Source organism: Ursus americanus, unplaced genomic scaffold (genome assembly GCF_024610735.1).
Source record: "Ursus americanus isolate L20-20 unplaced genomic scaffold, mUrsAme1.1.p SCAF_67, whole genome shotgun sequence".
In the NCBI taxonomy this organism is placed as follows: domain Eukaryota; kingdom Metazoa; phylum Chordata; class Mammalia; order Carnivora; family Ursidae; genus Ursus; species Ursus americanus.
The window spans coordinates 306552-375386 of NW_028273649.1; positions in this window are offsets into that span (position 1 = coordinate 306552).

The window sequence follows — 68835 nt, forward strand, 5'->3', positions numbered from 1 at the left end:
GTTTTTGTCAAACGGGTCCCAGTGCTCTGCTCCTCTCTTTTCACTCCTGCTGCCGGAAGCCCAGGGAGGATGGGAGGGCTTAGAACATGGCTGGGCACTGTGGTTTCTTCCAGAGAAGTGGAGGGCATTGGCTTTACCTTGCCACAACCACTTGGGAGAGGGTCTGCACCTCAGGAAAACTGTTTCCGTGGGAAGCCGGCTTTTTGCAAAGGGGTCTCAGGGCCATGGGCCTCGGGTGTCCCTCCGGCTCCCCAAAGCACAGGGACGAGGTGAGGGGCTTAGACCATGCCTGGGCAATGTTGTTTCTTACACCTGGGTGTGTGGCATTTTGTTGAGCTGGCTACCCCCACTTGGGATAGGTGTTCCACAGCAAGCACCTATTGTTCGTCGGAAGCCGTTTTTGCCCCAGGGGTCTCCGGGCTGTGTTCGTTGGGCTTGAACTCCTGCTAGCAAAACCGCCGGGTTGAGGGAAGGGTTCAGACTGTGCCTGGGCCCTGTGGTCTGTTCCAGGTCAGCGTATGGCATTTCCTTCCCCTTGCCACAGGCACCTGGGAGCATGTCTGCACGTGGAGAAAGACTTTCCCGTGGGAAGCCGGTTTTTGTCAAACGGGTCCCAGTGCTCTGCTCCTCTCTTTTCACTCCTGCTGCCAGAGGCCCAGGGAGGATGGGAGGGCTTAGAACATGCCTGGGCACTGTGGTTTCTTCCAGAGAAGTGGAGGGCATTGGCTTTACCTTGCCACAACCACTTGGGATAGGGTCTGCACCTCAGGACAACTGTTTCCATGGGAAGCCGCCTTTTTGCAAAGGGGTCTCAGGGCCGTGGGCCTCGGGTGTCCCTCCGGCTTCCCAAAGCACAGGGACGAGGTGAGGGGCTTAGACCATGGCTGGACAATGTTGTTTCTTACACCTGGGTGTGTGGCATTTTGTTGAGCTGGCTACCCCCACTTGGGATAGGTGTTCCACAGCAAGCACCTATTGTTCGTCGGAAGCCGTTTTTGCCCCAGGGGTCTCCGGGCTGTGTTCGTTGGGCTTGAACTCCTGCTAGCAAAACCGCCGGGTTGAGGGAAGGGTTCAGACTGTGCCTGGGCCCTGTGGTCTCTTCCAGGTCAGTGTATGGCATTTCCTTCCCCTTGCCACAGGCACCTGGGAGCATGTCAGCACGTGGAGAAAGACTTTGCCGTGGGAAGCCGGTTTTTGTCAAATGGGTCCCAGTGCTCTGCTGCTCTCTTTTCACTCCTGCTTCCAGAAGCCCAGGGAGGATGGGAGGGCTTAGAACATGGCTGGGCACTGTGGTTTCTTCCAGAGAAGTGGAGGGCATTGGCTTTACCTTGCCACAACCACTTGGGATAGGGTCTGCACCTCAGGAAAACTGTTTCCGTGGGAAGCCGGCTTTTTGCAAAGGGGTCTCAGGGCCGTGGGCCTCGGGTGTCCCTCCGGCTCCCCAAAGCACAGGGACGAGGTGAGGGGCTTAGACCATGCCTGGGCAATGTTGTTTCTTACACCTGGGTGTGTGGCATTTTGTAGAGCTGGCTACCCCCACTTGGGATAGGTGTTCCACAGCAAGCACCTATTGTTCGTCGGAAGCCGTTATTGCCCCAGGGGTCTCCGGGCTGTGTTCGTTGGGGTTGAACTCCTGCTAGCAAAACCGCCGGTTTGAGGGAAGGGTTCAGACTGTGCCTGGGCCCTGTGGTCTCTTCCAGGTCAGTGTATGGCATTTCCTTCCCCTTGCCACAGGCACCTGGGAGCATGTCTGCACGTGGAGAAAGACTTTCCCGTGGGAAGCCGGGTTTTGTCAAACGGGTCCCAGTGCTCTGCTCCTCTCTTTTCACTCCTGCTGCCAGAAGCCCAGGGAGGATGGGAGGGCTTAGAACATGGCTGGGCATTGTGGTTTCTTCCAGAGAAGTGGAGGGCATTGGCTTTACCTTGCCACAACCACTTGTGAGAGGGTCTGCACCTCAGGAAAACTGTTTCCGTGGGAAGCCTGCTTTTTGCAAAGGGGTCTCAGGGCCGTGGGCCTCGGGTGTCCCTCCGGCTCCCCAAAGCACAGGGACGAGGTGAGGGGCTTAGACCATGCCTGGGCAATGTTGTTTCTTACACCTGGGTGTGTGGCATTTTGTTGAGCTGGCTACCCCCACTTGGGATAGGTGTTCCACAGCAAGCACCTATTGTTCATCGGAAGCCGTTTTTGCCCCAGCGGTCTCCGGGCTGTGTTCGTTGGGCTTGAACTCCTGCTAGCAAAAGGGCCGGTTTGAGGGAAGGGTTCAGACTGTGCCTGGGCCCTGTGGTCTCTTCCAGGTCAGTGTATGGTATTTCCTTCCCCTTGCCACAGGCACCTGGGAGCATGTCTGCACGTGGAGAAAGACTTTCCCGTGGGAAGCCAGTTTTGTCAAACGGGTCCCAGTGCTCTGCTCCTCTCTTTTCACTCCTGCTGCCAGAAGCCCAGGGAGGATGGGAGGGCTTAGAACATGGCTGGGCACTGTGGTTTCTTCCAGAGAAGTGGAGGGCATTTGCTTTACCTTGCCACAACCCCTTGGGATAGGGTCTGCACCTCAGGAAAACTGTTTCCGTGGGAAGCCGGCTTTTTGCAAAGGGGTCTCAGGGCCGTGGGCCTCGGGTGTCCCTCCGGCTCCCCAAAGCACAGGGACGAGGTGAGGGGCTTAGACCATGCCTGGGCAATGTTGTTTCTTACACCTGGGTGTGTGGCATTTTGTTGAGCTGGCTACCCCCACTTGGGATAGGTGTTCCACAGCAAGCACCTATTGTTCGTCGGAAGCCGTTATTGCCCCAGGGGTCTCCGGGCTGTGTTTGTTGGGCTTGAACTCCTGCTAGCAAAACCGCCGGGTTGAGGGAAGGGTTCAGACTGTGCCTGGGCCCTGTGGTCTCTTCCAGGTCAGTGTATGGCATTTCCTTCCCCTTGCCACAGGCACCTGGGAGCATGTCTGCACGTGGAGAAAGACTTTCCCGTGGGAAGCCGGTTTTTGTCAAACGGGTCCCAGTGCTCTGCTCCTCTCTTTTCACTCCTGCTGCCAGAAGCCCAGGGAGGATGGGAGGGCTTAGAACATGCCTGGGCACTGGGGTTTCTTCCAGAGAAGTGGAGGGCATTGGCTTTACCTTGCCACAACCACTTGTGAGAGGGTCTGCACCTCAGGAAAACTGTTTCCGTGGGAAGCCGGCTTTTTGCAAAGGGGTCTCAGGGCCATGGGCCTCGGGTGTCCCTCCGGCTCCCCAAAGCACAGGGACGAGGTGAGTGGCTTAGACCATGCCTGGGCAATGTTGTTTCTTACACCTGGGTGTGTGGCATTTTGTTGAGCTGGCTACCCCCACTTGGGATAGGTGTTCCACAGCAAGCACCTATTGTTCGTCGGAAGCCGTTTTTGCCCCAGGGGTCTCCGGGCTGTGTTCCTTGGGCTTGAACTCCTGCTAGCAAAACCGCCGGGTTGAGGGAAGGGTTCAGACTGTGCCTGGGCCCTGTGGTCTCTTCCAGGTCAGTGTATGGCATTTCCTTCCCCTTGCCACAGGCACCTGGGAGCATGTCAGCACGTGGAGGAAGACTTTCCCGTGGGAAGCCGGCTTTTGTCAAACGGGTCCCAGTGCTCTGCTGCTCTCTTTTCACTCCTGCTGCCAGAAGCCCAGGGAGGATGGGAGGGCTTAGAACATGGCTGGGCACTGTGGTTTCTTCCAGAGAAGTGGAGGGCATTGGCTTTACCTTGCCACAACCCCTTGGGATAGGGTCTGCACCTCAGGAAAACTGTTTCCGTGGGAAGCCGGCTTTTTGCAAAGGGGTCTCAGGGCCATGGGCCTCGGTTGTCGCTCCGGCTCCCCAAAGCACAGGGACGAGGTGAGGGGCTTAGACCATGCCTGGGCAATGTTGTTTCTTACACCTGGGTGTGTGGTATTTTGTTGAGCTGGCTACCCCCACTTGGGATAGGTGTTCCACAGCAAGCACCTATTGTTCGTCGGAAGCCGTTTTTGCCCCAGGGGTCTCCGGGCTGTGTTCGTTGGGCTTGAACTCCTGCTAGCAAAACCGCCGGGTTGAGGGAAGGGTTCAGACTGTGCCTGGGCCCTGTGGTCTCTTCCAGGTCAGTGTATGGCATTTCCTTCCCCTTGCCACAGGCACCTGGGAGCATGTCTGCACGTGGAGAAAGACTTTCCCGTGGGAAGCCGGTTTTTGTGAAACGGGTCCCAGTGCTCTGCTCCTCTCTTTTCACTCCTGCTGCCAGAAGCCCAGGGAGGATGGGAGGGCTTAGAACATGGCTGGGCACTGTGGTTTCTTCCAGAGAAGTGGAGGGCATTTGCTTTACCTTGCCACAACCCCTTGGGATAGGGTCTGCACCTCAGGAAAACTGTTTCCGTGGGAAGCCGGCTTTTTGCAAAGGGGTCTCAGGGCCGTGGGCCTCGGGTGTCCCTCCGGCTCCCCAAAGCACAGGGACGAGGTGAGGGGCTTAGACCATGCCTGGGCAATGTTGTTTCTTACACCTGGGTGTGTGGCATTTTGTTGAGCTGGCTACCCCCACTTGGGATAGGTGTTCCACAGCAAGCACCTATTGTTCGTCGGAAGCCGTTATTGCCCCAGGGGTCTCCGGGCTGTGTTCGTTGGGCTTGAACTCCTGCTAGCAAAACCGCCGGGTTGAGGGAAGGGTTCAGACTGTGCCTGGGCCCTGTGGTCTCTTCCAGGTCAGTGTATGGCATTTCCTTCCCCTTGCCACAGGCACCTGGGAGCATGTCTGCACGTGGAGAAAGACTTTCCCGTGGGAAGCCGGTTTTTGTCAAACGGGTCCCAGTGCTCTGCTCCTCTCTTTTCACTCCTGCTGCCAGAAGCCCAGGGAGGATGGGAGGGCTTAGAACATGGCTGGGCACTGGGGTTTCTTCCAGAGAAGTGGAGGGCATTGGCTTTACCTTGCCACAACCACTTGTGAGAGGGTCTGCACCTCAGGAAAACTGTTTCCGTGGGAAGCCGGCTTTTTGCAAAGGGGTCTCAGGGCCGTGGGCCTCGGGTGTCCCTCCAGCTCCCCAAAGCACAGGGACGAGGTGAGGGGCTTAGACCATGCCTGGGCAATGTTGTTTCTTACACCTGGGTGTGTGGCATTTTGTTGAGCTGGCTACCCCCACTTGGGATAGGTGTTCCACAGCAAGCACCTCTTGTTCGTCGGAAGCCGTTTTTGCCCCAGGGGTCTCCGGGCTGTGTTCCTTGGGCTTGAACTCCTGCTAGCAAAACCGCCGGGTTGAGGGAAGGGTTCAGACTGTGCCTGGGCCCTGTGGTCTCTTCCAGGTCAGTGTATGGCATTTCCTTCCCCTTGCCACAGGCACCTGGGAGCATGTCAGCACGTGGAGGAAGACTTTCCCGTGGGAAGCCGGTTTTTGTCAAACGGGTCCCAGTGCTCTGCTGCTCTCTTTTCACTCCTGCTGCCAGAAGCCCAGGGAGGATGGGAGGGCTTAGAACATGGCTGGGCACTGTGGTTTCTTCCAGAGAAGTGGAGGGCATTGGCTTTACCTTGCCACAACCACTTGGGATAGGGTCTGCACCTCAGGAAAACTGTTTCCGTGGGAAGCCGGCTTTTTGCAAAGGGGTCTCAGGGCCATGGGCCTCGGTTGTCCCTCCGGCTCCCCAAAGCACAGGGACGAGGTGAGGGGCTTAGACCATGCCTGGGCAATGTTGTTTCTTACACCTGGGTGTGTGGCATTTTGTTGAGCTGGCTACCCCCACTTGGGATAGGTGTTCCACAGCAAGCACCTATTGTTCGTCGGAAGCCGTTTTTGCCCCAGGGGTCTCCGGGCTGTGTTCGTTGGGCTTGAACTCCTGCTAGCAAAACCGCCGGGTTGAGGGAAGGGTTCAGACTGTGCCTGGGCCCTGTGGTCTGTTCCAGGTCAGCGTATGGCATTTCCTTCCCCTTGCCACAGGCACCTGGGAGCATGTCTGCACGTGGAGAAAGACTTTCCCGTGGGAAGCCGGTTTTTGTCAAACGGGTCCCAGTGCTCTGCTCCTCTCTTTTCACTCCTGCTGCCAGAAGCCCAGGGAGGATGGGAGGGCTTAGAACATGCCTGGGCACTGTGGTTTCTTCCAGAGAAGTGGAGGGCATTGGCTTTACCTTGCCACAACCACTTGGGATAGGGTCTGCACCTCAGGACAACTGTTTCCATGGGAAGCCGGCTTTTTGCAAAGGGGTCTCAGGGCCGTGGGCCTCGGGTGTCCCTCCGGCTTCCCAAAGCACAGGGACGAGGTGAGGGGCTTAGACCATGGCTGGACAATGTTGTTTCTTACACCTGGGTGTGTGGCATTTTGTTGAGCTGGCTACCCCCACTTGGGATAGGTGTTCCACAGCAAGCACCTATTGTTCGTCGGAAGCCGTTTTTGCCCCAGGGGTCTCCGGGCTGTGTTCGTTGGGCTTGAACTCCTGCTAGCAAAACCGCCGGGTTGAGGGAAGGGTTCAGACTGTGCCTGGGCCCTGTGGTCTCTTCCAGGTCAGTGTATGGCATTTCCTTCCCCTTGCCACAGGCACCTGGGAGCATGTCAGCACGTGGAGAAAGACTTTGCCGTGGGAAGCCGGTTTTTGTCAAATGGGTCCCAGTGCTCTGCTGCTCTCTTTTCACTCCTGCTTCCAGAAGCCCAGGGAGGATGGGAGGGCTTAGAACATGGCTGGGCACTGTGGTTTCTTCCAGAGAAGTGGAGGGCATTGGCTTTACCTTGCCACAACCACTTGGGATAGGGTCTGCACCTCAGGAAAACTGTTTCCGTGGGAAGCCTGCTTTTTGCAAAGGGGTCTCAGGGCCGTGGGCCTCGGGTGTCCCTCCGGCTCCCCAAAGCACAGGGACGAGGTGAGGGGCTTAGACCATGCCTGGGCAATGTTGTTTCTTACACCTGGGTGTGTGGCATTTTGTTGAGCTGGCTACCCCCACTTGGGATAGGTGTTCCACAGCAAGCACCTATTGTTCATCGGAAGCCGTTTTTGCCCCAGCGGTCTCCGGGCTGTGTTCGTTGGGCTTGAACTCCTGCTAGCAATAGGGCCGGGTTGAGGGAAGGGTTCAGACTGTGCCTGGGCCCTGTGGTCTCTTCCAGGTCAGTGTATGGCATTTCCTTCCCCTTGCCACAGGCACCTGGGAGCATGTCTGCACGTGGAGAAAGACTTTCCCGTGGGAAGCGGGTTTTTGTCAAACGGGTCCCAGTGCTCTGCTCCTCTCTTTTCACTCCTGCTGCCAGAAGCCCAGGGAGGATGGGAGGGCTTAGAACATGGCTGGGCACTGGGGTTTCTTCCAGAGAAGTGGAGGGCATTTGCTTTACCTTGCCACAACCACTTGTGAGAGGGTCTGCACCTCAGGAAAACTGTTTCCGTGGGAAGCCGGCTTTTTGCAAAGGGGTCTCAGGGCCATGGGCCTCGGGTGTCCCTCCGGCTCCCCAAAGCACAGGGACGAGGTGAGTGGCTTAGACCATGCCTGGGCAATGTTGTTTCTTACACCTGGGTGTGTGGCATTTTGTTGAGCTGGCCACCCCCACTTGGGATAGGTGTTCCACAGCAAGCACCTATTGTTCGTCGGAAGCCGTTTTTGCCCCAGGGGTCTCCGGGCTGTGTTCGTTGGGCTTGAACTCCTGCTAGCAAAACCGCCGGGTTGAGGGAAGGGTTCAGACTGTGCCAGGGCCCTGTGGTCTCTTCCAGGTCAGTGTATGGCATTTCCTTCCCCTTGCCACAGGCACCTGGGAGCATGTCAGCACGTGGAGAAAGACTTTCCCGTGGGAAGCCGGTTTTTGTCAAACGGGTCCCAGTGCTCTGCTGCTCTCTTTTCACTCCTGCTGCCAGAAGCCCAGGGAGGATGGGAGGGCTTAGAACATGCCTGGGCACTGTGGTTTCTTCCAGAGAAGTGGAGGGCATTGGCTTTACCTTGCCACAACCACTTGGGATAGGGTCTGCACCTCAGGACAACTGTTTCCATGGGAAGCCGGCTTTTTGCAAAGGGGTCTCAGGGCCGTGGGCCTCGGGTGTCCCTCCGGCTTCCCAAAGCACAGGGACGAGGTGAGGGGCTTAGACCATGGCTGGACAATGTTGTTTCTTACACCTGGGTGTGTGGCATTTTGTTGAGCTGGCTACCCCCACTTGGGATAGGTGTTCCACAGCAAGCACCTATTGTTCGTCGGAAGCCGTTTTTGCCCCAGGGGTCTCCGGGCTGTGTTCGTTGGGCTTGAACTCCTGCTAGCAAAACCGCCGGGTTGAGGGAAGGGTTCAGACTGTGCCTGGGCCCTGTGGTTTCTTCCAGGTCAGTGTATGGCATTTCCTTCCCCTTGCCACAGGCACCTGGGAGCATGTCAGCACGTGGAGAAAGACTTTGCCGTGGGAAGCCGGTTTTTGTCAAATGGGTCCCAGTGCTCTGCTGCTCTCTTTTCACTCCTGCTTCCAGAAGCCCAGGGAGGATGGGAGGGCTTAGAACATGGCTGGGCACTGTGGTTTCTTCCAGAGAAGTGGAGGGCATTGGCTTTACCTTGCCACAACCACTTGGGATAGGGTCTGCACCTCAGGAAAACTGTTTCCGTGGGAAGCCGGCTTTTTGCAAAGGGGTCTCAGGGCCGTGGGCCTCGGGTGTCCCTCCGGCTCCCCAAAGCACAGGGACGAGGTGAGGGGCTTAGACCATGCCTGGGCAATGTTGTTTCTTACACCTGGGTGTGTGGCATTTTGTAGAGCTGGCTACCCCCACTTGGGATAGGTGTTCCACAGCAAGCACCTATTGTTCGTCGGAAGCCGTTATTGCCCCAGGGGTCTCCGGGCTGTGTTCGTTGGGGTTGAACTCCTGCTAGCAAAACCGCCGGTTTGAGGGAAGGGTTCAGACTGTGCCTGGGCCCTGTGGTCTCTTCCAGGTCAGTGTATGGCATTTCCTTCCCCTTGCCACAGGCACCTGGGAGCATGTCTGCACGTGGAGAAAGACTTTCCCGTGGGAAGCCGGGTTTTGTCAAACGGGTCCCAGTGCTCTGCTCCTCTCTTTTCACTCCTGCTGCCAGAAGCCCAGGGAGGATGGGAGGGCTTAGAACATGGCTGGGCATTGTGGTTTCTTCCAGAGAAGTGGAGGGCATTGGCTTTACCTTGCCACAACCACTTGTGAGAGGGTCTGCACCTCAGGAAAACTGTTTCCGTGGGAAGCCTGCTTTTTGCAAAGGGGTCTCAGGGCCGTGTGCCTCGGGTGTCCCTCCGGCTCCCCAAAGCACAGGGACGAGGTGAGGGGCTTAGACCATGCCTGGGCAATGTTGTTTCTTACACCTGGGTGTGTGGCATTTTGTTGAGCTGGCTACCCCCACTTGGGATAGGTGTTCCACAGCAAGCACCTATTGTTCATCGGAAGCCGTTTTTGCCCCAGCGGTCTCCGGGCTGTGTTCGTTGGGCTTGAACTCCTGCTAGCAAAAGGGCCGGGTTGAGGGAAGGGTTCAGACTGTGCCTGGGCCCTGTGGTCTCTTCCAGGTCAGTGTATGGTATTTCCTTCCCCTTGCCACAGGCACCTGGGAGCATGTCTGCACGTGGAGAAAGACTTTCCCGTTGGAAGCCAGTTTTGTGAAACGGGTCCCAGTGCTCTGCTCCTCTCTTTTCACTCCTGCTGCCAGAAGCCCAGGGAGGATGGGAGGGCTTAGAACATGGCTGGGCACTGGGGTTTCTTCCAGAGAAGTGGAGGGCATTGGCTTTACCTTGCCACAACCACTTGTGAGAGGGTCTGCACCTCAGGAAAACTGTTTCCGTGGGAAGCCGGCTTTTTGCAAAGGGGTCTCAGGACCATGGGCCTCGGGTGTCCCTCCGGCTCCCCAAAGCACAGGGACGAGGTGAGTGGCTTAGACCATGCCTGGGCAATGTTGTTTCTTACACCTGGGTGTGTGGCATTTTGTTGAGCTGGCTACCCCCACTTGGGATAGGTGTTCCACAGCAAGCACCTATTGTTCGTCGGAAGCCGTTTTTGCCCCAGGGGTCTCCGGGCTGTGTTCCTTGGGCTTGAACTCCTGCTAGCAAAACCGCCGGGTTGAGGGAAGGGTTCAGACTGTGCCTGGGCCCTGTGGTCTCTTCCAGGTCAGTGTATGGCATTTCCTTCCCCTTGCCACAGGCACCTGGGAGCATGTCAGCACGTGGAGGAAGACTTTCCCGTGGGAAGCCGGTTTTTCTCAAACGGGTCCCAGTGCTCTGCTCCTCTCTTTTCACTCCTGCTGCCAGAAGCCCAGGGAGGATGGGAGGGCTTAGAACATGGCTGGGCACTGTGGTTTCTTCCAGAGAAGTGGAGGGCATTGGCTTTACCTTGCCACAAATACTTGGGATAGGGTCTGCACCTCAGGAAAACTGTTTCCGTGGAAAGCCGGCTTTTTGCAAAGGGGTCTCAGTGCCGTGGGCCTCGGGTGTCCCTCCGGCTCCCCAAAGCACAGGGACGAGGTGAGGGGCTTAGACCATGCCTGGGCAATGTTGTTTCTTACACCTGGGTGTGTGGCATTTTGTTGAGCTGGCTACCCCCACTTGGGATAGGTGTTCCACAGCAAGCACCTATTGTTCGTCGGAAGCCGTTTTTGCCCCAGGGGTCTCCGGGCTGTGTTCCTTGGGCTTGAACTCCTGCTAGCAAAACCGCCGGGTTGAGGGAAGGGTTCAGACTGTGCCTGGGCCCTGTGGTCTCTTCCAGGTCAGTGTATGGCATTTCCTTCCCCTTGCCACAGGCACCTGGGAGCATGTCAGCACGTGGAGAAAGACTTTCCCGTGGGAAGCCGGTTTTTGTCAAACGGGTCCCAGTGCTCTGCTGCTCTCTTTTCACTCCTGCTGCCAGAAGCCCAGGGAGGATGGGAGGGCTTAGAACATGGCTGGGCACTGTGGTTTCTTCCAGAGAAGTGGAGGGCATTGGCTTTACCTTGCCACAACCACTTGGGATAGGGTCTGCACCTCAGGAAAACTGTTTCCGTGGGAAGCCGGCTTTTTGCAAAGGGGTCTCAGGGCCGTGGGCCTCGGGTGTCCCTCCGGCTCCCCAAAGCACAGGGACGAGGTGAGGGGCTTAGACCATGCCTGGGCAATGTTGTTTCTTACACCTGGGTGTGTGGCATTTTGTAGAGCTGGCTACCCCCACTTGGGATAGGTGTTCCACAGCAAGCACCTATTGTTCGTCGGAAGCCGTTATTGCCCCAGGGGTCTCCGGGCTGTGTTCGTTGGGGTTGAACTCCTGCTAGCAAAACCGCCGGGTTGAGGGAAGGGTTCAGACTGTGCCTGGGCCCTGTGGTCTCTTCCAGGTCAGTGTATGGCATTTCCTTCCCCTTGCCACAGGCACCTGGGAGCATGTCTGCACGTGGTTAAAGACTTTCCCGTGGGAAGCCGGGTTTTGTCAAACGGGTCCCAGTGCTCTGCTCCTCTCTTTTCACTCCTGCTGCCAGAAGCCCAGGGAGGATGGGAGGGCTTAGAACATGGCTGGGCACTGTGGTTTCTTCCAGAGAAGTGGAGGGCATTGGCTTTACCTTGCCACAACCACTTGGGAGAGGGTCTACACCTCAGGAAAACTGTCTCCGTGGGAAGCCGGCTTTTTGCAAAGGGGTCTCAGGGCCGTGGGCCTCGGCTGTCCCTCCGGCTCCCCAAAGCACAGGGACGAGGTGAGGGGCTTAGACTATTCCTGGGCAATGTTGTTTCTTACACCTGGGTGTGTGGCATTTTGTTGAGCTGGCTACCCCCACTTGGGATAGGTGTTCCACAGCAAGCACCTATTGTTCGTCGGAAGCCGTTTTTGCCCCAGGGGTCTCCGGGCTGTGTTCGTTGGGCTTGAACTCCTGCTAGCAAAACCGCCGGGTTGAGGGAAGGGTTCAGACTGTGCCAGGGCCCTGTGGTCTCTTCCAGGTCAGTGTATGGCATTTCCTTCCCCTTGCCACAGGCACCTGGGAGCATGTCAGCACGTGGAGGAAGACTTTCCCGTGGGAAGCCGGTTTTTGTCAAACGGGTCCCAGTGCTCTGCTGCTCTCTTTTCACTCCTGCTGCCAGAAGCCCAGGGAGGATGGGAGGGCTTAGAACATGGCTGGGCACTGTGGTTTCTTCCAGAGAAGTGGAGGGCATTGGCTTTACCTTGCCACAACCACTTGGGATAGGGTCTGCACCTCAGGAAAACTGTTTCCGTGGGAAGCCGGCTTTTTGCAAAGGGGTCTCAGGGCCGTGGGCCTCGGGTGTCCCTCCGGCTCCCCAAAGCACAGGGACGAGGTGAGGGGCTTAGACCATGCCTGGGCAATGTTGTTTCTTACACCTGGGTGTGTGGCATTTTGTTGAGCTGGCTACCCCCACTTGGGATAGGTGTACCACAGCAAGCACCTATTGTTCGTCGGAAGCCGTTTTTGCCCCAGGGGTCTCCGGGCTGTGTTCGTTGGGCTTGAACTCCTGCTAGCAAAACCGCCGGGTTGAGGGAAGGGTTCAGACTGTGCCTGGGCCCTGTGGTCTCTTCCAGGTCAGTGTATGGCATTTCCTTCCCCTTGCCCCAGGCACCTGGGAGCATGTCTGCACGTGGAGAAAGACTTTCCCGTGGGAAGCCGGGTTTTGTCAAACGGGTCCCAGTGCTCTGCTCCTCTCTTTTCACAACTGCTGCCAGAAGCCCAGGGAGGATGGGAGGGCTTAGAACATGGCTGGGCACTGTGGTTTCTTCCAGAGAAGTGGAGGGCATTGGCTTTACCTTGCCACAACCACTTGGGATAGGGTCTGCACCTCAGGAAAACTGTCTCTGTGGGAAGCCGGCTTTTTGCAAAGGGGTCTCAGGGCCGTGTGCCTCGGCTGTCCCTCCGGCTCCTCAAAGCACAGGGACGAGGTGAGGGGCTTAGACCATGCCTGGGCAATGTTGTTTCTTACACCTGGGTGTGTGGCATTTTGTTGAGCTGGCTACCCCCACTTGGGATAGGTGTTCCACAGCAAGCACCTATTCTTCGTCGGAAGCCGTTTTTGCCCCAGGGGTCTCCGGGCTGTGTTCGTTGGGGTTGAACTCCTGCTAGCAAAACCGCCGGGTTGAGGGAAGGGTTCAGACTGTGCCTGGGCCCTGTGGTCTCTTCCAGGTCAGTGTATGGCATTTCCTTCCCCTTGCCCCAAGCACCTGGGAGCATGTCTGCACGTGGAGAAAGACTTTCCCGTGGGAAGCCGGGTTTTGTCAAACGGGTCCCAGTGCTCTGCTCCTCTCTTTTCACTCCTGCTGCCAGAAGCCCAGGGAGGATGGGAGGGCTTAGAACATGGCTGGGCACTGTGGTTTCTTCCAGAGAAGTGGAGGGCATTTGCTTTACCTTGCCACAACCACTTGGGATAGGGTCTGCACCTCAGGAAAACTGTCTCCGTGGGAAGCCGGCTTTTGGCAAAGGGGTCTCTGGGCCCAGTGCTTCGGCTGTCCCTCCGGCTCCCCAAAGCACAGGGATGAGGTGAGGGGCTTAGACCCTGCCTGGGCAATGTTGTTTCTTACACCTGGGTGTGTGGCATTTTGTTGAGCTGGCTACCCCCACTTGGGATAGGTGTTCCACAGCGAGCACCTATTGTTCGTCGGAAGCCGTTTTTGCCCCAGGGGTCTCCGGGCTGTGTTCGTTGGGGTTGAACTCCTGCTAGCAAAACCGCCGGGTTGAGGGAAGGGTTCAGACTGTGCCTGGGCCCTGTGGTCTCTTCCAGGTCAGTGTATGGCATTTCCTTCACCTTGCCCCAGGCACCTGGGAACATGTCTGCAAGTGGGAAAGACTCTCCCGTGGGAAGCCGGGTTTTGTCAAACGGGTCCAAGTGCTCTGCTCCTCTCTTTTCACTCCTGCTGCCAGAAGCCCAGGGAGGATGGGAGGGCTTAGAACATGGCTGGGCACTGTGGTTTCTTCCAGAGAAGTGGAGGGCATTTGCTTTACCTTGCCACAACCACTTGGGATAGGGTGTGCACCTCAGGAAAACTGTCTCCGTGGGAAGCCGGTTTTTTGCAAAGGGGTCTCAGGCCCGTGTGCCTCGGCTGTCCTTCCGGCTCCCCAAAACACAGGAACGAGGTGAGGGGCTTAGACCATGCCTGGGCAATGTTGTTTCTTACACCTGGGTGTGTGGCATTTTGTTGAGCTGGCTACCCCCACTTGGGATAGGTGTTCCACAGCAAGCACCTATTGTTCGTCGGAAGCCGTTTTTGCCCCAGGGGTCTCCGGGCTGTGTTCGTTGGGGTTGAACTCCTGCTAGCAAAACCGCCGGGTTGAGGGAAGGGTTCAGACTGTGCCTGGGCCCTGTGGTCTCTTCCAGGTCAGTGTATGGCATTTCCTTCCCCTTGCCCCAGGCACCTGGGAGCATGTCTGCACGTGGAGAAAGACTTTCCCGTGGGAAGCCGGGTTTTGTCAAACGGGTCCCAGTGCTCTGCTCCTCTCTTTTCACAACTGCTGCCAGAAGCCCAGGGAGGATGGGAGGGCTTAGAACATGGCTGGGCACTGTGGTTTCTTCCAGAGAAGTGGAGGGCATTGGCTTTACCTTGCCACAACCACTTGGGATAGGGTCTGCACCTCAGGAAAACTGTCTCCGTGGGAAGCCGGCTTTTTGCAAAGGGGTCTCAGGGCCGTGTGCCTCGGCTGTCCCTCCGGCTCCCCAAAGCACAGGGACGAGGTGAGGGGCTTAGACCATGCCTGGGCAATGTTGTTTCTTACACCTGGGTGTGTGGCATTTTGTTGAGCTGGCTACCCCCACTTGGGATAGGTGTTCCACAGCAAGCACCTATTGTTCGTCGGAAGCCGTTTTTGCCCCAGGGGTCTCCGGGCTGTGTTCGTTGGGGTTGAACTCCTGCTAGCAAAACCGCCGGGTTGAGGGAAGGGTTCAGACTGTGCCTGGGCCCTGTGGTCTCTTCCAGGTCAGTGTATGGCATTTCCTTCCCCTTGCCCCAGGCACCTGGGAGCATGTCTGCACGTGGAGAAAGACTTTCCCGTGGGAAGCCGGGTTTTGTCAAACGGGTCCCAGTGCTCTGCTCCTCTCTTTTCACTCCTGCTGCCAGAAGCCCAGGGAGGATGGGAGGGCTTAGAACATGGCTGGGCACTGTGGTTTCTTCCAGAGAAGTGGAGGGCATTTGCTTTACCTTGCCACAACCACTTGGGATAGGGTCTGCACCTCAGGAAAACTGTCTCCGTGGGAAGCCGGCTTTTTGCAAGGGGGTCTCAGGGCCATGTGCCTCGGCTGACCCTCCGGCTCCCCAAAGCACAGGGACGAGGTGAGGGGCTTAGACCATGCCTGGGCAATGTTGTTTCTTACACCTGGGTGTGTGGCATTTTGTTGAGCTGGCTACCCCCACTTGGGATAGGTGTTCCACAGCAAGCACCTATTGTTCGTCGGAAGCCGTTTTTGCCCCAGGGGTCTCCGGGCTGTGTTCGTTGGGGTTGAACTCCTGCTAGCAAAACCGCCGGGTTGAGGGAAGCGTTCAGACTGTGCCTGGGCCCTGTGGTCTCTTCCAGGTCAGTGTATGGCATTTCCTTCCCCTTGCCCCAGGCACCTGGGAGCATGTCTGCAAGTGGATAAAGAGTTTCCCGTGGGAAGCCGGGTTTTGTCAAACGGGTCCCAGTGCTCTGCTCCTCTCTTTTCACTCCTGCTGCCAGAAGCCCAGGGAGGATGGGAGGGCGTAGAACATGGCTGGGCACTGTGGTTTCTTCCAGAGAAGTGGAGGGCATTTGCTTTACCTTGCCACAACCACTTGGGATAGGGTCTGCACCTCAGGAAAACTGTCTCCGTGGGAAGCCGGCTTTTGGCAAAGGGGTCTCTGGGCCCAGTGCTTCGGCTGTCCCTCCGGCTCCCCAAAGCACAGGGATGAGGTGAGGGGCTTAGACCCTGCCTGGGCAATGTTGTTTCTTACACCTGGGTGTGTGGCATTTTGTTGAGCTGGCTACCCCCACTTGGGATAGGTGTTCCACAGCGAGCACCTATTGTTTGTCGGAAGCCGTTTTTGCCCCAGGGGTCTCCGGGCTGTGTTCGTTGGGCTTGAACTCCTGCTAGCAAAACCGCCGGGTTGAGGGAAGGGTTCAGACTGTGCCTGGGCCCTGTGGTCTCTTCCAGGTCAGTGTATGGCATTTCCTTCACCTTGCCCCAGGCACCTGGGAACATGTCTGCAAGTGGGAAAGACTCTCCCGTGGGAAGCCGGGTTTTGTCAAACGGGTCCCAGTGCTCTGCTCCTCTCTTTTCACTCCTGCTGCCAGAAGCCCAGGGAGGATGGGAGGGCTTAGAACATGGCTGGGCACTGTGGTTTCTTCCAGAGAAGTGGAGGGCATTTGCTTTACCTTGCCACAACCACTTGGGATAGGGTCTGCACCTCAGGAAAACTGTCTCCGTGGGAAGCCGGCTTTTTGCAAAGGGGTCTCTGGGCCCAGTGCCTCGGCTGTCCCTCCGGCTCCCCAAAGCACAGGGACGAGGTGAGGGGCTTAGACCCTGCCTGGGCAATGTTGTTTCTTACACCTGGGTGTGTGGCATTTTGTTGAGCTGGCTACCCCCACTAGGGATAGGTGTTCCACAGCAAGCACCTATTGTTCGTCGGAAGCCGTTTTTGCCCCAGGGGTCTCCGGGCTGTGTTCGTTGGGGTTGAACTCCTGCTGGCAAAAAAGCCGGGTTGAAGGAAGGGTTCAGACTGTGCCTGGGCCCTGTGGTCTCTTCCAGGTCTGTCTATGGCATTTCCTTCCCCTTGCCCCAGGCACCTGGGAACATGTCTGCAAGTGGGAAAGACTCTCCCGTGGGAAGCCGGGTTTTGTCAAACGGGTCCCAGTGCTCTGCTCCTCTCTTTTCACTCCTGCTGCCAGAAGCCCAGGGAGGATGGGAGGGCTTAGAACATGGCTGGGCACTGTGGTTTCTTCCAGAGAAGTGGAGGGCATTTGCTTTACCTTGCCACAACCACTTGGGATAGGGTGTGCACCTCAGGAAAACTGTCTCCGTGGGAAGCCGGCTTTTTGCAAAGGGGTCTCAGGCCCGTGTGCCTCGGCTGTCCTTCCGGCTCCCCAAAACACAGGAACGAGGTGAGGGGCTTAGACCATGCCTGGGCAATGTTGTTTCTTACACCTGGGTGTGTGGCATTTTGTTGAGCTGGCTACCCCCACTTGGGATAGGTGTTCCACAGCAAGCACCTATTGTTCGTCGGAAGCCGTTTTTGCCCCAGGGGTCTCCGGGCTGTGTTCGTTGGGGTTGAACTCCTGCTAGCAAAACCGCCGGGTTGAGGGAAGGGTTCAGACTGTGCCTGGGCCCTGTGGTCTCTTCCAGGTCAGTGTATGGCATTTCCTTCCCCTTGCCCCAGGCACCTGGGAGCATGTCTGCACGTGGAGAAAGACTTTCCCGTGGGAAGCCGGGTTTTGTCAAACGGGTCCCAGTACTTTGCTCCTCTCTTTTCACAACTGCTGCCAGAAGCCCAGGGAGGATGGGAGGGCTTAGAACATGGCTGGGCACTGTGGTTTCTTCCAGAGAAGTGGAGGGCATTGGCTTTACCTTGCCACAACCACTTGGGATAGGGTGTGCACCTCAGGAAAACTGTCTCCGTGGGAAGCCGGTTTTTTGCAAAGGGGTCTCAGGCCCGTGTGCCTCGGCTGTCCTTCCGGCTCCCCAAAACACAGGAACGAGGTGAGGGGCTTAGACCATGCCTGGGCAATGTTGTTTCTTACACCTGGGTGTGTGGCATTTTGTTGAGCTGGCTACCCCCACTTGGGATAGGTGTTCCACAGCAAGCACCTATTGTTCGTCGGAAGCCGTTTTTGCCCCAGGGGTCTCCGGGCTGTGTTCGTTGGGCTTGAACTCCTGCTAGCAAAACCGCCGGGTTGAGGGAAGGGTTCAGACTGTGCCTGGGCCCTGTGGTCTCTTCCAGGTCAGTGTATGGCATTTCCTTCCCCTTGCCCCAGGCACCTGGGAGCATGTCTGCACGTGGAGAAAGACTTTCCCGTGGGAAGCCGGGTTTTGTCAAACGGGTCCCAGTGCTCTGCTCCTCTCTTTTCACAACTGCTGCCAGAAGCCCAGGGAGGATGGGAGGGCTTAGAACATGGCTGGGCACTGTGGTTTCTTCCAGAGAAGTGGAGGGCATTGGCTTTACCTTGCCACAACCACTTGGGATAGGGTCTGCACCTCAGGAAAACTGTCTCCGTGGGAAGCCGGCTTTTTGCAAAGGGGTCTCAGGGCCGTGTGCCTCGGCTGTCCCTCCGGCTCCCCAAAGCACAGGGACGAGGTGAGGGGCTTAGACCATGCCTGGGCAATGTTGTTTCTTACACCTGGGTGTGTGGCATTTTGTTGAGCTGGCTACCCCCACTTGGGATAGGTGTTCCACAGCAAGCACCTATTGTTCGTCGGAAGCCGTTTTTGCCCCAGGGGTCTCCGGGCTGTGTTCGTTGGGGTTGAACTCCTGCTAGCAAAACCGCCGGGTTGAGGGAAGCGTTCAGACTGTGCCTGGGCCCTGTGGTCTCTTCCAGGTCAGTGTATGGCATTTCCTTCCCCTTGCCCCAAGCACCTGGGAGCATGTCTGCACGTGGAGAAAGACTTTCCCGTGGGAAGCCGGGTTTTGTCAAACGGGTCCCAGTGCTCTGCTCCTCTCTTTTCACTCCTGCTGCCAGAAGCCCAGGGAGGATGGGAGGGCTTAGAACATGGCTGGGCACTGTGGTTTCTTCCAGAGAAGTGGAGGGCATTTGCTTTACCTTGCCACAACCACTTGGGATAGGGTCTGCACCTCAGGAAAACTGTCTCCGTGGGAAGCTGGCTTTTTGCAAGGGGGTCTCAGGGCCATGTGCCTCGGCTGACCCTCCGGCTCCCCAAAGCACAGGGACGAGGTGAGGGGCTTAGACCATGCCTGGGCAATGTTGTTTCTTACACCTGGGTGTGTGGCATTTTGTTGAGCTGGCTACCCCCACTTGGGATAGGTGTTCCACAGCAAGCACCTATTGTTCGTCGGAAGCCGTTTTTGCCCCAGGGGTCTCCGGGCTGTGTTCGTTGGGGTTGAACTCCTGCTAGCAAAACCGCCGGGTTGAGGGAAGCGTTCAGACTGTGCCTGGGCCCTGTGGTCTCTTCCAGGTCAGTGTATGGCATTTCCTTCCCCTTGCCCCAGGCACCTGGGAGCATGTCTGCAAGTGGATAAAGAGTTTCCCGTGGGAAGCCGGGTTTTGTCAAACGGGTCCCAGTGCTCTGCTCCTCTCTTTTCACTCCTGCTGCCAGAAGCCCAGGGAGGATGGGAGGGCTTAGAACATGGCTGGGCACTGTGGTTTCTTCCAGAGAAGTGGAGGGCATTTGCTTTACCTTGCCACAACCACTTGGGATAGGGTCTGCACCTCAGGAAAACTGTCTCCGTGGGAAGCCGGCTTTTGGCAAAGGGGTCTCTGGGCCCAGTGCTTCGGCTGTCCCTCCGGCTCCCCAAAGCACAGGGATGAGGTGAGGGGCTTAGACCCTGCCTGGGCAATGTTGTTTCTTACACCTGGGTGTGTGGCATTTTGTTGAGCTGGCTACCCCCACTTGGGATAGGTGTTCCACAGCGAGCACCTATTGTTCGTCGGAAGCCGTTTTTGCCCCAGGGGTCTCCGGGCTGTGTTCGTTGGGCTTGAACTCCTGCTAGCAAAACCGCCGGGTTGAGGGAAGGGTTCAGACTGTGCCTGGGCCCTGTGGTCTCTTCCAGGTCAGTGTATGGCATTTCCTTCACCTTGCCCCAGGCACCTGGGAGCATGTCTGCAAGTGGGAAAGACTCTCCCGTGGGAAGCCGGGTTTTGTCAAACGGGTCCCAGTGCTCTGCTCCTCTCTTTTCACTCCTGCTGCCAGAAGCCCAGGGAGGATGGGAGGGCTTAGAACATGGCTGGGCACTGTGGTTTCTTCCAGAGAAGTGGAGGGCATTTGCTTTACCTTGCCACAACCACTTGGGATAGGGTCTGCACCTCAGGAAAACTGTCTCCGTGGGAAGCCGGCTTTTTGCAAAGGGGTCTCTGGGCCCAGTGCCTCGGCTGTCCCTCCGGCTCCCCAAAGCACAGGGACGAGGTGAGGGGCTTAGACCGTGCCTGGGCAATGTTGTTTCTTACACCTGGGTGTGTGGCATTTTGTTGAGCTGGCTACCCCCACTAGGGATAGGTGTTCCACAGCAAGCACCTATTGTTCGTCGGAAGCCGTTTTTGCCCCAGGGGTCTCCGGGCTGTGTTCGTTGGGGTTGAACTCCTGCTGGCAAAACCGCCGGGTTGAGGGAAGCGTTCAGACTGTGCCTGGGCCCTGTGGTCTCTTCCAGGTCAGTGTATGGCATTTCCTTCCCCTTGCCCCAGGCACCTGGGAGCATGTCTGCAAGTGGATAAAGAGTTTCCCGTGGGAAGCCGGGTTTTGTCAAACGGGTCCCAGTGCTCTGCTCCTCTCTTTTCACTCCTGCTGCCAGAAGCCCAGGGAGGATGGGAGGGCTTAGAACATGGCTGGGCACTGTGGTTTCTTCCAGAGAAGTGGAGGGCATTTGCTTTACCTTGCCACAACCACTTGGGATAGGGTGTGCACCTCAGGAAAACTGTCTCCGTGGGAAGCCGGTTTTTTGCAAAGGGGTCTCAGGCCCGTGTGCCTCGGCTGTCCTTCCGGCTCCCCAAAACACAGGAACGAGGTGAGGGGCTTAGACCATGCCTGGGCAATGTTGTTTCTTACACCTGGGTGTGTGGCATTTTGTTGAGCTGGCTACCCCCACTTGGGATAGGTGTTCCACAGCAAGCACCTATTGTTCGTCGGAAGCCGTTTTTGCCCCAGGGGTCTCCGGGCTGTGTTCGTTGGGGTTGAACTCCTGCTAGCAAAACCGCCGGGTTGAGGGAAGGGTTCAGACTGTGCCTGGGCCCTGTGGTCTCTTCCAGGTCAGTGTATGGCATTTCCTTCCCCTTGCCCCAGGCACCTGGGAGCATGTCTGCAAGTGGATAAAGAGTTTGCCGTGGGAAGCCGGGTTTTGTCAAACGGGTCCCAGTGCTCTGCTCCTCTCTTTTCACTCCTGCTGCCAGAAGCCCAGGGAGGATGGGAGGGCTTAGAACATGGCTGGGCACTGTGGTTTCTTCCAGAGAAGTGGAGGGCATTTGCTTTACCTTGCCACAACCACTTGGGATAGGGTGTGCACCTCAGGAAAACTGTCTCCGTGGGAAGCCGGCTTTTTGCAAAGGGGTCTCAGGCCCGTGTGCCTCGGCTTGCCTTCCGGCTCCCCAAAACACAGGAACGAGGTGAGGGGCTTAGACCATGCCTGGGCAATGTTGTTTCTTACACCTGGGTGTGTGGCATTTTGTTGAGCTGGCTACCCCCACTTGGGAGAGGTGTTCCACAGCAAGCACCTATTGTTCGTCGGAAGCCGTTTTTGCCCCAGGGGTCTCCGGGCTGTGTTCGTTGGGGTTGAACTCCTGCTAGCAAAACCGCCGGGTTGAGGGAAGGGTTCAGACTGTGCCTGGGCCCTGTGGTCTCTTCCAGGTCAGGGTATGGCATTTCCTTCCCCTTGCCCCAGGCACCTGGGAGCATGTCTGCAAGTGGAGAAAGACTTTCCCGTGGGAAGCCGGGTTTTGTCAAACGGGTCCCAGTGCTCTGCTCCTCTCTTTTCACAACTGCTGCCAGAAGCCCAGGGAGGATGGGAGGGCTTAGAACATGGCTGGGCACTGTGGTTTCTTCCAGAGAAGTGGAGGGCATTTGCTTTACCTTGCCACAACCACTTGGGATAGGGTGTGCACCTCAGGAAAACTGTCTCCGTGGGAAGCCGGCTTTTTGCAAAGGGGTCTCAGGGCCGTGTGCCTCGGCTGTCCCTCCGGCTCCCCAAAGCACAGGGACGAGGTGAGGGGCTTAGACCATGCCTGGGCAATGTTGTTTCTTACACCTGGGTGTGTGGCATTTTGTTGAGCTGGCTACCCCCACTTGGGATAGGTGTTCCACAGCAAGCACCTATTGTTCGTCGGAAGCCGTTATTGCCCCAGGGGTCTCCGGGCTGTGTTCGTTGGGGTTGAACTCCTGCTAGCAAAACCGCCGCGTTGAGGGAAGGGTTCAGACTGTGCCTGGGCCCTGTGGTCTCTTCCAGGTCAGTGTATGGCATTTCCTTCACCTTGCCCCAGGCACCTGGGAACATGTCTGCAAGTGGGAAAGACTCTCCTGTGGGAAGCCGGGTTTTGTCAAACGGGTCCCAGTGCTCTGCTCCTCTCTTTTCACTCCTGCTGCCAGAAGCCCAGGGAGGATGGGAGGGCTTAGAACATGGCTGGGCACTGTGGTTTCTTCCAGAGAAGTGGAGGGCATTTGCTTTACCTTGCCACAACCACTTGGGATAGGGTGTGCACCTCAGGAAAACTGTCTCCGTGGGAAGCCGGTTTTTTGCAAAGGGGTCTCAGGCCCGTGTGCCTCGGCTGTCCTTCCGGCTCCCCAAAACACAGGAACGAGGTGAGGGGCTTAGACCATGCCTGGGCAATGTTGTTTCTTACACCTGGGTGTGTGGCATTTTGTTGAGCTGGCTACCCCCACTTGGGATAGGTGTTCCACAGCAAGCACCTATTGTTCGTCGGAAGCCGTTTTTGCCCCAGGGGTCTCCGGGCTGTGTTCGTTGGGCTTGAACTCCTGCTAGCAAAACCGCCGGGTTGAGGGAAGGGTTCAGACTGTGCCTGGGCCCTGTGGTCTCTTCCAGGTCAGTGTATGGCATTTCCTTCCCCTTGCCCCAGGCACCTGGGAGCATGTCTGCACGTGGAGAAAGACTTTCCCGTGGGAAGCCAGTTTTGTCAAACGGGTCCCAGTGCTCTGCTCCTCTCTTTTCACAACTGCTGCCAGAAGCCCAGGGAGGATGGGAGGGCTTAGAACATGGCTGGGCACTGTGGTTTCTTCCAGAGAAGTGGAGGGCATTGGCTTTACCTTGCCACAACCACTTGGGATAGGGTCTGCACCTCAGGAAAACTGTCTCTGTGGGAAGCCGGCTTTTTGCAAAGGGGTCTCAGGGCCGTGTGCCTCGGCTGTCCCTCCGGCTCCCCACAGCACAGGGACGAGGTGAGGGGCTTAGAACATGCCTGGGCAATGTTGTTTCTTACACCTGGGTGTGTGGCATTTTGTTGAGCTGGCTACCCCCACTTGGGATAGGTGTTCCACAGCAAGCACCTATTGTTCGTCGGAAGCCGTTTTTGCCCCAGGGGTCTCCGGGCTGTGTTCGTTGGGGTTGAACTCCTGCTAGCAAAACCGCCGGGTTGAGGGAAGCGTTCAGACTGTGCCTGGGCCCTGTGGTCTCTTCCAGGTCAGTGTATGGCATTTCCTTCCCCTTGCCCCAGGCACCTGGGAGCATGTCTGCACGTGGAGAAAGACTTTCCCGTGGGAAGCCGGTTTTTGTCAAACGGGTCCCAGTGCTCTGCTCCTCTCTTTTCACTCCTGCTGCCAGAAGCCCAGGGAGGATGGGAGGGCTTAGAACATGGCTGGGCACTGGGGTTTCTTCCAGAGAAGTGGAGGGCATTTGCTTTACCTTGCCACAACCACTTGGGATATGGTCTGCACTTCAGGAAAACTGTTTCCGTGGGAAGCCGGCTTTTTGCAAACGGGTCTCAGGGCCATGGGCCTCGGGTGTCCCTCCGGCTCCCCAAAGCACAGGGACGAGGTGAGGGGCTTAGACCATGCCTGGGCAATGTTGTTTTTTACACCTGGGTGAGTGGCATTTTGTTGAGCTGGCTACCCCCACTTGGGATAGGTGTTCCACAGCAAGCACCTATTGTTCGTCGGAAGCCGTTTTTGCCCCAGGGGTCTCCGGGCTGTGTTCGTTGGGCTTGAACTCCTGCTAGCAAAACCGCCGGGTTGAGGGAAGGGTTCAGACTGTGCCTGGGCCCTGTGGTCTGTTCCAGGTCAGCGTATGGCATTTCCTTCCCCTTGCCACAGGCACCTGGGAGCATGTCTGCACGTGGAGAAAGACTTTCCCGTGGGAAGCCGGTTTTTGTCAAACGGGTCCCAGTGCTCTGCTCCTCTCTTTTCACTCCTGCTGCCAGAAGCCCAGGGAGGATGGGAGGGCTTAGAACATGCCTGGGCACTGTGGTTTCTTCCAGAGAAGTGGAGGGCATTGGCTTTACCTTGCCACAACCACTTGGGATAGGGTCTGCACCTCAGGACAACTGTTTCCATGGGAAGCCGGCTTTTTGCAAAGGGGTCTCAGGGCCGTGGGCCTCGGGTGTCCCTCCGGCTTCCCAAAGCACAGGGACGAGGTGAGGGGCTTAGACCATGGCTGGACAATGTTGTTTCTTACACCTGGGTGTGTGGCATTTTGTTGAGCTGGCTACCCCCACTTGGGATAGGTGTTCCACAGCAAGCACCTATTGTTCGTCGGAAGCCGTTTTTGCCCCAGGGGTCTCCGGGCTGTGTTCGTTGGGCTTGAACTCCTGCTAGCAAAACCGCCGGGTTGAGGGAAGGGTTCAGACTGTGCCTGGGCCCTGTGGTCTCTTCCAGGTCAGTGTATGGCATTTCCTTCCCCTTGCCACAGGCACCTGGGAGCATGTCAGCACGTGGAGAAAGACTTTGCCGTGGGAAGCCGGTTTTTGTCAAATGGGTCCCAGTGCTCTGCTGCTCTCTTTTCACTCCTGCTTCCAGAAGCCCAGGGAGGATGGGAGGGCTTAGAACATGGCTGGGCACTGTGGTTTCTTCCAGAGAAGTGGAGGGCATTGGCTTTACCTTGCCACAACCACTTGGGATAGGGTCTGCACCTCAGGAAAACTGTTTCCGTGGGAAGCCTGCTTTTTGCAAAGGGGTCTCAGGGCCGTGGGCCTCGGGTGTCCCTCCGGCTCCCCAAAGCACAGGGACGAGGTGAGGGGCTTAGACCATGCCTGGGCAATGTTGTTTCTTACACCTGGGTGTGTGGCATTTTGTTGAGCTGGCTACCCCCACTTGGGATAGGTGTTCCACAGCAAGCACCTATTGTTCATCGGAAGCCGTTTTTGCCCCAGCGGTCTCCGGGCTGTGTTCGTTGGGCTTGAACTCCTGCTAGCAATAGGGCCGGGTTGAGGGAAGGGTTCAGACTGTGCCTGGGCCCTGTGGTCTCTTCCAGGTCAGTGTATGGCATTTCCTTCCCCTTGCCACAGGCACCTGGGAGCATGTCTGCACGTGGAGAAAGACTTTCCCGTGGGAAGCCGGTTTTTGTCAAACGGGTCCCAGTGCTCTGCTCCTCTCTTTTCACTCCTGCTGCCAGAAGCCCAGGGAGGATGGGAGGGCTTAGAACATGGCTGGGCACTGGGGTTTCTTCCAGAGAAGTGGAGGGCATTTGCTTTACCTTGCCACAACCACTTGTGAGAGGGTCTGCACCTCAGGAAAACTGTTTCCGTGGGAAGCCGGCTTTTTGCAAAGGGGTCTCAGGGCCATGGGCCTCGGGTGTCCCTCCGGCTCGCCAAAGCACAGGGACGAGGTGAGTGGCTTAGACCATGCCTGGGCAATGTTGTTTCTTACACCTGGGTGTGTGGCATTTTGTTGAGCTGGCTACCCCCACTTGGGATAGGTGTTCCACAGCAAGCACCTATTGTTCGTCGGAAGCCGTTTTTGCCCCAGGGGTCTCCGGGCTGTGTTCGTTGGGCTTGAACTCCTGCTAGCAAAACCGCCGGGTTGAGGGAAGGGTTCAGACTGTGCCAGGGCCCTGTGGTCTCTTCCAGGTCAGTGTATGGCATTTCCTTCCCCTTGCCACAGGCACCTGGGAGCATGTCAGCACGTGGAGAAAGACTTTCCCGTGGGAAGCCGGTTTTTGTCAAACGGGTCCCAGTGCTCTGCTGCTCTCTTTTCACTCCTGCTGCCAGAAGCCCAGGGAGGATGGGAGGGCTTAGAACATGCCTGGGCACTGTGGTTTCTTCCAGAGAAGTGGAGGGCATTGGCTTTACCTTGCCACAACCACTTGGGATAGGGTCTGCACCTCAGGACAACTGTTTCCATGGGAAGCCGGCTTTTTGCAAAGGGGTCTCAGGGCCGTGGGCCTCGGGTGTCCCTCCGGCTTCCCAAAGCACAGGGACGAGGTGAGGGGCTTAGACCATGGCTGGACAATGTTGTTTCTTACACCTGGGTGTGTGGCATTTTGTTGAGCTGGCTACCCCCACTTGGGATAGGTGTTCCACAGCAAGCACCTATTGTTCGTCGGAAGCCGTTTTTGCCCCAGGGGTCTCCGGGCTGTGTTCGTTGGGCTTGAACTCCTGCTAGCAAAACCGCCGGGTTGAGGGAAGGGTTCAGACTGTGCCTGGGCCCTGTGGTTTCTTCCAGGTCAGTGTATGGCATTTCCTTCCCCTTGCCACAGGCACCTGGGAGCATGTCAGCACGTGGAGAAAGACTTTGCCGTGGGAAGCCGGTTTTTGTCAAATGGGTCCCAGTGCTCTGCTGCTCTCTTTTCACTCCTGCTTCCAGAAGCCCAGGGAGGATGGGAGGGCTTAGAACATGGCTGGGCACTGTGGTTTCTTCCAGAGAAGTGGAGGGCATTGGCTTTACCTTGCCACAACCACTTGGGATAGGGTCTGCACCTCAGGAAAACTGTTTCCGTGGGAAGCCGGCTTTTTGCAAAGGGGTCTCAGGGCCGTGGGCCTCGGGTGTCCCTCCGGCTCCCCAAAGCACAGGGACGAGGTGAGGGGCTTAGACCATGCCTGGGCAATGTTGTTTCTTACACCTGGGTGTGTGGCATTTTGTAGAGCTGGCTACCCCCACTTGGGATAGGTGTTCCACAGCAAGCACCTATTGTTCGTCGGAAGCCGTTATTGCCCCAGGGGTCTCCGGGCTGTGTTCGTTGGGGTTGAACTCCTGCTAGCAAAACCGCCGGTTTGAGGGAAGGGTTCAGACTGTGCCTGGGCCCTGTGGTCTCTTCCAGGTCAGTGTATGGCATTTCCTTCCCCTTGCCACAGGCACCTGGGAGCATGTCTGCACGTGGAGAAAGACTTTCCCGTGGGAAGCCGGGTTTTGTCAAACGGGTCCCAGTGCTCTGCTCCTCTCTTTTCACTCCTGCTGCCAGAAGCCCAGGGAGGATGGGAGGGCTTAGAACATGGCTGGGCATTGTGGTTTCTTCCAGAGAAGTGGAGGGCATTGGCTTTACCTTGCCACAACCACTTGTGAGAGGGTCTGCACCTCAGGAAAACTGTTTCCGTGGGAAGCCTGCTTTTTGCAAAGGGGTCTCAGGGCCGTGTGCCTCGGGTGTCCCTCCGGCTCCCCAAAGCACAGGGACGAGGTGAGGGGCTTAGACCATGCCTGGGCAATGTTGTTTCTTACACCTGGGTGTGTGGCATTTTGTTGAGCTGGCTACCCCCACTTGGGATAGGTGTTCCACAGCAAGCACCTATTGTTCATCGGAAGCCGTTTTTGCCCCAGCGGTCTCCGGGCTGTGTTCGTTGGGCTTGAACTCCTGCTAGCAAAAGGGCCGGGTTGAGGGAAGGGTTCAGACTGTGCCTGGGCCCTGTGGTCTCTTCCAGGTCAGTGTATGGTATTTCCTTCCCCTTGCCACAGGCACCTGGGAGCATGTCTGCACGTGGAGAAAGACTTTCCCGTTGGAAGCCAGTTTTGTGAAACGGGTCCCAGTGCTCTGCTCCTCTCTTTTCACTCCTGCTGCCAGAAGCCCAGGGAGGATGGGAGGGCTTAGAACATGGCTGGGCACTGGGGTTTCTTCCAGAGAAGTGGAGGGCATTGGCTTTACCTTGCCACAACCACTTGTGAGAGGGTCTGCACCTCAGGAAAACTGTTTCCGTGGGAAGCCGGCTTTTTGCAAAGGGGTCTCAGGACCATGGGCCTCGGGTGTCCCTCCGGCTCCCCAAAGCACAGGGACGAGGTGAGTGGCTTAGACCATGCCTGGGCAATGTTGTTTCTTACACCTGGGTGTGTGGCATTTTGTTGAGCTGGCTACCCCCACTTGGGATAGGTGTTCCACAGCAAGCACCTATTGTTCGTCGGAAGCCGTTTTTGCCCCAGGGGTCTCCGGGCTGTGTTCCTTGGGCTTGAACTCCTGCTAGCAAAACCGCCGGGTTGAGGGAAGGGTTCAGACTGTGCCTGGGCCCTGTGGTCTCTTCCAGGTCAGTGTATGGCATTTCCTTCCCCTTGCCACAGGCACCTGGGAGCATGTCAGCACGTGGAGGAAGACTTTCCCGTGGGAAGCCGGTTTTTCTCAAACGGGTCCCAGTGCTCTGCTCCTCTCTTTTCACTCCTGCTGCCAGAAGCCCAGGGAGGATGGGAGGGCTTAGAACATGGCTGGGCACTGTGGTTTCTTCCAGAGAAGTGGAGGGCATTGGCTTTACCTTGCCACAAATACTTGGGATAGGGTCTGCACCTCAGGAAAACTGTTTCCGTGGAAAGCCGGCTTTTTGCAAAGGGGTCTCAGTGCCGTGGGCCTCGGGTGTCCCTCCGGCTCCCCAAAGCACAGGGACGAGGTGAGGGGCTTAGACCATGCCTGGGCAATGTTGTTTCTTACACCTGGGTGTGTGGCATTTTGTTGAGCTGGCTACCCCCACTTGGGATAGGTGTTCCACAGCAAGCACCTATTGTTCGTCGGAAGCCGTTTTTGCCCCAGGGGTCTCCGGGCTGTGTTCCTTGGGCTTGAACTCCTGCTAGCAAAACCGCCGGGTTGAGGGAAGGGTTCAGACTGTGCCTGGGCCCTGTGGTCTCTTCCAGGTCAGTGTATGGCATTTCCTTCCCCTTGCCACAGGCACCTGGGAGCATGTCAGCACGTGGAGAAAGACTTTCCCGTGGGAAGCCGGTTTTTGTCAAACGGGTCCCAGTGCTCTGCTGCTCTCTTTTCACTCCTGCTGCCAGAAGCCCAGGGAGGATGGGAGGGCTTAGAACATGGCTGGGCACTGTGGTTTCTTCCAGAGAAGTGGAGGGCATTGGCTTTACCTTGCCACAACCACTTGGGATAGGGTCTGCACCTCAGGAAAACTGTTTCCGTGGGAAGCCGGCTTTTTGCAAAGGGGTCTCAGGGCCGTGGGCCTCGGGTGTCCCTCCGGCTCCCCAAAGCACAGGGACGAGGTGAGGGGCTTAGACCATGCCTGGGCAATGTTGTTTCTTACACCTGGGTGTGTGGCATTTTGTAGAGCTGGCTACCCCCACTTGGGATAGGTGTTCCACAGCAAGCACCTATTGTTCGTCGGAAGCCGTTATTGCCCCAGGGGTCTCCGGGCTGTGTTCGTTGGGGTTGAACTCCTGCTAGCAAAACCGCCGGGTTGAGGGAAGGGTTCAGACTGTGCCTGGGCCCTGTGGTCTCTTCCAGGTCAGTGTATGGCATTTCCTTCCCCTTGCCACAGGCACCTGGGAGCATGTCTGCACGTGGTTAAAGACTTTCCCGTGGGAAGCCGGGTTTTGTCAAACGGGTCCCAGTGCTCTGCTCCTCTCTTTTCACTCCTGCTGCCAGAAGCCCAGGGAGGATGGGAGGGCTTAGAACATGGCTGGGCACTGTGGTTTCTTCCAGAGAAGTGGAGGGCATTGGCTTTACCTTGCCACAACCACTTGGGAGAGGGTCTACACCTCAGGAAAACTGTCTCCGTGGGAAGCCGGCTTTTTGCAAAGGGGTCTCAGGGCCGTGGGCCTCGGCTGTCCCTCCGGCTCCCCAAAGCACAGGGACGAGGTGAGGGGCTTAGACTATTCCTGGGCAATGTTGTTTCTTACACCTGGGTGTGTGGCATTTTGTTGAGCTGGCTACCCCCACTTGGGATAGGTGTTCCACAGCAAGCACCTATTGTTCGTCGGAAGCCGTTTTTGCCCCAGGGGTCTCCGGGCTGTGTTCGTTGGGCTTGAACTCCTGCTAGCAAAACCGCCGGGTTGAGGGAAGGGTTCAGACTGTGCCAGGGCCCTGTGGTCTCTTCCAGGTCAGTGTATGGCATTTCCTTCCCCTTGCCACAGGCACCTGGGAGCATGTCAGCACGTGGAGGAAGACTTTCCCGTGGGAAGCCGGTTTTTGTCAAACGGGTCCCAGTGCTCTGCTGCTCTCTTTTCACTCCTGCTGCCAGAAGCCCAGGGAGGATGGGAGGGCTTAGAACATGGCTGGGCACTGTGGTTTCTTCCAGAGAAGTGGAGGGCATTGGCTTTACCTTGCCACAACCACTTGGGATAGGGTCTGCACCTCAGGAAAACTGTTTCCGTGGGAAGCCGGCTTTTTGCAAAGGGGTCTCAGGGCCGTGGGCCTCGGGTGTCCCTCCGGCTCCCCAAAGCACAGGGACGAGGTGAGGGGCTTAGACCATGCCTGGGCAATGTTGTTTCTTACACCTGGGTGTGTGGCATTTTGTTGAGCTGGCTACCCCCACTTGGGATAGGTGTACCACAGCAAGCACCTATTGTTCGTCGGAAGCCGTTTTTGCCCCAGGGGTCTCCGGGCTGTGTTCGTTGGGCTTGAACTCCTGCTAGCAAAACCGCCGGGTTGAGGGAAGGGTTCAGACTGTGCCTGGGCCCTGTGGTCTCTTCCAGGTCAGTGTATGGCATTTCCTTCCCCTTGCCCCAGGCACCTGGGAGCATGTCTGCACGTGGAGAAAGACTTTCCCGTGGGAAGCCGGGTTTTGTCAAACGGGTCCCAGTGCTCTGCTCCTCTCTTTTCACAACTGCTGCCAGAAGCCCAGGGAGGATGGGAGGGCTTAGAACATGGCTGGGCACTGTGGTTTCTTCCAGAGAAGTGGAGGGCATTGGCTTTACCTTGCCACAACCACTTGGGATAGGGTCTGCACCTCAGGAAAACTGTCTCTGTGGGAAGCCGGCTTTTTGCAAAGGGGTCTCAGGGCCGTGTGCCTCGGCTGTCCCTCCGGCTCCTCAAAGCACAGGGACGAGGTGAGGGGCTTAGACCATGCCTGGGCAATGTTGTTTCTTACACCTGGGTGTGTGGCATTTTGTTGAGCTGGCTACCCCCACTTGGGATAGGTGTTCCACAGCAAGCACCTATTCTTCGTCGGAAGCCGTTTTTGCCCCAGGGGTCTCCGGGCTGTGTTCGTTGGGGTTGAACTCCTGCTAGCAAAACCGCCGGGTTGAGGGAAGGGTTCAGACTGTGCCTGGGCCCTGTGGTCTCTTCCAGGTCAGTGTATGGCATTTCCTTCCCCTTGCCCCAAGCACCTGGGAGCATGTCTGCACGTGGAGAAAGACTTTCCCGTGGGAAGCCGGGTTTTGTCAAACGGGTCCCAGTGCTCTGCTCCTCTCTTTTCACTCCTGCTGCCAGAAGCCCAGGGAGGATGGGAGGGCTTAGAACATGGCTGGGCACTGTGGTTTCTTCCAGAGAAGTGGAGGGCATTTGCTTTACCTTGCCACAACCACTTGGGATAGGGTCTGCACCTCAGGAAAACTGTCTCCGTGGGAAGCCGGCTTTTGGCAAAGGGGTCTCTGGGCCCAGTGCTTCGGCTGTCCCTCCGGCTCCCCAAAGCACAGGGATGAGGTGAGGGGCTTAGACCCTGCCTGGGCAATGTTGTTTCTTACACCTGGGTGTGTGGCATTTTGTTGAGCTGGCTACCCCCACTTGGGATAGGTGTTCCACAGCGAGCACCTATTGTTCGTCGGAAGCCGTTTTTGCCCCAGGGGTCTCCGGGCTGTGTTCGTTGGGGTTGAACTCCTGCTAGCAAAACCGCCGGGTTGAGGGAAGGGTTCAGACTGTGCCTGGGCCCTGTGGTCTCTTCCAGGTCAGTGTATGGCATTTCCTTCACCTTGCCCCAGGCACCTGGGAACATGTCTGCAAGTGGGAAAGACTCTCCCGTGGGAAGCCGGGTTTTGTCAAACGGGTCCAAGTGCTCTGCTCCTCTCTTTTCACTCCTGCTGCCAGAAGCCCAGGGAGGATGGGAGGGCTTAGAACATGGCTGGGCACTGTGGTTTCTTCCAGAGAAGTGGAGGGCATTTGCTTTACCTTGCCACAACCACTTGGGATAGGGTGTGCACCTCAGGAAAACTGTCTCCGTGGGAAGCCGGTTTTTTGCAAAGGGGTCTCAGGCCCGTGTGCCTCGGCTGTCCCTCCGGCTCCCCAAAGCACAGGGACGAGGTGAGGGGCTTAGACCATGCCTGGGCAATGTTGTTTCTTACACCTGGGTGTGTGGCATTTTGTTGAGCTGGCTACCCCCACTTGGGATAGGTGTTCCACAGCAAGCACCTATTGTTCGTCGGAAGCCGTTTTTGCCCCAGGGGTCTCCGGGCTGTGTTCGTTGGGGTTGAACTCCTGCTAGCAAAACCGCCGGGTTGAGGGAAGGGTTCAGACTGTGCCTGGGCCCTGTGGTCTCTTCCAGGTCAGTGTATGGCATTTCCTTCCCCTTGCCCCAGGCACCTGGGAGCATGTCTGCACGTGGAGAAAGACTTTCCCGTGGGAAGCCGGGTTTTGTCAAACGGGTCCCAGTGCTCTGCTCCTCTCTTTTCACTCCTGCTGCCAGAAGCCCAGGGAGGATGGGAGGGCTTAGAACATGGCTGGGCACTGTGGTTTCTTCCAGAGAAGTGGAGGGCATTTGCTTTACCTTGCCACAACCACTTGGGATAGGGTCTGCACCTCAGGAAAACTGTCTCCGTGGGAAGCCGGCTTTTTGCAAGGGGGTCTCAGGGCCATGTGCCTCGGCTGACCCTCCGGCTCCCCAAAGCACAGGGACGAGGTGAGGGGCTTAGACCATGCCTGGGCAATGTTGTTTCTTACACCTGGGTGTGTGGCATTTTGTTGAGCTGGCTACCCCCACTTGGGATAGGTGTTCCACAGCAAGCACCTATTGTTCGTCGGAAGCCGTTTTTGCCCCAGGGGTCTCCGGGCTGTGTTCGTTGGGGTTGAACTCCTGCTAGCAAAACCGCCGGGTTGAGGGAAGCGTTCAGACTGTGCCTGGGCCCTGTGGTCTCTTCCAGGTCAGTGTATGGCATTTCCTTCCCCTTGCCCCAGGCACCTGGGAGCATGTCTGCAAGTGGATAAAGAGTTTCCCGTGGGAAGCCGGGTTTTGTCAAACGGGTCCCAGTGCTCTGCTCCTCTCTTTTCACTCCTGCTGCCAGAAGCCCAGGGAGGATGGGAGGGCGTAGAACATGGCTGGGCACTGTGGTTTCTTCCAGAGAAGTGGAGGGCATTTGCTTTACCTTGCCACAACCACTTGGGATAGGGTCTGCACCTCAGGAAAACTGTCTCCGTGGGAAGCCGGCTTTTGGCAAAGGGGTCTCTGGGCCCAGTGCTTCGGCTGTCCCTCCGGCTCCCCAAAGCACAGGGATGAGGTGAGGGGCTTAGACCCTGCCTGGGCAATGTTGTTTCTTACACCTGGGTGTGTGGCATTTTGTTGAGCTGGCTACCCCCACTTGGGATAGGTGTTCCACAGCGAGCACCTATTGTTTGTCGGAAGCCGTTTTTGCCCCAGGGGTCTCCGGGCTGTGTTCGTTGGGCTTGAACTCCTGCTAGCAAAACCGCCGGGTTGAGGGAAGGGTTCAGACTGTGCCTGGGCCCTGTGGTCTCTTCCAGGTCAGTGTATGGCATTTCCTTCACCTTGCCCCAGGCACCTGGGAACATGTCTGCAAGTGGGAAAGACTCTCCCGTGGGAAGCCGGGTTTTGTCAAACGGGTCCCAGTGCTCTGCTCCTCTCTTTTCACTCCTGCTGCCAGAAGCCCAGGGAGGATGGGAGGGCTTAGAACATGGCTGGGCACTGTGGTTTCTTCCAGAGAAGTGGAGGGCATTTGCTTTACCTTGCCACAACCACTTGGGATAGGGTCTGCACCTCAGGAAAACTGTCTCCGTGGGAAGCCGGCTTTTTGCAAAGGGGTCTCTGGGCCCAGTGCCTCGGCTGTCCCTCCGGCTCCCCAAAGCACAGGGACGAGGTGAGGGGCTTAGACCCTGCCTGGGCAATGTTGTTTCTTACACCTGGGTGTGTGGCATTTTGTTGAGCTGGCTACCCCCACTAGGGATAGGTGTTCCACAGCAAGCACCTATTGTTCGTCGGAAGCCGTTTTTGCCCCAGGGGTCTCCGGGCTGTGTTCGTTGGGGTTGAACTCCTGCTGGCAAAAAAGCCGGGTTGAAGGAAGGGTTCAGACTGTGCCTGGGCCCTGTGGTCTCTTCCAGGTCTGTCTATGGCATTTCCTTCCCCTTGCCCCAGGCACCTGGGAACATGTCTGCAAGTGGGAAAGACTCTCCCGTGGGAAGCCGGGTTTTGTCAAACGGGTCCCAGTGCTCTGCTCCTCTCTTTTCACTCCTGCTGCCAGAAGCCCAGGGAGGATGGGAGGGCTTAGAACATGGCTGGGCACTGTGGTTTCTTCCAGAGAAGTGGAGGGCATTTGCTTTACCTTGCCACAACCACTTGGGATAGGGTGTGCACCTCAGGAAAACTGTCTCCGTGGGAAGCCGGCTTTTTGCAAAGGGGTCTCAGGCCCGTGTGCCTCGGCTGTCCTTCCGGCTCCCCAAAACACAGGAACGAGGTGAGGGGCTTAGACCATGCCTGGGCAATGTTGTTTCTTACACCTGGGTGTGTGGCATTTTGTTGAGCTGGCTACCCCCACTTGGGATAGGTGTTCCACAGCAAGCACCTATTGTTCGTCGGAAGCCGTTTTTGCCCCAGGGGTCTCCGGGCTGTGTTCGTTGGGGTTGAACTCCTGCTAGCAAAACCGCCGGGTTGAGGGAAGGGTTCAGACTGTGCCTGGGCCCTGTGGTCTCTTCCAGGTCAGTGTATGGCATTTCCTTCCCCTTGCCCCAGGCACCTGGGAGCATGTCTGCACGTGGAGAAAGACTTTCCCGTGGGAAGCCGGGTTTTGTCAAACGGGTCCCAGTACTTTGCTCCTCTCTTTTCACAACTGCTGCCAGAAGCCCAGGGAGGATGGGAGGGCTTAGAACATGGCTGGGCACTGTGGTTTCTTCCAGAGAAGTGGAGGGCATTGGCTTTACCTTGCCACAACCACTTGGGATAGGGTGTGCACCTCAGGAAAACTGTCTCCGTGGGAAGCCGGTTTTTTGCAAAGGGGTCTCAGGCCCGTGTGCCTCGGCTGTCCTTCCGGCTCCCCAAAACACAGGAACGAGGTGAGGGGCTTAGACCATGCCTGGGCAATGTTGTTTCTTACACCTGGGTGTGTGGCATTTTGTTGAGCTGGCTACCCCCACTTGGGATAGGTGTTCCACAGCAAGCACCTATTGTTCGTCGGAAGCCGTTTTTGCCCCAGGGGTCTCCGGGCTGTGTTCGTTGGGCTTGAACTCCTGCTAGCAAAACCGCCGGGTTGAGGGAAGGGTTCAGACTGTGCCTGGGCCCTGTGGTCTCTTCCAGGTCAGTGTATGGCATTTCCTTCCCCTTGCCCCAGGCACCTGGGAGCATGTCTGCACGTGGAGAAAGACTTTCCCGTGGGAAGCCGGGTTTTGTCAAACGGGTCCCAGTGCTCTGCTCCTCTCTTTTCACAACTGCTGCCAGAAGCCCAGGGAGGATGGGAGGGCTTAGAACATGGCTGGGCACTGTGGTTTCTTCCAGAGAAGTGGAGGGCATTGGCTTTACCTTGCCACAACCACTTGGGATAGGGTCTGCACCTCAGGAAAACTGTCTCCGTGGGAAGCCGGCTTTTTGCAAAGGGGTCTCAGGGCCGTGTGCCTCGGCTGTCCCTCCGGCTCCCCAAAGCACAGGGACGAGGTGAGGGGCTTAGACCATGCCTGGGCAATGTTGTTTCTTACACCTGGGTGTGTGGCATTTTGTTGAGCTGGCTACCCCCACTTGGGATAGGTGTTCCACAGCAAGCACCTATTGTTCGTCGGAAGCCGTTTTTGCCCCAGGGGTCTCCGGGCTGTGTTCGTTGGGGTTGAACTCCTGCTAGCAAAACCGCCGGGTTGAGGGAAGCGTTCAGACTGTGCCTGGGCCCTGTGGTCTCTTCCAGGTCAGTGTATGGCATTTCCTTCCCCTTGCCCCAAGCACCTGGGAGCATGTCTGCACGTGGAGAAAGACTTTCCCGTGGGAAGCCGGGTTTTGTCAAACGGGTCCCAGTGCTCTGCTCCTCTCTTTTCACTCCTGCTGCCAGAAGCCCAGGGAGGATGGGAGGGCTTAGAACATGGCTGGGCACTGTGGTTTCTTCCAGAGAAGTGGAGGGCATTTGCTTTACCTTGCCACAACCACTTGGGATAGGGTCTGCACCTCAGGAAAACTGTCTCCGTGGGAAGCTGGCTTTTTGCAAGGGGGTCTCAGGGCCATGTGCCTCGGCTGACCCTCCGGCTCCCCAAAGCACAGGGACGAGGTGAGGGGCTTAGACCATGCCTGGGCAATGTTGTTTCTTACACCTGGGTGTGTGGCATTTTGTTGAGCTGGCTACCCCCACTTGGGATAGGTGTTCCACAGCAAGCACCTATTGTTCGTCGGAAGCCGTTTTTGCCCCAGGGGTCTCCGGGCTGTGTTCGTTGGGGTTGAACTCCTGCTAGCAAAACCGCCGGGTTGAGGGAAGCGTTCAGACTGTGCCTGGGCCCTGTGGTCTCTTCCAGGTCAGTGTATGGCATTTCCTTCCCCTTGCCCCAGGCACCTGGGAGCATGTCTGCAAGTGGATAAAGAGTTTCCCGTGGGAAGCCGGGTTTTGTCAAACGGGTCCCAGTGCTCTGCTCCTCTCTTTTCACTCCTGCTGCCAGAAGCCCAGGGAGGATGGGAGGGCTTAGAACATGGCTGGGCACTGTGGTTTCTTCCAGAGAAGTGGAGGGCATTTGCTTTACCTTGCCACAACCACTTGGGATAGGGTCTGCACCTCAGGAAAACTGTCTCCGTGGGAAGCCGGCTTTTGGCAAAGGGGTCTCTGGGCCCAGTGCTTCGGCTGTCCCTCCGGCTCCCCAAAGCACAGGGATGAGGTGAGGGGCTTAGACCCTGCCTGGGCAATGTTGTTTCTTACACCTGGGTGTGTGGCATTTTGTTGAGCTGGCTACCCCCACTTGGGATAGGTGTTCCACAGCGAGCACCTATTGTTCGTCGGAAGCCGTTTTTGCCCCAGGGGTCTCCGGGCTGTGTTCGTTGGGCTTGAACTCCTGCTAGCAAAACCGCCGGGTTGAGGGAAGGGTTCAGACTGTGCCTGGGCCCTGTGGTCTCTTCCAGGTCAGTGTATGGCATTTCCTTCACCTTGCCCCAGGCACCTGGGAGCATGTCTGCAAGTGGGAAAGACTCTCCCGTGGGAAGCCGGGTTTTGTCAAACGGGTCCCAGTGCTCTGCTCCTCTCTTTTCACTCCTGCTGCCAGAAGCCCAGGGAGGATGGGAGGGCTTAGAACATGGCTGGGCACTGTGGTTTCTTCCAGAGAAGTGGAGGGCATTTGCTTTACCTTGCCACAACCACTTGGGATAGGGTCTGCACCTCAGGAAAACTGTCTCCGTGGGAAGCCGGCTTTTTGCAAAGGGGTCTCTGGGCCCAGTGCCTCGGCTGTCCCTCCGGCTCCCCAAAGCACAGGGACGAGGTGAGGGGCTTAGACCGTGCCTGGGCAATGTTGTTTCTTACACCTGGGTGTGTGGCATTTTGTTGAGCTGGCTACCCCCACTAGGGATAGGTGTTCCACAGCAAGCACCTATTGTTCGTCGGAAGCCGTTTTTGCCCCAGGGGTCTCCGGGCTGTGTTCGTTGGGGTTGAACTCCTGCTGGCAAAACCGCCGGGTTGAGGGAAGCGTTCAGACTGTGCCTGGGCCCTGTGGTCTCTTCCAGGTCAGTGTATGGCATTTCCTTCCCCTTGCCCCAGGCACCTGGGAGCATGTCTGCAAGTGGATAAAGAGTTTCCCGTGGGAAGCCGGGTTTTGTCAAACGGGTCCCAGTGCTCTGCTCCTCTCTTTTCACTCCTGCTGCCAGAAGCCCAGGGAGGATGGGAGGGCTTAGAACATGGCTGGGCACTGTGGTTTCTTCCAGAGAAGTGGAGGGCATTTGCTTTACCTTGCCACAACCACTTGGGATAGGGTGTGCACCTCAGGAAAACTGTCTCCGTGGGAAGCCGGCTTTTTGCAAAGGGGTCTCAGGCCCGTGTGCCTCGGCTTGCCTTCCGGCTCCCCAAAACACAGGAACGAGGTGAGGGGCTTAGACCATGCCTGGGCAATGTTGTTTCTTACACCTGGGTGTGTGGCATTTTGTTGAGCTGGCTACCCCCACTTGGGAGAGGTGTTCCACAGCAAGCACCTATTGTTCGTCGGAAGCCGTTTTTGCCCCAGGGGTCTCCGGGCTGTGTTCGTTGGGGTTGAACTCCTGCTAGCAAAACCGCCGGGTTGAGGGAAGGGTTCAGACTGTGCCTGGGCCCTGTGGTCTCTTCCAGGTCAGGGTATGGCATTTCCTTCCCCTTGCCCCAGGCACCTGGGAGCATGTCTGCAAGTGGAGAAAGACTTTCCCGTGGGAAGCCGGGTTTTGTCAAACGGGTCCCAGTGCTCTGCTCCTCTCTTTTCACAACTGCTGCCAGAAGCCCAGGGAGGATGGGAGGGCTTAGAACATGGCTGGGCACTGTGGTTTCTTCCAGAGAAGTGGAGGGCATTTGCTTTACCTTGCCACAACCACTTGGGATAGGGTGTGCACCTCAGGAAAACTGTCTCCGTGGGAAGCCGGCTTTTTGCAAAGGGGTCTCAGGGCCGTGTGCCTCGGCTGTCCCTCCGGCTCCCCAAAGCACAGGGACGAGGTGAGGGGCTTAGACCATGCCTGGGCAATGTTGTTTCTTACACCTGGGTGTGTGGCATTTTGTTGAGCTGGCTACCCCCACTTGGGATAGGTGTTCCACAGCAAGCACCTATTGTTCGTCGGAAGCCGTTATTGCCCCAGGGGTCTCCGGGCTGTGTTCGTTGGGGTTGACCTCCTGCTAGCAAAACCGCCGCGTTGAGGGAAGGGTTCAGACTGTGCCTGGGCCCTGTGGTCTCTTCCAGGTCAGTGTATGGCATTTCCTTCACCTTGCCCCAGGCACCTGGGAACATGTCTGCAAGTGGGAAAGACTCTCCTGTGGGAAGCCGGGTTTTGTCAAACGGGTCCCAGTGCTCTGCTCCTCTCTTTTCACTCCTGCTGCCAGAAGCCCAGGGAGGATGGGAGGGCTTAGAACATGGCTGGGCACTGTGGTTTCTTCCAGAGAAGTGGAGGGCATTTGCTTTACCTTGCCACAACCACTTGGGATAGGGTGTGCACCTCAGGAAAACTGTCTCCGTGGGAAGCCGGTTTTTTGCAAAGGGGTCTCAGGCCCGTGTGCCTCGGCTGTCCTTCCGGCTCCCCAAAACACAGGAACGAGGTGAGGGGCTTAGACCATGCCTGGGCAATGTTGTTTCTTACACCTGGGTGTGTGGCATTTTGTTGAGCTGGCTACCCCCACTTGGGATAGGTGTTCCACAGCAAGCACCTATTGTTCGTCGGAAGCCGTTTTTGCCCCAGGGGTCTCCGGGCTGTGTTCGTTGGGCTTGAACTCCTGCTAGCAAAACCGCCGGGTTGAGGGAAGGGTTCAGACTGTGCCTGGGCCCTGTGGTCTCTTCCAGGTCAGTGTATGGCATTTCCTTCCCCTTGCCCCAGGCACCTGGGAGCATGTCTGCACGTGGAGAAAGACTTTCCCGTGGGAAGCCAGTTTTGTCAAACGGGTCCCAGTGCTCTGCTCCTCTCTTTTCACAACTGCTGCCAGAAGCCCAGGGAGGATGGGAGGGCTTAGAACATGGCTGGGCACTGTGGTTTCTTCCAGAGAAGTGGAGGGCATTGGCTTTACCTTGCCACAACCACTTGGGATAGGGTCTGCACCTCAGGAAAACTGTCTCTGTGGGAAGCCGGCTTTTTGCAAAGGGGTCTCAGGGCCGTGTGCCTCGGCTGTCCCTCCGGCTCCCCACAGCACAGGGACGAGGTGAGGGGCTTAGAACATGCCTGGGCAATGTTGTTTCTTACACCTGGGTGTGTGGCATTTTGTTGAGCTGGCTACCCCCACTTGGGATAGGTGTTCCACAGCAAGCACCTATTGTTCGTCGGAAGCCGTTTTTGCCCCAGGGGTCTCCGGGCTGTGTTCGTTGGGGTTGAACTCCTGCTAGCAAAACCGCCGGGTTGAGGGAAGCGTTCAGACTGTGCCTGGGCCCTGTGGTCTCTTCCAGGTCAGTGTATGGCATTTCCTTCCCCTTGCCCCAGGCACCTGGGAGCATGTCTGCACGTGGAGAAAGACTTTCCCGTGGGAAGCCGGGTTTTGTCAAACGGGTCCCAGTGCTCTGCTCCTCTCTTTTCACTCCTGCTGCCAGAAGCCCAGGGAGGATGGGAGGGCTTAGAACATGGCTGGGCACTGTGGTTTCTTCCAGAGAAGTGGAGGGCATTTGCTTTACCTTGCCACAACCACTTGGGATAGGGTCTGCACCTCAGGAAAACTGTCTCCGTGGGAAGCCGGCTTTTGGCAAAGGGGTCTCAGGCCCGTGTGCCTCGGCTGTCCTTCCGGCTCCCCAAAGCACAGGGACGAGGTGAGGGGCTTAGACCATGCCTGGGCAATGTTGTTTCTTACACCTGGGTGTGTGGCATTTTGTTGAGCTGGCTACCCCCACTTGGGATAGGTGTTCCACAGCAAGCACCTATTGTTCGTCGGAAGCCGTTTTTGCCCCAGGGGTCTCCGGGCTGTGTTCCTTGGGCTTGAACTCCTGCTAGCAAAACCGCCGGGTTGAGGGAAGGGTTCAGACTGTGCCTGGGCCCTGTGGTCTCTTCCAGGTCAGTGTATGGCTTTTCCTTCCCCTTGCCCCAGGCACCTGGGAGCATGTCAGCACGTGGAGGAAGACTTTCCCGTGGGAAGCCGGTTTTTGTCAAACGGGTCCCAGTGCTCTGCTGCTCTCTTTTCAGTCCTGCTGCCAGAAGCCCAGGGAGGATGGGAGGGCTTAGAACATGGCTGGGCACTGTGGTTTCTTCCAGAGAAGTGGAGGGCATTGGCTTTACCTTGCCACAACCACTTGGGATAGGGTCTGCACCTCAGGAAAACTGTTTCCGTGGGAAGCCGGCTTTTTGCAAAGGGGTCTCAGGGCCGTGGGCCTCGGCTGTCCCTCCGGCTCCCCAAAGCACAGGGACGAGGTGAGGGGCTTAGACCATGCCTGGGCAATGTTGTTTCTTACACCTGGGTGTGTGGCATTTTGTTGAGCTGGCTACCCCCACTTGGGATAGGTGTTCCACAGCAAGCACCTATTGTTCGTCGGAAGCCGTTTTTGCCCCAGGGGTCTCCGGGCTGTGTTCGTTGGGCTTGAACTCCTGCTAGCAAAACCGCCGGGTTGAAGGAAGGGTTCAGACTGTGCCTGGGCCCTATGGTCTCTTCCAGGTCAGTGTATGGCATTTCCTTCCCCTTGCCACGGGCACCTGGGAGGATGTCTGCACGTGGAGAAAGACTTTCCCGTGGGAAGCCGGTTTTTCTCAAACGGGTCCCAGTGCTCTGCTCCTCTCTTTTCACTCCTGCTGCCAGAAGCCCAAGGAGGATGGGAGGGCTTAGAACATGGCTGGGCACTGTGGTTTCTTCCAGAGAAGTGGAGGGCATTGGCTTTACCTTGCCACAAATACTTGGGATAGGGTCTGCACCTCAGGAAAACTGTTTCCGTGGGAAGCCGGCTTTTTGCAAAGGGGTCTCAGTGCCGTGGGCCTCGGGTGTCCCTCCGGCTCCCCAAAGCACAGGGACGAGGTGAGGGGCTTAGACCATGCCTGGGCAATGTTGTTTCTTACACCTGGGTGTGTGGCATTTTGTTGAGCTGGCTACCCCCACTTGGGATAGGTGTACCACAGCAAGCACCTATTGTTCGTCGGAAGCCGTTTTTGCCCCAGGGGTCTCCGGGCTGTGTTCGTTGGGCTTGAACTCCTGCTAGCAAAACCGCCGGGTTGAGGGAAGGGTTCAGACTGTGCCTGGGCCCTGTGGTCTCTTCCAGGTCAGTGTATGGCATTTCCTTCCCCTTGCCACAGGCACCTGGGAGCATGTCAGCACGTGGAGAAAGACTTTCCCGTGGGAAGCCGGGTTTTGTCAAACGGGTCCCAGTGCTCTGCTGCTCTCTTTTCACTCCTGCTGCCAGAAGCCCAGGGAGGATGGGAGGGCTTAGAACATGGCTGGGCACTGTGGTTTCTTCCAGAGAAGTGGAGGGCATTGGCTTTACCTTGCCACAACCACTTGGGATAGGGTCTGCACCTCAGGAAAACTGTTTCCGTGGGAAGCCGGCTTTTTGCAAAGGGGTCTCAGGGCCGTGGGCCTCGGGTGTCCCTCCGGCTCCCCAAAGCACAGGGACGAGGTGAGGGGCTTAGACCATGCCTGGGCAATGTTGTTTCTTACACCTGGGTGTGTGGCATTTTGTAGAGCTGGCTACCCCCACTTGGGATAGGTGTTCCACAGCAAGCACCTATTGTTCGTCGGAAGCCGTTATTGCCCCAGGGGTCTCCGGGCTGTGTTCGTTGGGGTTGAACTCCTGCTAGCAAAACCGCCGGGTTGAGGGAAGGGTTCAGACTGTGCCTGGGCCCTGTGGTCTCTTCCAGGTCAGTGTATGGCATTTCCTTCCCCTTGCCACAGGCACCTGGGAGCATGTCTGCACGTGGTTAAAGACTTTCCCGTGGGAAGCCGGTTTTTGTCAAACGGGTCCCAGTGCTCTGCTCCTCTCTTTTCACTCCTGCTGCCAGAAGCCCAGGGAGGATGGGAGGGCTTAGAACATGGCTGGGCACTGTGGTTTCTTCCAGAGAAGTGGAGGGCATTGGCTTTACCTTGCCACAACCACTTGGGAGAGGGTCTACACCTCAGGAAAACTGTCTCCGTGGGAAGCCGGCTTTTTGCAAAGGGGTCTCAGGGCCGTGGGCCTCGGCTGTCCCTCCGGCTCCCCAAAGCACAGGGACGAGGTGAGGGGCTTAGACTATGCCTGGGCAATGTTGTTTCTTACACCTGGGTGTGTGGCATTTTGTTGAGCTGGCTACCCCCACTTGGGATAGGTGTTCCACAGCAAGCACCTATTGTTCGTCGGAAGCCGTTTTTGCCCCAGGGGTCTCCGGGCTGTGTTCGTTGGGCTTGAACTCCTGCTAGCAAAACCGCCGGGTTGAGGGAAGGGTTCAGACTGTGCCAGGGCCCTGTGGTCTCTTCCAGGTCAGTGTATGGCATTTCCTTCCCCTTGCCACAGGCACCTGGGAGCATGTCAGCACGTGGAGGAAGACTTTCCCGTGGGAAGCCGGTTTTTGTCAAACGGGTCCCAGTGCTCTGCTGCTCTCTTTTCACTCCTGCTGCCAGAAGCCCAGGGAGGATGGGAGGGCTTAGAACATGGCTGGGCACTGTGGTTTCTTCCAGAGAAGTGGAGGGCATTGGCTTTACCTTGCCACAACCACTTGGGATAGGGTCTGCACTTCAGGAAAACTGTTTCCGTGGGAAGCCGGCTTTTTGCAAAGGGGTCTCAGGGCCATGGGCCTCGGGTGTCCCTCCGGCTCCCCAAAGCACAGGGACGAGGTGAGGGGCTTAGACCATGCCTGGGCAATGTTGTTTCTTACACCTGGGTGTGTGGCATTTTGTTGAGCTGGCTACCCCCACTTGGGATAGGTGTACCACAGCAAGCACCTATTGTTCGTCGGAAGCCGTTTTTGCCCCAGGGGTCTCCGGGCTGTGTTCGTTGGGCTTGAACTCCTGCTAGCAAAACCGCCGGGTTGAGGGAAGGGTTCAGACTGTGCCTGGGCCCTGTGGTCTCTTCCAGGTCAGTGTATGGCATTTCCTTCCCCTTGCCACAGGCACCTGGGAGCATGTCTGCACGTGGAGAAAGACTTTCCCGTGGGAAGCCGGTTTTTGTCAAACGGGTCCCAGTGCTCTGCTCCTCTCTTTTCACTCCTGCTGCCAGAAGCCCAGGGAGGATGGGAGGGCTTAGAACATGGCTGGGCACTGCGGTTTCTTCAAGAGAAGTGGAGGGCATTGGCTTTACCTTGCCACAACCACTTGGGATAGGGTCTGCACCTCAGGACAACTGTTTCCGTGGGAAGCCGGCTTTTTGCAAAGGGGTCTCAGGGCCGTGGGCCTCGGGTGTCCCTCCGGCTCCCCAAAGCACAGGGACGAGGTGAGGGGCTTAGACCATGCCTGGGCAATGTTGTTTCTTACACCTGGGTGTGTGGCATTTTGTTGAGCTGGCTACCCCCACTTGGGATAGGTGTTCCACAGCAAGCACCTATTGTTCGTCGGAAGCCGTTTTTGCCCCAGGGGTCTCCGGGCTGTGTTCGTTGGGCTTGAACTCCTGCTAGCAAAACCGCCGGGTTGAAGGAAGGGTTCAGACTGTGCCTGGGCCCTATGGTCTCTTCCAGGTCAGTGTATGGCATTTCCTTCCCCTTGCCACAGGCACCTGGGAGCATGTCTGCACGTGGAGAAAGACTTTCCCGTGGGAAGCCGGTTTTTCTCAAACGGGTCCCAGTGCTCTGCTCCTCTCTTTTCACTCCTGCTGCCAGAAGCCCAAGGAGGATGGGAGGGCTTAGAACATGGCTGGGCACTGTGGTTTCTTCCAGAGAAGTGGAGGGCATTGGCTTTACCTTGCCACAAATACTTGGGATAGGGTCTGCACCTCAGGAAAACTGTTTCCGTGGAAAGCCGGCTTTTTGCAAAGGGGTCTCAGTGCCGTGGGCCTCGGGTGTCCCTCCGGCTCCCCAAAGCACAGGGACGAGGTGAGGGGCTTAGACCATGCCTGGGCAATGTTGTTTCTTACACCTGGGTGTGTGGCATTTTGTTGAGCTGGCTACCCCCACTTGGGATAAGTGTTTCACAGCAAGCACCTATTGTTCGTCGGAAGCCATTTTTGCCCCAGGGGTCTCCGGGCTGTGTTCGTTGGGCTTGAACTCCTGCTAGCAAAACCGCCGGGTTGAGGGAAGGGTTCAGACTGTGCCTGGGCCCTGTGGTCTCTTCCAGGTCAGTGTATGGCATTTCCTTCCCCTTGCCACAGGCACCTGGGAGCATGTCTGCACGTGGAGAAAGACTTTCCCGTGGGAAGCCGGTTTTTGTCAATCGGGTCCCAGTGCTCTGCTCCTCTCTTTTCACTCCTGCTGCCAGAAGCCCAGGGAGGATGGGAGGGCTTAGAACATGGCTGGGCACTGTGGTTTCTTCCAGAGAAGTGGAGGGCATTGGCTTTACCTTGCCACAAACACTTGGGAGAGGGTCTACACCTCAGGAAAACTGTCTCCGTGGGAAGCCGGCTTTTTGCAAAGGGGTCTCAGGGCCGTGGGCCTCGGGTGTCCCTCCGGCTCCCCAAAGCACAGGGACGAGGTGAGGGGCTTAGACCATGTCTGGGCAATGTTGTTTCTTACACCTGGGTGTGTGGCATTTTGTTGAGCTGGCTACCCCCAGTTGGGATAAGTTTTCCACAGCAAGCACCTATTGTTCGTCGGAAACCGTTATTGCCCCAGGGGTCTCCGGGCTGTGTTCGTTGGTGTTGAACTCCTGCTAGCAAAACCGCCGGGTTGAGGGAAGGGTTCAGACTGTGCCTGGGCCCTGTGGTCTCTTCCAGGTCAGTGTATGGCATTTCCTTCCCCTTGCCACAGGCACCTGGGAGCATGTCTGCACGTGGAGAAATACTTTCCCGTGGGAAGCCGGTTTTTCTCAAACGGGTCCCAGTGCTCTGCTCCTCTCTTTTCACTCCTGCTGCCAGAAGCCCAGGGAGGATGGGAGGGCTTAGAACATGGCTGGGCATTGTGATTTCTTCCAGAGAAGTGGAGGGCATTGGCTTTACCTTGCCACAACCACTTGTGAGAGGGTCTGCACCTCAGGAAAACTGTTTCCGTGGGAAGCCTGCTTTTTGCAAAGGGGTCTCAGGGCCGTGGGCTTCGGGTGTCCCTCCGGCTCCCCAAAGCACAGGGACGAGGTGTGGGGCTTAGACCATGCCTGGGCAATGTTGTTTCTTACACCTGGGTGTGTGGCATTTTGTTGAGCTGGCTACCCCCACTTGGGATAGGTGTTCCACAGCAAGCACCTATTGTTCGTCGGAAGCCGTTTTTGCCCCAGGGGTCTCCGGGCTGTGTTCGTTGGGCTTGAACTCCTGCTAGCAAAAGGGCCGGGTTGAGGGAAGGGTTCAGACTGTGCCTGGGCCCTGTGGTCTCTTCGAGGTCAGTGTATGGCATTTCCTTCCCCTTGCCACAGGCACCTGGGAGCATGTCTGCACGTGGAGAAAGAATTTCCCGTGGGAAGCCAGTTTTGTCAAACGGGTCCCAGTGCGCTGCTCCTCTCTTTTCACTCCTGCTGCCAGAAGCCCAGGGAGGATGGGAGGGCTTAGAACATGGCTGGGCACTGTGGTTTCTTCCAGAGAAGTGGAGGGCATTTGCTTTACCTTGCCACAACCCCTTGGGATAGGGTCTGCACCTCAGGAAAACTGTTTCCGTGGGAAGCCGGCTTTTTGCAAAGGGGTCTCAGGGCCGTGGGCCTCGGGTGTCCCTCCGGCTCCCCAAAGCACAGGGACGAGGTGAGGGGCTTAGACCATGCCTGGGCAATGTTGTTTCTTACACCTGGGTGTGTGACATTTTGTTGAGCTGGCTACCCCCACTTGGGATAGGTGTTCCACAGCAAGCACCTATTGTTCGTCGGAAGCCGTTATTGCCCCAGGGGTCTCCGGGCTGTGTTCGTTGGGGTTGAACTTCTGCTAGCAAAACCGCCGGGTTGAGGGAAGGGTTCAGACTGTGCCTGGGCCCTGTGGTCTCTTCGAGGTCAGTGTATGGCATTTCCTTCCCCTTGCCACAGGCACCTGGGAGCATGTCTGCACGTGGAGAAAGACTTTCCCGTGGGAAGCCGGTTTTTGTCAAACGGGTCCCAGTGCTCTGCTCCTCTCTTTTCACTCCTGCTGCCAGAAGCCCAGGGAGGATGGGAGGGCTTAGAACATGGCTGGGCACTGTGGTTTCTTCCAGAGAAGTGGAGGGCATTGGCTTTACCTTGCCACAAACACTTGGGAGAGGGTCTACACCTCAGGAAAACTGTCTCCGTGGGAAGCCGGCTTTTTGCAAAGGGGTCTCAGGGCCGTGGGCCTCGGGTGTCCCTCCGGCTCCCCAAAGCACAGGGACAAGGTGAGGGGCTTAGACCATGTCTGGGCAATGTTGTTTCTTACACCTGGGTGTGTGGCATTTTGTTGAGCTGCCTACCCCCTCTTGGGATAGATGTTCCACAGCAAGCACCTATTGTTCGTCGGAAGCCGTTTTTGCCCCAGGGGTCTCCGGGCTGTGTTCGTTGGGCTTGAACTCTGCTAGCAAAACCGCCGGGTTGAGGGAAGGGTTCAGACTGTGCCTGGGCCCTGTGGTCTCTTCCAGGTCAGTGTATGGTATTTCCTTCCCCTTGCCACAGGCACCTGGGAGCATGTCTGCACGTGGAGAAAGACTTTCCCGTGGGAAGCCGGTTTTTGTCAAACGGGTCCCAGTGCTCTGCTCCTCTCTTTTCACTCCTGCTGCCAGAAGCCCAGGGAGGATGGGAGGGCTTAGAACATAGCTGGGCACTGGGGTTTCTTCCAGAGAAGTGGAGGGCATTGGCTTTACCTTGCCACAACCACTTGGGAGAGGGTCTACACCTCAGGAAAACTGTCTCCGTGGGAAGCCGGCTTTTTGCAAAGGGGTCTAAGGGCCGTGGGCCTCGGCTGTCCCTCCGGCTACCCAAAGCACAGGGACGAGGTGAGGGGCTTAGACCATGCCTGGGCAATGTTGTTTCTTACACCTGGGTGTGTGGCATTTTGTTGAGCTGGCTACCCCCACTTGTTATAGGTGTTCCACAGCAAGCACCTATTGTTCGTCGGAAGCCGTTTTTGCCCCAGGGGTCTCCGGGCTGTGTTCGTTGGGCTTGAACTCCTGCTAGCAAAACCGCCGGGTTGAGGGAAGGGTTCAGACTGTGCCTGGGCCCTGTGGTCTCTTCCAGGTCAGTGTATGGCATTTCCTTCCCCTTGCCACAGGCACCTGGGAGCATGTCTGCACGTGGAGAAAGACTTTCCCATGGGAAGCCGGTTTTTGTCAAACGGGTCCCAGTGCTCTGCTCCTCTCTTTTCACTCCTGCTGCCAGAAGCCCAGGGAGGATGGGAGGGCTTAGAACATGGCTGGGCACTGCGGTTTCTTCCAGAGAAGTGGAGGGCATTGGCTTTACCTTGCCACAACCACTTGGGATAGGGTCTGCACCTCAGGACAACTGTTTCCGTGGGAAGCCAGCTTTTTGCAAAGGGGTCTCAGGGCCGTGGGCCTCGGGTGTCCCTCCGGCTCCCCAAAGCACAGGGACGAGGTGAGGGGCTTAGACCATGCCTGGGCAATGTTGTTTCTTACACCTGGGTGTGTGGCATTTTGTTGAGCTGGCTACCCCCACTTGGGATAGGTGTTCCACAGCAAGCACCTATTGTTCCTCGGAAGCCGTTTTTGCCCCAGGGGTCTCCGGGCTGTGTTCGTTGGGCTTGAACTCCTGCTAGCAAAACCGCCGGGTTGAAGGAAGGGTTCAGACTGTGCCTGGGCCCTATGGTCTCTTCCAGGTCAGTGTATGGCATTTCCTTCCCCTTGCCACAGGCACCTGGGAGCATGTCTGCACGTGGAGAAAGACTTTCCCGTGGGAAGCCGGTTTTTCTCAAACGGGTCCCAGTGCTCTGCTCCTCTCTTTTCACTCCTGCTGCCAGAAGCCCAAGGAGGATGGGAGGGCTTAGAACATGGCTGGGCACTGTGGTTTCTTCCAGAGAAGTGGAGGGCATTGGCTTTACCTTGCCACAAATACTTGGGATAGGGTCTGCACCTCAGGAAAACTGTTTCCGTGGAAAGCCGGCTTTTTGCAAAGGGGTCTCAGTGCCGTGGGCCTCGGGTGTCCCTCCGGCTCCCCAAAGCACAGGGACGAGGTGAGGGGCTTAGACCATGCCTGGGCAATGTTGTTTCTTACACCTGGGTGTGTGGCATTTTGTTGAGCTGGCTACCCCCACTTGGGATAGGTGTTTCACAGCAAGCACCTATTGTTCGTCGGAAGCCATTTTTGCCCCAGGGGTCTCCGGGCTGTGTTCGTTGGGCTTGAACTCCTGCTAGCAAAACCGCCGGGTTGAGGGAAGGGTTCAGACTGTGCCTGGGCCCTGTGGTCTCTTCCAGGTCAGTGTATGGCATTTCCTTCCCCTTGCCACGGGCACCTGGGAGCATGTCTGCACGTGGAGAAAGACTTTCCCGTGGGAAGCCGGTTTTTCTCAAACGGGTCCCAGTGCTCTGCTCCTCTCTTTTCACTCCTGCTGCCAGAAGCCCAAGGAGGATGGGAGGGCTTAGAACATGGCTGGGCACTGTGGTTTCTTCCAGAGAAGTGGAGGGCATTGGCTTTACCTTGCCACAAATACTTGGGATAGGGTCTGCACCTCAGGAAAACTGTTTCCGTGGAAAGCCGGCTTTTTGCAAACGGGTCTCAGGGCCGTGGGCCTCGGGTGTCCCTCCGGCTCCCCAAAGCACAGGGACGAGGTGAGGGGCTTAGACCATGCCTGGGCAATGTTGTTTCTTACACCTGGGTGTGTGGCATTTTGTTGAGCTGGCTACCCCCACTTGGGATAGGTGTTCCACAGCAAGCACCTATTGTTCGTCGGAAGCCGTTTTTGCCCCAGGGGTCTCCGGGCTGTGTTCGTTGGGCTTGAACTCCTGCTAGCAAAACCGCCGGGTTGAGGGAAGGGTTCAGACTGTGCCTGGGCCCTGTGGTCTCTTCCAGGTCAGTGTATGGCATTTCCTTCCCCTTGCCACAGGCACCTGGGAGCATGTCAGCACGTGGAGAAAGACTTTCCCGTGGGAAGCCGGTTTTTGTCAAACGGGTCCCAGTTCTCTGCTGCTCTCTTTTCACTCCTGCTGCCAGAAGCCCAGGGAGGATGGGAGGGCTTAGAACATGGCTGGGCACTGTGGTTTCTTCCAGAGAAGTGGAGGGCATTGGCTTTACCTTGCCACAACCACTTGGGATAGGGTCTGCACCTCAGGAAAACTGTTTCCGTGGGAAGCCGGCTTTTTGCAAAGGGGTCTCAGGGCCGTGGGCCTCGGGTGTCCCTCCGGCTCCCCAAAGCACAGGGACGAGGTGAGGGGCTTAGACCATGCCTGGGCAATGTTGTTTCTTACACCTGGGTGTGTGGCATTTTGTAGAGCTGGCTACCCCCACTTGGGATAGGTGTTCCACAGCAAGCACCTATTGTTCGTCGGAAGCCGTTATTGCCCCAGGGGTCTCCGGGCTGTGTTCGTTGGGGTTGAACTCCTGCTAGCAAAACCGCCGGGTTGAGGGAAGGGTTCAGACTGTGCCTGGGCCCTGTGGTCTCTTCCAGGTCAGTGTATGGCATTTCCTTCCCCTTGCCACAGGCACCTGGGAGCATGTCTGCACGTGGTTAAAGACTTTCCCGTGGGAAGCCGGTTTTTGTCAAACGGGTCCCAGTGCTCTGCTCCTCTCTTTTCACTCCTGCTGCCAGAAGCCCAAGGAGGATGGGAGGGCTTAGAACATGGCTGGGCACTGTGGTTTCTTCCAGAGAAGTGGAGGGCATTGGCTTTACCTTGCCACAAATACTTGGGATAGGGTCTGCACCTCAGGAAAACTGTTTCCGTGGAAAGCCGGCTTTTTGCAAAGGGGTCTCAGTGCCGTGGGCCTCGGGTGTCCCTCCGGCTCCCCAAAGCACAGGGACGAGGTGAGGGGCTTAGACCATGCCTGGGCAATGTTGTTTCTTACACCTGGGTGTGTGGCATTTTGTTGAGCTGGCTACCCCCACTTGGGATAGGTGTTTCACAGCAAGCACCTATTGTTCGTCGGAAGCCATTTTTGCCCCAGGGGTCTCCGGGCTGTGTTCGTTGGGCTTGAACTCCTGCTAGCAAAACCGCCGGGTTGAGGGAAGGGTTCAGACTGTGCCTGGGCCCTGTGGTCTCTTCCAGGTCAGTGTATGGCATTTCCTTCCCCTTGCCACGGGCACCTGGGAGCATGTCTGCACGTGGAGAAAGACTTTCCCGTGGGAAGCCGGTTTTTCTCAAACGGGTCCCAGTGCTCTGCTCCTCTCTTTTCACTCCTGCTGCCAGAAGCCCAAGGAGGATGGGAGGGCTTAGAACATGGCTGGGCACTGTGGTTTCTTCCAGAGAAGTGGAGGGCATTGGCTTTACCTTGCCACAAATACTTGGGATAGGGTCTGCACCTCAGGAAAACTGTTTCCGTGGAAAGCCGGCTTTTTGCAAACGGGTCTCAGGGCCGTGGGCCTCGGGTGTCCCTCCGGCTCCCCAAAGCACAGGGACGAGGTGAGGGGCTTAGACCATGCCTGGGCAATGTTGTTTCTTACACCTGGGTGTGTGGCATTTTGTTGAGCTGGCTACCCCCACTTGGGATAGGTGTTCCACAGCAAGCACCTATTGTTCGTCGGAAGCCGTTTTTGCCCCAGGGGTCTCCGGGCTGTGTTCGTTGGGCTTGAACTCCTGCTAGCAAAACCGCCGGGTTGAGGGAAGGGTTCAGACTGTGCCTGGGCCCTGTGGTCTCTTCCAGGTCAGTGTATGGCATTTCCTTCCCCTTGCCACAGGCACCTGGGAGCATGTCAGCACGTGGAGAAAGACTTTCCCGTGGGAAGCCGGTTTTTGTCAAACGGGTCCCAGTGCTCTGCTGCTCTCTTTTCACTCCTGCTGCCAGAAGCCCAGGGAGGATGGGAGGGCTTAGAACATGGCTGGGCACTGTGGTTTCTTCCAGAGAAGTGGAGGGCATTGGCTTTACCTTGCCACAACCACTTGGGATAGGGTCTGCACCTCAGGAAAACTGTTTCCGTGGGAAGCCGGCTTTTTGCAAAGGGGTCTCAGGGCCGTGGGCCTCGGGTGTCCCTCCGGCTCCCCAAAGCACAGGGACGAGGTGAGGGGCTTAGACCATGCCTGGGCAATGTTGTTTCTTACACCTGGGTGTGTGGCATTTTGTAGAGCTGGCTACCCCCACTTGGGATAGGTGTTCCACAGCAAGCACCTATTGTTCGTCGGAAGCCGTTATTGCCCCAGGGGTCTCCGGGCTGTGTTCGTTGGGGTTGAACTCCTGCTAGCAAAACCGCCGGGTTGAGGGAAGGGTTCAGACTGTGCCTGGGCCCTGTGGTCTCTTCCAGGTCAGTGTATGGCATTTCCTTCCCCTTGCCACAGGCACCTGGGAGCATGTCTGCACGTGGTTAAAGACTTTCCCGTGGGAAGCCGGTTTTTGTCAAACGGGTCCCAGTGCTCTGCTCCTCTCTTTTCACTCCTGCTGCCAGAAGCCCAGGGAGGATGGGACGGCTTAGAACATGGCTGGGCACTGTGGTTTCTTCCAGAGAAGTGGAGGGCATTGGCTTTACCTTGCCACAACCACTTGGGAGAGGGTCTACACCTCAGGAAAACTGTTTCCGTGGAAAGCCGGCTTTTTGCAAACGGGTCTCAGGGCCGTGGGCCTCGGGTGTCCCTCCGGCTCCCCAAAGCACAGGGACGAGGTGAGGGGCTTAGACCATGCCTGGGCAATGTTGTTTCTTACACCTGGGTGTGTGGCATTTTGTTGAGCTGGCTACCCCCACTTGGGATAGGTGTTCCACAGCAAGCACCTATTGTTCGTCGGAAGCCGTTTTTGCCCCAGGGGTCTCCGGGCTGTGTTCGTTGGGCTTGAACTCCTGCTAGCAAAACCGCCGGGTTGAGGGAAGGGTTCAGACTGTGCCTGGGCCCTGTGGTCTCTTCCAGGTCAGTGTATGGCATTTCCTTCCCCTTGCCACAGGCACCTGGGAGCATGTCAGCACGTGGAGAAAGACTTTCCCGTGGGAAGCCGGTTTTTGTCAAACGGGTCCCAGTGCTCTGCTCCTCTCTTTTCACTCCTGCTGCCAGAAGCCCAGGGAGGATGGGAGGGCTTAGAACATGGCTGGGCACTGTGGTTTCTTCCAGAGAAGTGGAGGGCATTGGCTTTACCTTGCCACAACCACTTGGGATAGGGTCTGCACCTCAGGAAAACTGTTTCCGTGGGAAGCCGGCTTTTTGCAAAGGGGTCTCAGGGCCGTGGGCCTCGGGTGTCCCTCCGGCTCCCCAAAGCACAGGGACGAGGTGAGGGGCTTAGACCATGCCTGGGCAATGTTGTTTCTTACACCTGGGTGTGTGGCATTTTGTAGAGCTGGCTACCCCCACTTGGGATAGGTGTTCCACAGCAAGCACCTATTGTTCCTCGGAAGCCGTTATTGCCCCAGGGGTCTCCGGGCTGTGTTCGTTGGGCTTGAACTCCTGCTAGCAAAACCGCCGGGTTGAGGGAAGGGTTCAGACTGTGCCTGGGCCCTGTGGTCTCTTCCAGGTCACTGTATGGCATTTCCTTCCCCTTGCCACAGGCACCTGGGAGCATGTCTGCACGTGGTTAAAGACTTTCCCGTGGGAAGCCGGTTTTTGTCAAACGGGTCCCAGTGCTCTGCTCCTCTCTTTTCACTCCTGCTGCCAGAAGCCCAGGGAGGATGGGAGGGCTTAGAACATGGCTGGGCACTGTGGTTTCTTCCAGAGAAGTGGAGGGCATTGGCTTTACCTTGCCACAACCACTTGGGAGAGGGTCTACACCTCAGGAAAACTGTCTCCGTGGGAAGCCGGCTTTTTGCAAAGGGGTCTCAGGGCCGTGGGCCTCGGCTGTCCCTCCGGCTCCCCAAAGCACAGGGACGAGGTGAGGGGCTTAGACTATGCCTGGGCAATGTTGTTTCTTACACCTGGGTGTGTGGCATTTTGTTGAGCTGGCTACCCCCACTTGGGATAGGTGTTCCACAGCAAGCACCTATTGTTCGTCGGAAGCCGTTTTTGCCCCAGGGGTCTCCGGGCTGTGTTCGTTGGGCTTGAACTCCTGCTAGCAAAACCGCCGGGTTGAGGGAAGGGTTCAGACTGTGCCTGGGCCCTGTGGTCTCTTCCAGGTCAGTGTATGGCATTTCCTTCCCCTTGCCACAGGCACCTGGGAGCATGTCTGCACGTGGAGAAAGACTTTCCCGTGGGAAGCCGGTTTTTGTCAAACGGGTCCCAGTGCTCTGCTCCTCTCTTTTCACTCCTGCTGCCAGAAGCCCAGGGAGGATGGGAGGGCTTAGAACATGGCTGGGCACTGCGGTTTCTTCAAGAGAAGTGGAGGGCATTGGCTTTACCTTGCCACAACCACTTGGGATAGGGTCTGCACCTCAGGACAACTGTTTCCGTGGGAAGCCGGCTTTTTGCAAAGGGGTCTCAGGGCCGTGGGCCTCGGGTGTCCCTCCGGCTCCCCAAAGCACAGGGACGAGGTGAGGGGCTTAGACCATGCCTGGGCAATGTTGTTTCTTACACCTGGGTGTGTGGCATTTTGTTGAGCTGGCTACCCCCACTTGGGATAGGTGTTCCACAGCAAGCACCTATTGTTCGTCGGAAGCCGTTTTTGCCCCAGGGGTCTCCGGGCTGTGTTCGTTGGGCTTGAACTCCTGCTAGCAAAACCGCCGGGTTGAAGGAAGGGTTCAGACTGTGCCTGGGCCCTATGGTCTCTTCCAGGTCAGTGTATGGCATTTCCTTCCCCTTGCCACAGGCACCTGGGTGCATGTCTGCACGTGGAGAAAGACTTTCCCGTGGGAAGCCGGTTTTTCTCAAACGGGTCCCAGTGCTCTGCTCCTCTCTTTTCACTCCTGCTGCCAGAAGCCCAGGGAGGATGGGAGGGCTTAGAACATGGCTGGGCACTGTGGTTTCTTCCAGAGAAGTGGAGGGCATTGGCTTTACCTTGCCACAAACACTTGGGAGAGGGTCTACACCTCAGGAAAACTGTCTCCGTGGGAAGCCGGCTTTTTGCAAAGGGGTCTCAGGGCCGTGGGCCTCGGGTGTCCCTCCGGCTCCCCAAAGCACAGGGACGAGGTGAGGGGCTTAGACCATGCCTGGGCAATGTTGTTTCTTACACCTGGGTGTGTGGCATTTTGTTGAGCTGGCTACCCCCACTTGGGATAGGTGTTCCACAGCAAGCACCTATTGTTCGTCGGAAGCCGTTTTTGCCCCAGGGGTCTCCGGGCTGTGTTCGTTGGGCTTGAACTCCTGCTAGCAAAAGGGCCGGGTTGAGGGAAGGGTTCAGACTGTGCCTGGGCCCTGTGGTCTCTTCGAGGTCAGTGTATGGCATTTCCTTCCCCTTGCCACAGGCACCTGGGAGCATGTCTGCACGTGGAGAAAGAATTTCCCGTGGGAAGCCAGTTTTGTCAAACGGGTCCCAGTGCGCTGCTCCTCTCTTTTCACTCCTGCTGCCAGAAGCCCAGGGAGGATGGGAGGGCTTAGAACATGGCTGGGCACTGTGGTTTCTTCCAGAGAAGTGGAGGGCATTTGCTTTACCTTGCCACAACCCCTTGGGATAGGGTCTGCACCTCAGGAAAACTGTTTCCGTGGGAAGCCGGCTTTTTGCAAAGGGGTCTCAGGGCCGTGGGCCTCGGGTGTCCCTCCGGCTCCCCAAAGCACAGGGACGAGGTGAGGGGCTTAGACCATGCCTGGGCAATGTTGTTTCTTACACCTGGGTGTGTGACATTTTGTTGAGCTGGCTACCCCCACTTGGGATAGGTGTTCCACAGCAAGCACCTATTGTTCGTCGGAAGCCGTTATTGCCCCAGGGGTCTCCGGGCTGTGTTCGTTGGGGTTGAACTTCTGCTAGCAAAACCGCCGGGTTGAGGGAAGGGTTCAGACTGTGCCTGGGCCCTGTGGTCTCTTCGAGGTCAGTGTATGGCATTTCCTTCCCCTTGCCACAGGCACCTGGGAGCATGTCTGCACGTGGAGAAAGACTTTCCCGTGGGAAGCCGGTTTTTGTCAAACGGGTCCCAGTGCTCTGCTCCTCTCTTTTCACTCCTGCTGCCAGAAGCCCAGGGAGGATGGGAGGGCTTAGAACATGGCTGGGCACTGTGGTTTCTTCCAGAGAAGTGGAGGGCATTGGCTTTACCTTGCCACAAACACTTGGGAGAGGGTCTACACCTCAGGAAAACTGTCTCCGTGGGAAGCCGGCTTTTTGCAAAGGGGTCTCAGGGCCGTGGGCCTCGGGTGTCCCTCCGGCTCCCCAAAGCACAGGGACAAGGTGAGGGGCTTAGACCATGTCTGGGCAATGTTGTTTCTTACACCTGGGTGTGTGGCATTTTGTTGAGCTGCCTACCCCCTCTTGGGATAGATGTTCCACAGCAAGCACCTATTGTTCGTCGGAAGCCGTTTTTGCCCCAGGGGTCTCCGGGCTGTGTTCGTTGGGCTTGAACTCTGCTAGCAAAACCGCCGGGTTGAGGGAAGGGTTCAGACTGTGCCTGGGCCCTGTGGTCTCTTCCAGGTCAGTGTATGGTATTTCCTTCCCCTTGCCACAGGCACCTGGGAGCATGTCTGCACGTGGAGAAAGACTTTCCCGTGGGAAGCCGGTTTTTGTCAAACGGGTCCCAGTGCTCTGCTCCTCTCTTTTCACTCCTGCTGCCAGAAGCCCAGGGAGGATGGGAGGGCTTAGAACATAGCTGGGCACTGGGGTTTCTTCCAGAGAAGTGGAGGGCATTGGCTTTACCTTGCCACAACCACTTGGGAGAGGGTCTACACCTCAGGAAAACTGTCTCCGTGGGAAGCCGGCTTTTTGCAAAGAGGTCTAAGGGCCGTGGGCCTCGGCTGTCCCTCCGGCTACCCAAAGCACAGGGACGAGGTGAGGGGCTTAGACCATGCCTGGGCAATGTTGTTTCTTACACCTGGGTGTGTGGCATTTTGTTGAGCTGGCTACCCCCACTTGTTATAGGTGTTCCACAGCAAGCACCTATTGTTCGTCGGAAGCCGTTTTTGCCCCAGGGGTCTCCGGGCTGTGTTCGTTGGGCTTGAACTCCTGCTAGCAAAACCGCCGGGTTGAGGGAAGGGTTCAGACTGTGCCTGGGCCCTGTGGTCTCTTCCAGGTCAGTGTATGGCATTTCCTTCCCCTTGCCACAGGCACCTGGGAGCATGTCTGCACGTGGAGAAAGACTTTCCCGTGGGAAGCCGGTTTTTGTCAAACGGGTCCCAGTGCTCTGCTCCTCTCTTTTCACTCCTGCTGCCAGAAGCCCAGGGAGGATGGGAGGGCTGAGAACATGGCTGGGCACTGCGGTTTCTTCCAGAGAAGTGGAGGGCATTGGCTTTACCTTGCCACAACCACTTGGGATAGGGTCTGCACCTCAGGACAACTGTTTCCGTGGGAAGCCAGCTTTTTGCAAAGGGGTCTCAGGGCAGTGGGCCTCGGGTGTCCCTCCGGCTCCCCAAAGCACAGGGACGAGGTGAGGGGCTTAGACCATGCCTGGGCAATGTTGTTTCTTACACCTGGGTGTGTGGCATTTTGTTGAGCTGGCTACCCCCACTTGGGATAGGTGTTCCACAGCAAGCACCTATTGTTCCTCGGAAGCCGTTTTTGCCCCAGGGGTCTCCGGGCTGTGTTCGTTGGGCTTGAACTCCTGCTAGCAAAACCGCCGGGTTGAAGGAAGGGTTCAGACTGTGCCTGGGCCCTATGGTCTCTTCCAGGTCAGTGTATGGCATTTCCTTCCCCTTGCCACAGGCACCTGGGAGCATGTCTGCACGTGGAGAAAGACTTTCCCGTGGGAAGCCGGTTTTTCTCAAACGGGTCCCAGTGCTCTGCTCCTCTCTTTTCACTCCTGCTGCCAGAAGCCCAAGGAGGATGGGAGGGCTTAGAACATGGCTGGGCACTGTGGTTTCTTCCAGAGAAGTGGAGGGCATTGGCTTTACCTTGCCACAAATACTTGGGATAGGGTCTGCACCTCAGGAAAACTGTTTCCGTGGAAAGCCGGCTTTTTGCAAAGGGGTCTCAGTGCCGTGGGCCTCGGGTGTCCCTCCGGCTCCCCAAAGCACAGGGACGAGGTGAGGGGCTTAGACCATGCCTGGGCAATGTTGTTTCTTACACCTGGGTGTGTGGCATTTTGTTGAGCTGGCTACCCCCACTTGGGATAGGTGTTTCACAGCAAGCACCTATTGTTCGTCGGAAGCCATTTTTGCCCCAGGGGTCTCCGGGCTGTGTTCGTTGGGCTTGAACTCCTGCTAGCAAAACCGCCGGGTTGAGGGAAGGGTTCAGACTGTGCCTGGGCCCTGTGGTCTCTTCCAGGTCAGTGTATGGCATTTCCTTCCCCTTGCCACGGGCACCTGGGAGCATGTCTGCACGTGGAGAAAGACTTTCCCGTGGGAAGCCGGTTTTTCTCAAACGGGTCCCAGTGCTCTGCTCCTCTCTTTTCACTCCTGCTGCCAGAAGCCCAAGGAGGATGGGAGGGCTTAGAACATGGCTGGGCACTGTGGTTTCTTCCAGAGAAGTGGAGGGCATTGGCTTTACCTTGCCACAAATACTTGGGATAGGGTCTGCACCTCAGGAAAACTGTTTCCGTGGAAAGCCGGCTTTTTGCAAACGGGTCTCAGGGCCGTGGGCCTCGGGTGTCCCTCCGGCTCCCCAAAGCACAGGGACGAGGTGAGGGGCTTAGACCATGCCTGGGCAATGTTGTTTCTTACACCTGGGTGTGTGGCATTTTGTTGAGCTGGCTACCCCCACTTGGGATAGGTGTTCCACAGCAAGCACCTATTGTTCGTCGGAAGCCGTTTTTGCCCCAGGGGTCTCCGGGCTGTGTTCGTTGGGCTTGAAGTCCTGCTAGCAAAACCGCCGGGTTGAGGGAAGGGTTCAGACTGTGCCTGGGCCCTGTGGTCTCTTCCAGGTCAGTGTATGGCATTTCCTTCCCCTTGCCACAGGCACCTGGGAGCATGTCAGCACGTGGAGAAAGACTTTCCCGTGGGAAGCCGGTTTTTGTCAAACGGGTCCCAGTGCTCTGCTGCTCTCTTTTCACTCCTGCTGCCAGAAGCCCAGGGAGGATGGGAGGGCTTAGAACATGGCTGGGCACTGTGGTTTCTTCCAGAGAAGTGGAGGGCATTGGCTTTACCTTGCCACAACCACTTGGGATAGGGTCTGCACCTCAGGAAAACTGTTTCCGTGGGAAGCCGGCTTTTTGCAAAGGGGTCTCAGGGCCGTGGGCCTCGGGTGTCCCTCCGGCTCCCCAAAGCACAGGGACGAGGTGAGGGGCTTAGACCATGCCTGGGCAATGTTGTTTCTTACACCTGGGTGTGTGGCATTTTGTAGAGCTGGCTACCCCCACTTGGGATAGGTGTTCCACAGCAAGCACCTATTGTTCGTCGGAAGCCGTTATTGCCCCAGGGGTCTCCGGGCTGTGTTCGTTGGGGTTGAACTCCTGCTAGCAAAACCGCCGGGTTGAGGGAAGGGTTCAGACTGTGCCTGGGCCCTGTGGTCTCTTCCAGGTCAGTGTATGGCATTTCCTTCCCCTTGCCACAGGCACCTGGGAGCATGTCTGCACGTGGTTAAAGACTTTCCCGTGGGAAGCCGGTTTTTGTCAAACGGGTCCCAGTGCTCTGCTCCTCTCTTTTCACTCCTGCTGCCAGAAGCCCAGGGAGGATGGGAGGGCTTAGAACATGGCTGGGCACTGTGGTTTCTTCCAGAGAAGTGGAGGGCATTGGCTTTACCTTGCCACAACCACTTGGGAGAGGGTCTACACCTCAGGAAAACTGTTTCCGTGGAAAGCCGGCTTTTTGCAAACGGGTCTCAGGGCCGTGGGCCTCGGGTGTCCCTCCGGCTCCCCAAAGCACAGGGACGAGGTGAGGGGCTTAGACCATGCCTGGGCAATGTTGTTTCTTACACCTGGGTGTGTGGCATTTTGTTGAGCTGGCTACCCCCACTTGGGATAGGTGTTCCACAGCAAGCACCTATTGTTCGTCGGAAGCCGTTTTTGCCCCAGGGGTCTCCGGGCTGTGTTCCTTGGGCTTGAACTCCTGCTAGCAAAACCGCCGGGTTGAGGGAAGGGTTCAGACTGTGCCTGGGCCCTGTGGTCTCTTCCAGGTCAGTGTATGGCATTTCCTTCCCCTTGCCACAGGCACCTGGGAGCATGTCAGCACGTGGAGAAAGACTTTCCCGTGGGAAGCCGGTTTTTGTCAAACGGGTCCCAGTGCTCTGCTGCTCTCTTTTCACTCCTGCTGCCAGAAGCCCAGGGAGGATGGGAGGGCTTAGAACATGGCTGGGCACTGTGGTTTCTTCCAGAGAAGTGGAGGGCATTGGCTTTACCTTGCCACAACCACTTGGGATAGGGTCTGCACCTCAGGAAAACTGTTTCCGTGGGAAGCCGGCTTTTTGCAAAGGGGTCTCAGGGCCGTGGGCCTCGGGTGTCCCTCCGGCTCCCCAAAGCACAGGGACGAGGTGAGGGGCTTAGACCATGCCTGGGCAATGTTGTTTCTTACACCTGGGTGTGTGGCATTTTGTAGAGCTGGCTACCCCCACTTGGGATAGGTGTTCCACAGCAAGCACCTATTGTTCCTCGGAAGCCGTTATTGCCCCAGGGGTCTCCGGGCTGTGTTCGTTGGGCTTGAACTCCTGCTAGCAAAACCGCCGGGTTGAGGGAAGGGTTCAGACTGTGCCTGGGCCCTGTGGTCTCTTCCAGGTCACTGTATGGCATTTCCTTCCCCTTGCCACAGGCACCTGGGAGCATGTCTGCACGTGGTTAAAGACTTTCCCGTGGGAAGCCGGTTTTTGTCAAACGGGTCCCAGTGCTCTGCTCCTCTCTTTTCACTCCTGCTGCCAGAAGCCCAGGGAGGATGGGAGGGCTTAGAACATGGCTGGGCACTGTGGTTTCTTCCAGAGAAGTGGAGGGCATTGGCTTTACCTTGCCACAACCACTTGGGAGAGGGTCTACACCTCAGGAAAACTGTCTCCGTGGGAAGCCGGCTTTTTGCAAAGGGGTCTCAGGGCCGTGGGCCTCGGCTGTCCCTCCGGCTCCCCAAAGCACAGGGACGAGGTGAGGGGCTTAGACTATGCCTGGGCAATGTTGTTTCTTACACCTGGGTGTGTGGCATTTTGTTGAGCTGGCTACCCCCACTTGGGATAGGTGTTCCACAGCAAGCACCTATTGTTCGTCGGAAGCCGTTTTTGCCCCAGGGGTCTCCGGGCTGTGTTCGTTGGGCTTGAACTCCTGCTAGCAAAACCGCCGGGTTGAGGGAAGGGTTCAGACTGTGCCTGGGCCCTGTGGTCTCTTCCAGGTCAGTGTATGGCATTTCCTTCCCCTTGCCACAGGCACCTGGGAGCATGTCTGCACGTGGAGAAAGACTTTCCCGTGGGAAGCCGGTTTTTGTCAAACGGGTCCCAGTGCTCTGCTCCTCTCTTTTCACTCCTGCTGCCAGAAGCCCAGGGAGGATGGGAGGGCTTAGAACATGGCTGGGCACTGCGGTTTCTTCAAGAGAAGTGGAGGGCATTGGCTTTACCTTGCCACAACCACTTGGGATAGGGTCTGCACCTCAGGACAACTGTTTCCGTGGGAAGCCGGCTTTTTGCAAAGGGGTCTCAGGGCCGTGGGCCTCGGGTGTCCCTCCGGCTCCCCAAAGCACAGGGACGAGGTGAGGGGCTTAGACCATGCCTGGGCAATGTTGTTTCTTACACCTGGGTGTGTGGCATTTTGTTGAGCTGGCTACCCCCACTTGGGATAGGTGTTCCACAGCAAGCACCTATTGTTCGTCGGAAGCCGTTTTTGCCCCAGGGGTCTCCGGGCTGTGTTCGTTGGGCTTGAACTCCTGCTAGCAAAACCGCCGGGTTGAAGGAAGGGTTCAGACTGTGCCTGGGCCCTATGGTCTCTTCCAGGTCAGTGTATGGCATTTCCTTCCCCTTGCCACAGGCACCTGGGAGCATGTCTGCACGTGGAGAAAGACTTTCCCGTGGGAAGCCGGTTTTTCTCAAACGGGTCCCAGTGCTCTGCTCCTCTCTTTTCACTCCTGCTGCCAGAAGCCCAAGGAGGATGGGAGGGCTTAGAACATGGCTGGGCACTGTGGTTTCTGCCAGAGAAGTGGAGGGCATTGGCTTTACCTTGCCACAAATACTTGGGATAGGGTCTGCACCTCAGGAAAACTGTTTCCGTGGAAAGCCGGCTTTTTGCAAAGGGGTCTCAGTGCCGTGGGCCTCGGGTGTCCCTCCGGCTCCCCAAAGCACAGGGACGAGGTGAGGGGCTTAGACCATGCCTGGGCAATGTTGTTTCTTACACCTGGGTGTGTGGCATTTTGTTGAGCTGGCTACCCCCACTTGGGATAGGTGTTTCACAGCAAGCACCTATTGTTCGTCGGAAGCCATTTTTGCCCCAGGGGTCTCCGGGCTGTGTTCGTTGGGCTTGAACTCCTGCTAGCAAAACCGCCGGGTTGAGGGAAGGGTTCAGACTGTGCCTGGGCCCTGTGGTCTCTTCCAGGTCAGTGTATGGCATTTCCTTCCCCTTGCCACAGGCACCTGGGAGCATGTCTGCACGTGGAGAAAGACTTTCCCGTGGGAAGCCGGTTTTTGTCAATCGGGTCCCAGTGCTCTGCTCCTCTCTTTTCACTCCTGCTGCCAGAAGCCCAGGGAGGATGGGAGGGCTTAGAACATGGCTGGGCACTGTGGTTTCTTCCAGAGAAGTGGAGGGCATTTGCTTTACCTTCCCACAACCACTTGGGATAGGGTCTGCACCTCAGGAAAACTGTTTCCGTGGGAAGCCGGCTCTTTGCAAAGGGGTCTCAGGGCCGTGGGCCTCGGGTGTCCCTCCGGCTCCCCAAAGCACAGGGACGAGGTGAGGGGCGTAGACCATGCCTGGGCAATGTTGTTTCTTACACCTGGGTGTGTGGCATTTTGTTGAGCTCGCTACCCCCACTTGGGATAGGTGTTCCACAGCAAGCACCTATTGTTCGTCGGAAGCCGTTTTTGCCCAAGGGGTCTCCGGGCTGTGTTCGTTGGGCTTGAACTCCTGCTAGCAAAACCGCCGGGTTGAGGGAAGGGTTCAGACTGTGCCTGGGCCCTGTGGTCTCTTCCATGTCAGTGTGTGGCATTTCCTTCCCCTTGCCACAGGCACCTGGGAGCATGTCTGCACGTGGAGAAAGACTTTCCCGTGGGAAGCCGGTTTTTGTCAAACGGGTCCCAGTGCTCTGCTCCTCTCTTTTCACTCCTGCTGCCAGAAGCCCAGGGAGGATGGGAGGGCTTAGAACATGGCTGGGCACTGTGGTTTCTTCCAGAGAAGTGGAGGGCATTGGCTTTACCTTGCCACAAACACTTGGGAGAGGGTCTACACCTCAGGAAAACTGTCTCCGTGGGAAGCCGGCTTTTTGCAAAGGGGTCTCAGGGCCGTGGGCCTCGGGTGTCCCTCCGGCTCCCCAAAGCACAGGGACGAGGTGAGGGGCTTAGACCATGTCTGGGCAATGTTGTTTCTTACACCTGGGTGTGTGGCATTTTGTTGAGCTGCCTACCCCCACTTGGGATAGATGTTCCACAGCAAGCACCTACTGTTCCTCGGAAGCCGTTTTTGCCCCAGGGGTCTCCGGGCTGTGTTCGTAGGGCTTGAACTCCTGCTAGGAAAACCGCCGGGATGAGTGAAGGGTTCAGACTGTGCCTGGGCCCTGTGGTCTCTTCCAGGTCAGTGTATGGCATTTCCTTCCCCTTGCCACAGGCACCTAGGAGCATGTCTGCGCGTGGAGAAAGACTTTCCCGTGGGAAGCCGGTTTTTGTCAAACGGGACCCAGTGCTCTGCTCCTCTCTTTTCGCTCCTGCTGCCAGAAGCCCAGGGAGGATGGGAGGGCTTAGAACATGGCTGGGCACTGTGGTTTCTTCCAGAGAAGTGGAGGGCATTGGCTTTACCTTGCCACAACCACTTGTGAGAGGGTCTGTACCACAGCAAAACTGTTTCCGTGGGAAGCCTGCTGTTTGCAAAGGGGTCTCAGGGCCGTGGGCCTCGGGTGTCCCTCCGGCTCCCCAAAGCACAGGGACGAGGTGAGGGGCTTAGACCATGTCTGGGCAATGTTTTTTCTTACACCTGGGTGTGTGGCATTTTGTTGAGCTGGCTACCCCCAGTTGGGATAAGTTTTCCACAGCAAGCACCTATTGTTCGTCGGAAACCGTTATTGCCCCAGGGGTCTCCGGGCTGTGTTCGTTGGTGTTGAACTCCTGCTAGCAAAACCGCCGGGTTGAGGGAAGGGTTCAGACTGTGCCTGGGCCCTGTGGTCTCTTCCAGGTCAGTGTATGGCATTTCCTTCCCCTTGCCACAGGCACCTGGGAGCATGTCAGCACGTGGAGAAAGGCTTTCCCGTGGGAAGCCGGTTTTTGTCAAACGGGTCCCAGTGCTCTGCTGCTCTCTTTTCACTCCTGCTGCCAGAAGCCCAGGGAGGATGGGAGGGCTTAGAACATGGCTGGGCACTGTGGTTTCTTCCAGAGAAGTGGAGGGCATTTGCTTTACCTTGCCACAACCACTTGGGATAGGGTCTGCACTTCAGGAAAACTGTTTCCGTGGGAAGCCGGCTTTTTGCAAAGGGGTCTCAGGGCCATGGGCCTCGGGTGTCCCTCCGGCTCCCCAAAGCACAGGGACGAGGTGAGGGGCTTAGACCATGCCTGGGCAATGTTGTTTCTTACACCTGGGTGTGTGGCATTTTGTTGAGCTGGCTACCCCCACTTGGGATAGGTGTTCCACAGCAAGCACCTATTGTTCGTCGGAAGCCGTTTTTGCCCCAGGGGTCTCCGGGCTGTGTTCGTTGGGCTTGAACTCCTGCTAGCAAAACCGCCGGGTTGAGGGAAGGGTTCAGACTGTGCCAGGGCCCTGTGGTCTCTTCCAGGTCAGTGTATGGCATTTCCTTCCCCTTGCCACAGGCACCTGGGAGCATGTCAGCACGTGGAGAAAGGCTTTCCCGTGGGAAGCCGGTTTTTGTCAAACGGGTCCCAGTGCTCTGCTGCTCTCTTTTCACTCCTGCTGCCAGAAGCCCAGGGAGGATGGGAGGGCTTAGAACATGGCTGGGCACTGTGGTTTCTTCCAGAGAAGTGGAGGGCATTTGCTTTACCTTGCCACAACCACTTGGGATAGGGTCTGCACTTCAGGAAAACTGTTTCCGTGGGAAGCCGGCTTTTTGCAAAGGGGTCTCAGGGCCATGGGCCTCGGGTGTCCCTCCGGCTCCCCAAAGCACAGGGACGAGGTGAGGGGCTTAGACCATGCCTGGGCAATGTTGTTTCTTACACCTGGGTGTGTGGCATTTTGTTGAGCTGGCTACCCCCACTTGGGATAGGTGTTCCACAGCAAGCACCTATTGTTCGTCGGAAGCCGTTTTTGCCCCAGGGGTCTCCGGGCTGTGTTCGTTGGGCTTGAACTCCTGCTAGCAAAACCGCCGGGTTGAGGGAAGGGTTCAGACTGTGCCTGGGCCCTGTGGTCTGTTCCAGGTCAGCGAATGGCATTTCCTTCCCCTTGCCACAGGCACCTGGGAGCATGTCTGCACGTGGAGAAAGACTTTCCCGTGGGAAGCCGGTTTTTGTCAAACGGGTCCCAGTGCTCTGCTCCTCTCTTTTCACTCCTGCTGCCAGAAGCCCAGGGAGGATGGGAGGGCTTAGAACATGGCTGGGCACTGTGGTTTCTTCCAGAGAAGTGGAGGGTATTGGCTTTACCTTGCCACAACCACTTGGGATAGGGTCTGCACCTCAGGACAACTGTTTCCATGGGAAGCCGGCTTTTTGCAAAGGGGTCTCAGGGCCGTGGGCCTCGGGTGTCCCTCCGGCTTCCCAAAGCACAGGGACGAGGTGAGGGGCTTAGACCATGGCTGGACAATGTTGTTTCTTACACCTGGGTGTGTGGCATTTTGTTGAGCTGGCTACCCCCACTTGGGATAGGTGTTCCACAGCAAGGACCTATTGTTCGTCGAAAGCCGTTTTTGCCCCAGGGGTCTCCGGGCTGTGTTCGTTGGGCTTGAACTCCTGCTAGCAAAACCGCCGGGTTGAGGGAAGGGTTCAGACTGTGCCTGGGCCCTGTGGTCTCTTCCAGGTCAGTGTATGGCATTTCCTTCCCCTTGCCACAGGCACCTGGGAGCATGTCAGCACGTGGAGAAAGACTTTGCCGTGGGAAGCCGGTTTTTGTCAAATGGGTCCCAGTGCTCTGCTGCTCTCTTTTCACTCCTGCTTCCAGAAGCCCAGGGAGGATGGGAGGGCTTAGAAAATGGCTGGGCACTGTGGTTTCTTCCAGAGAAGTGGAGGGCATTGGCTTTACCTTGCCACAACCACTTGGGATAGGGTCTGCACCTCAGGAAAACTGTTTCCGTGGGAAGCCTGCTTTTTGCAAAGGGGTCTCAGGGCCGTGGGCCTCGGGTGTCCCTCCGGCTCCCCAAAGCACAGGGACGAGGTGAGGGGCTTAGACCATGCCTGGGCAATGTTGTTTCTTACACCTGGGTGTGTGGCATTTTGTTGAGCTGGCTACCCCCACTTGGGATAGGTGTTCCACAGCAAGCACCTATTGTTCATCGGAAGCCGTTTTTGCCCCAGCGGTCTCCGGGCTGTGTTCGTTGGGCTTGAACTCCTGCTAGCAAAAGGGCCGGTTTGAGGGAAGGGTTCAGACTGTGCCTGGGCCCTGTGGTCTCTTCCAGGTCAGTGTATGGTATTTCCTTCCCCTTGCCACAGGCACCTGGGAGCATGTCTGCACGTGGAGAAAGACTTTCCCGTGGGAAGCCAGTTTTGTCAAACGGGTCCCAGTGCTCTGCTCCTCTCTTTTCACTCCTGCTGCCAGAAGCCCAGGGAGGATGGGAGGGCTTAGAACATGGCTGGGCACTGTGGTTTCTTCCAGAGAAGTGGAGGGCATTTGCTTTACCTTGCCACAACCCCTTGGGATAGGGTCTGCACCTCAGGAAAACTGTTTCCGTGGGAAGCCGGCTTTTTGCAAAGGGGTCTCAGGGCCGTGGGCCTCGGGTGTCCCTCCGGCTCCCCAAAGCACAGGGACGAGGTGAGGGGCTTAGACCATGCCTGGGCAATGTTGTTTCTTACACCTGGGTGTGTGGCATTTTGTTGAGCTGGCTACCCCCACTTGGGATAGGTGTTCCACAGCAAGCACCTATTGTTCGTCGGAAGCCGTTATTGCCCCAGGGGTCTCCGGGCTGTGTTTGTTGGGCTTGAACTCCTGCTAGCAAAACCGCCGGGTTGAGGGAAGGGTTCAGACTGTGCCTGGGCCCTGTGGTCTCTTCCAGGTCAGTGTATGGCATTTCCTTCCCCTTGCCACAGGCACCTGGGAGCATGTCTGCACGTGGAGAAAGACTTTCCCGTGGGAAGCCGGTTTTTGTCAAACGGGTCCCAGTGCTCTGCTCCTCTCTTTTCACTCCTGCTGCCAGAAGCCCAGGGAGGATGGGAGGGCTTAGAACATGGCTGGGCACTGTGGTTTCTTCCAGAGAAGTGGAGGGCATTGGCTTTACCTTGCCACAACCACTTGGGAGAGGGTCTGCACCTCAGGAAAACTGTTTCCGTGGGAAGCCGGCTTTTTGCAAAGGGGTCTCAGGGCCATGGGCCTCGGGTGTCCCTCCGGCTCCCCAAAGCACAGGGACGAGGTGAGGGGCTTAGACCATGCCTGGGCAATGTTGTTTCTTACACCTGGGTGTGTGGCATTTTGTTGAGCTGGCTACCCCCACTTGGGATAGGTGTTCCACAGCAAGCACCTATTGTTCGTCGGAAGCCGTTTTTGCCCCAGGGGTCTCCGGGCTGTGTTCGTTGGGCTTGAACACCTGCTAGCAAAACCGCCGGGTTGAGGGAAGGGTTCAGACTGTGCCAGGGCCCTGTGGTCTCTTCCAGGTCAGTGTATGGCATTTCCTTCCCCTTGCCACAGGCACCTGGGAGCATGTCAGCACGTGGAGAAAGGCTTTCCCGTGGGAAGCGGGTTTTTGTCAAACGGGCCCCAGTGCTCTGCTGCTCTCTTTTCACTCCTGCTGCCAGAAGCCCAGGGAGGATGGGAGGGCTTAGAACATGGCTGGGCACTGTGGTTTCTTCCAGAGAAGTGGAGGGCATTTGCTTTACCTTGCCACAACCACTTGGGATAGGGTCTGCACTTCAGGAAAACTGTTTCCGTGGGAAGCCGGCTTTTTGCAAAGGGGTCTCAGGGCCATGGGCCTCGGGTGTCCCTCCGGCTCCCCAAAGCACAGGGACGAGGTGAGGGGCTTAGACCATGCCTGGGCAATGTTGTTTCTTACACCTGGGTGTGTGGCATTTTGTTGAGCTGGCTACCCCCACTTGGGATAGGTGTTCCACAGCAAGCACCTATTGTTCGTCGGAAGCCGTTTTTGCCCCAGGGGTCTCCGGGCTGTGTTCGTTGGGCTTGAACTCCTGCTAGCAAAACCGCCGGGTTGAGGGAAGGGTTCAGACTGTGCCTGGGCCCTGTGGTCTGTTCCAGGTCAGCGAATGGCATTTCCTTCCCCTTGCCACAGGCACCTGGGAGCATGTCTGCACGTGGAGAAAGACTTTCCCGTGGGAAGCCGGTTTTTGTCAAACGGGTCCCAGTGCTCTGCTCCTCTCTTTTCACTCCTGCTGCCAGAAGCCCAGGGAGGATGGGAGGGCTTAGAACATGGCTGGGCACTGTGGTTTCTTCCAGAGAAGTGGAGGGCATTGGCTTTACCTTGCCACAACCACTTGGGATAGGGTCTGCACCTCAGGACAACTGTTTCCATGGGAAGCCGGCTTTTTGCAAAGGGGTCTCAGGGCCGTGGGCCTCGGGTGTCCCTCCGGCTTCCCAAAGCACAGGGACGAGGTGAGGGGCTTAGACCATGGCTGGACAATGTTGTTTCTTACACCTGGGTGTGTGGCATTTTGTTGAGCTGGCTACCCCCACTTGGGATAGGTGTTCCACAGCAAGCACCTATTGTTCGTCGGAAGCCGTTTTTGCCCCAGGGGTCTCCGGGCTGTGTTCGTTGGGCTTGAACTCCTGCTAGCAAAAGGGCCGGGTTGAGGGAAGGGTTCAGACTGTGCCTGGGCCCTGTGGTCTCTTCCAGGTCAGTGTATGGTATTTCCTTCCCCTTGCCACAGGCACCTGGGAGCATGTCTGCACGTGGAGAAAGACTTTCCCGTGGGAAGCCAGTTTTGTCAAACGGGTCCCAGTGCTCTGCTCCTCTCTTTTCACTCCTGCTGCCAGAAGCCCAGGGAGGATGGGAGGGCTTAGAACATGGCTGGGCACTGTGGTTTCTTCCAGAGAAGTGGAGGGCATTGGCTTTACCTTGCCACAACCCCTTGGGATAGGGTCTGCACCTCAGGAAAACTGTTTCCGTGGGAAGCCGGCTTTTTGCAAAGGGGTCTCAGGGCCGTAGGCCTCGGGTGTCCCTCCGGCTCCCCAAAGCACAGGGACGGGGTGAGGGGCTTAGACCATGGCTGGGCAATGTTGTTTCTTACACCTGGGTGTGTGGCATTTTGTTGAGCTGGCTACCCCCACTTGGGATAGGTGTTCCACAGCAAGCACCTATTGTTCGTCGGAAGCCGTTTTTGCCCCAGGGGTCTCCGGGCTGTGTTCGTT